The sequence below is a fragment of the Lampetra fluviatilis genome, chromosome 16 (genome assembly GCF_964198595.1).
Source record: "Lampetra fluviatilis chromosome 16, kcLamFluv1.1, whole genome shotgun sequence".
Lineage (NCBI taxonomy): Eukaryota > Metazoa > Chordata > Hyperoartia > Petromyzontiformes > Petromyzontidae > Lampetra > Lampetra fluviatilis.
In genome coordinates, this window is record NC_136290.1 from 14,313,627 (window position 1) to 14,385,049 (window position 71,423).

General features: G+C 57.3%; 1 protein-coding gene across 1 annotated transcript; it reads left to right on the top strand.

The window, feature by feature from the left end:
- Positions 1-1,871: 1,871 nt before the first annotated feature.
- Positions 1,872-49,909, top strand: LOC144936585 (uncharacterized). Its single transcript, XM_078863805.1, has 17 exons — positions 1,872-2,630; positions 11,795-12,727; positions 29,949-30,072; positions 30,457-30,570; positions 30,695-30,781; positions 31,310-31,494; positions 33,010-33,154; positions 34,355-34,574; positions 35,061-35,164; positions 35,816-36,003; positions 36,151-36,303; positions 36,760-36,895; positions 37,258-37,499; positions 37,930-38,277; positions 38,700-38,839; positions 39,411-39,679; positions 39,846-49,909. Exons 2-17 carry the CDS (start codon positions 12,108-12,110, stop codon positions 40,452-40,454), a joined length of 3,684 nt encoding a protein of 1,227 aa, XP_078719931.1. The 5' UTR covers positions 1,872-2,630; positions 11,795-12,107; the 3' UTR covers positions 40,455-49,909.
- Positions 49,910-71,423: the final 21,514 nt, after the last annotated feature.

Here is a 71,423-nt window from a genome sequence, read left to right on the forward strand (position 1 = left end):
GCATCGTTTAGATTAAAAATCGACACGATGTTTTCTACACATCCCATTGGCCACGCAGATCTACTGGAAGTGCATCATTTCAGGAGCAAAACAAGCAACAATCATTTATTTTATTCTATTTATGTATTTTTCCCAGCAGCAATACAAGCAACACTCTGGACCGGTTTCGTCATTCCGCGTCTCATCAGCAGTTCGGTTCACATCAAGCGGTGAGCTGCCAGGTGTTTATTATAGGCAAGGATTATTTCAGTTACAGTGAGGGAAAAGTGTCGGGGTCAGGAAGGGCAACGGGGGGAGTGGGGGTGGAAGGGGGAGCTGGGGGGAGGGTGGGGGGGTGAGAGCGGCGACGTCCCCCATGCCATGCATCCCGGCGGTGCAACTGCGCCGGCGCAGGGCCCCCCCATTGCATCCCCGACGTCAGGGCCCATGCCAACCGCACTGCTCCCCTAACGCACCTGCAGTGCAATAGCGCCGCCTGGTGGACAGCAGCACACACGCCGGGGAGGGCGTGAGCACGGCGTGTGGGCAGAGCGGAGGAACTGGGGCAGGGGTCACGGAGGACACCGTCTGGAGGCCCCTGGAACCTGCGGGCGGGGTCGAGAAGGGGGCGTGGTCAGGGCGGAGCCAGGCCGCGCCGCGAGCATAAAAGGAGCCGAGAGCGGGGAGCTCGAGGCTGCCGGTGCTGGGAGTGGACTCGTCTCGTCGCTGTCGTCTCGTCGTCGCTGAACGTCTCCGCTGGACGTTGCGCTACGAAGGAGAGTAGTCGGAAATCTCAGTCAGCGCCGTGTTGTGTACAGGCTGAGCTGCTGTGGAGAGTGTGTGGACTAGACCGTGACAGTTGTTAATAAAGAAAGTGCCTCCTAGAAACTCTGTCTCTGAATCGTTGACACTACACAAAGACACAGATCCCCCTGATAGCCTCAACGGAATGTTGGGCAAGTGCTGTTAGCGAGCAGCACCTATTACAACCCGCACGGCACACCTAGAGGGGGTGGGTGGCCAGCACAGCGCCCGGCCGCCTTTGTCTCCCCAGTGGCGATGTTTAGACACCACACCAGGTACTCATTTGAGGTTCAGATGACCTAGGGGAGGCCCAGAACCGGTTAAGATCGTCACTGGTGTTGGCCGTGAGCGGGAATCGAACTCGGGTCTTAGCGCAGAGCGCTAACCGCTACACTACCGCAATCACTCACACACACACCCTCTCTCATCCACACACACACACACTCTCTCATCTACACACACATCCTCTCTCATCCACACACACACACCCTCTCTCATCCACACACACACACCCTCTCTCATCCACACACACACACACCCTCTCTCATACACACACACACACCCTCTCTCATCCACACACACACACTCTCGTGCACACACACACACACCCTCTCATCCACACACACACACACCCTCTCTCATTCACACACACACTCTCGCGCACACACACACACCCTCTCATCCACACACACACACACTCTCATCCACACACACACCCTCTCATCCACACACACACACCCTCTCTCATCCACACACACACACACACCCTCTCTCATCCACACACCCTCTCTCATCCACACACACACACACCCTCTCTCATTCACACACACACTCTCGCGCACACACACACACACACACTCTCTCATCCACACACACACACTCTCGTGCACACACACACACACTCTCTCATCCACACACACACACTCTCGTGCACACACACACGCACGCCGCCCCGTGCTCCCCGCACGCACGCACGCAGCGCTGCGTCACGCCGCAGGAACTCACGCACTCGCGCACGGCGCCCTCGCCCCTCCCCGCACCCTCCCCACGCACGGGCGGCAGCAGCAGCAGCATCAGCAGCGGCATCATCATCAGCAGCAGCGGCAGCAGCAGGCGAGAGGCACGCGGGCCGGCAGGCGACATGTTGAGTTGACGCGGCCCAGCGCCCAACGACGCAGGCCCGTGCCGCAGACTGCGCGGACCCCCGCGGCTGACCCCGCGTGGACCCCGAGACCCCAGCCGGAGTGAGGACCCCTTTAGAGCAGCTGACAGGGGGCCCCTCTCAACCACAACAACAACAGCAGCAGCAGCAGCGACGTCGTCGGCCGTCGCCACCACTCAGCGAGGCCACTCGAGTTACAAATCTCTTTTAGAAAATTTCCCTTCTCCATGTTTGTCACCGTTTGATGTTTCTCTGCTCGCCTTCTTCCTGTGACGGCGATGGCCATTGGTGTTTGTTCGACGCACTGAGAGCACGGGGCGATTCGTTCCTTCGACAACCCGCGGAAGAGACTTCGAACGCTCTTGCGAGAAAAGAGGGGGGACAAGGAGGTTGAAGACAGCAGCAGGAGCAGGAGGAGAGGAAGAGGAGGCATCGCGAGTGGATTATTGCTGCGGGTTCGTCTCCGCCGTGGCCCGGTGCTGTCCGTGCGCGGGGCAGGAGGAGGACGCGCAGATGGCGTCGTCCGCGTCGTCCCGGACGCGCGGGCCGATGTGCAGGTGAAGTCGTCCGCCGCCGCCGGGGAGGAGGAGGCACGAGGAGGAGGAGGCACGAGGAGGAGGCGGAGAGGACCGAGGGGAGCGGGGATGTCGCCGCGACTCCACGATGGCGCCCATACATGAGATCGGTAGGAGGAGGAGGGCGAGTCGCGACTGCTGCAGTTTACGACAACTCTGTCTCTGTCTGTCTCTCTCTCTGTCTCGCCATGGCTGTGACTTCACGCGGCTCTGTAGCCCTGTGTCTTGTCTCTGTGCATGCGAGGGCGAGTCTCACATACTCTCCACCACCATCATCACATACCATATATGGGCTAATTATCCGCACCGTCCACACCATAACCACCACCTCCACCATAACTTAACCATAATCCAACATCACCCAAACCTAATGCTGCATCGTTATTACCGAAACTCAACACTATCCCGTCCATCATCATCAACAGCAGCATCATCATCAACAGCAGCATCATCATCATCATGACATCGATCACCAACAGTAACATCACCATCGCCGAACCTAACTAGGCAGCAGCAGCATCATCATCTCCCCACCCTGACCCTAGACCTCCATCATCATCACCACCCTGTCCAGTTTCCCCTTTGTGACTGCTCCACGTGGTGTTGCACTGGAGGGGCACGCTGTGTCCGTGTCTCCCACCTCGCCTGTCTCTGTCTCCACGTCTCGCTGTGTCTCACGTGTGTGTGTCCCCGTCTCTCCAGTATCTCACGGCCCCATGTATGTGTGTCTGCCTGTCTCATTGTCGCCTAGCTCCCGGTTTCTGTCTCATGCTTGTACGTGTGGATGTGTGTCTCGCTGTCTCTGTTCAACGGAGTCTTCCTGTCTCCGCCTGTCTCTCTGTCACCACGTGTCCCCGCGTGTCGCACGTGGCCCTCTGCCCCCACGTGTCTCTGCGTGGCTCTGTCTCCACGTGTCTCTGTCCCCACGTGTTTCCACGTGTCTCTGTCCCCACGTGTCCCCACGTGTCTCTGTCCCCACGTGTCCCCACGTGTCTCTGCGTGTCTATGTCCCCACGTGTCTCTCTGTCACCACGCGTCTCTCTGTCCCCACGTGTCCCCACGTGTCTCTGTCCCCACGTGTCTCTCTGTCCCCACGTGTCCCCACGTGTCTCTGCGTGTCTCTGTCCCCACGTGTCTCTGCGTGTCTCTGTCCCCACGTGTCTCTGTCCCCACGTGTCTCTGTCCCCACGTGTCTCTGCGTGTCTCTGTCCCCACGTGTCTCTCTGTCCCCACGTGTCCCCACGTGTCTCTGCGTGTCTCTGTCCCCACGTCTCTCTGCCCCCACGTGTCTCTGCGTGTCTATGTCCCCACGTGTCTCTGCGTGTCTCTCTGTCCCCACGTGTCTCTGCGTGTCTCTCTGTCCCCACGTGTCCCCACGTGTCTCCGCGCCACGCGCCGCACTTTCCCCTGCGACCTCCGCGTCTAGGCCCAAGCGCTGCGCGTGGTGGCTGGGCGAGGCCGGAGGGCGAGGGGGGTGATGGGTGAGCTAGGGGTGATGGGTGAGGTTTGGGGTGTTGGGGTGATGGGTGAGCTGGGCGGTGATGGGTGAGGTTTGGGGTGTTGGGGTGATGGGTGAGCTGGGGGGTGATGGGTGAGGTTTGGGGTGTTGGGGTGATGGGTGAGCTGGGGGGTGATGGGTGAGCTAGGGGTGATGGGCGAGGTTTGGGGTGTTGGGGTGATGGGTGAGCTGGGGGGTGATGGGTGAGGTTTGGGGTGTTGGGGTGATGGGTGAGCTGGGGGGTGATGGGTGAGGGTTGGGGTGATGGGTGAGGTTTGGGGTGTTGGGGTGATGGGTGAGCTGGGGGGTGATGGGTGAGGTTTGGGGTGTTGGGGTGATGGGTGAGCTAGGGGGTGATGGGTGAGGTTTGGGGTGTTGGGGTGATGGGTGAGCTAGGGGGTGATGGGTGAGGTTTGGGGTGTTGGGGTGATGGGTGAGCTGGGGGGTGATGGGTGAGGTTTGGGGTGATGGGTGAGCTAGGGGGTGAGGGTACGAGCGATAGTGCACGACTCACGGCACCGTCACCACTCACTCGCTGCCTCTACCCCCCAGCCCTTCACTTGTCACGCCACATGGTCCGGGGCGCTGCTAGTCGGGTTTGGAGTAAGGGTTATCGGCGTAAGGCACTACAACGAGAGTACAACATAACCCAATTCACAATTAATCATTATTCCACCCTATATTCCAATAATCCGATAAAAAAACTACGCCGAGATGGATGTGGCGTGTTGCCAAACCAATTACCCACTGGTTTTAACGTTACAAAAACATGGAATACGGCTGACGTTTCGGGCAATGTCCCTTTTTCAGAGCTGGCATGTAGGTGGATTTCACACTTTACCCCGTGGGGCCATAAACATTAAAACTCCTGACATCGTAAACAAGTCCCAGGTGGTCTCTGGGCTGGAGGGGAGACATGTTCATGAAAGACAAAGATCCCCCGTATAGCCTTCAACAGACTGTTGGGGCAAGTGCTGTTAGCGAGCACCTATTAAGGCCGGCATGGGTGGCCAACATCACGCCCGGCCGCCTTTGTCTCCCCAGTGGTGATGATTACTACACCCCACACCGGGTACTCAATTGAGGCCGAGTCGACCTAGGGGAGGCCCAGGACCGGTTCAGATAATCGTCACCGGTGTTGGCCGTGAGCAGGATTCGAACCCGGGTCGCCAGGTTCGTAGCGCAGCGCGCTAACCGCTTCACGACCGCTCCCCACACACACACGTGTACACGCACACACACGTGTACACGCACACACACGTGTACACGCACACACACGTGTACACGCACACACACGTGCCCGCACGCACACACACGTGTACATACACACGTGCCCGCACGCACACACACGTGTACATACACACGTGCCCGCACGCACACACACGTGTACGCGCACACACACGTGTACGCGCACACACACGTGTACGCGCACACACACGTGTACGCGCACACACACGTGTACGCGCACACACACGTGTACGCGCACACACACGTGTACGCGCACACACACGTGTACGCGCACACACACGTGTACGCGCACACACACGTGTACGCGCACACACACGTGTACGCGCACACACACGTGTACGCGCACACACACGTGTACGCGCACACACACGTGTACGCGCACACACACGTGTACGCGCACACACACGTGTACGCGCACACACACGTGTACGCGCACGTGTACGCGCACGTGTACACACACGTGTACACACACGCACGAACAGGAAACGCCGCCCGCATTTTTGTCGTGAAATTTGTTTCCGAAGTGCGCAAAGAAACGTTGAGAGCCGCGTGCTGGGAACGGCGCTGAGAGACAGCGAGAGGGGGGGTGGAGGGGGGGAGGCGCACGAGGATCAGAGAAGACGTTGGGGGCACGATCATCCGCATTGTCTCTAAACGTTACCACAACATTCGCCAATATCCCACCGCCTGAAAAGGAAAACTATACACACGGTAACTGTAAAAGGCGACGTTTCGGGCAGTGAGCCTTCATATCATCCGAATCGCGTGAATGATTCATGTTGTGTTGTACTGGCGAGTGGGGTTTGGGCAGGACCCCTCACGAACAGATGTTGATGCCCCCGGGGCACCAGAGTAGACAGAGCTCTTGATGCCCCCGGGGCACCAGAGTAGACGGAGTTGTTGATGCCCCCGGGGCACCAGAGTAGACGGAGATGTTGATGCCCCCGGGGCACCAGAGTAGACAGAGCTCTTGATGCCCCTGGGGCACCAGAGTAGACAGAGCTCTTGATGCCCCTGGGGCACCAGAGTAGACAGAGATGTTGATGCCCCCGGGGCACCAGAGTATACGGAGATGTTGATGCCCCCGGGGCACCAGAGTAGACGGAGATGTTGATGCCCCCGGGGCACCAGAGTAGACGGAGATGTTGATGCCCCCGGGGCACCAGAGTAGACGGAGATGTTGATGCCCCCGGGGCACCAGAGTAGACGGAGATGTTGATGCCCCCGGGGCACCAGAGTATACGGAGATGTTGATGCCCCCGGGGCACCAGAGTAGACGGAGATGTTGATGCCCCCGGGGCACCAGTGTAGACTTAGATGTTGATGCCCCCGGGGCACCAGAGTAGACGGAGATGTTGATGCCCCCGGCGCACCAGAGTAGACGGAGATGTTGATGCCCCCGGGGCACCAGAGTAGACGGAGATGTTGATGCCCCCGGGGCACCAGAGTAGACGGAGATGTTGATGCCCCCGGGGCACCAGAGTAGACGGAGATGTTGATGCCCCCGGGGCACCAGAGTAGACGGAGATGTTGATGCCCCCGGGGCACCAGAGTAGACGGAGATGTTGATGCCCCCGGGGCACCAGAGTAGACGGAGATGTTGATGCCCCCGGGGCACCAGAGTAGACGGAGATGTTGATGCCCCCGGGGCACCAGAGTAGACAGATGTTGATGCCCCCGGGGCACCAGAGTAGACAGAGATCTTTATGCCCCCGGGGCACCAGAGTATAAAGTCCCCGCGCCCCGAGGGAGGGACGGAGGAAGGGGTGGTCCATGGCAGTGAGGCCGTCCGTACGGGGGTGGTGGGGGTGCGGGGCCCGGGGCGAACCGCATTGTGTGGGCTTCAGACTAAACCCCCAAGTATTTTACATCTCACACCGTGACGGCGAAGCGCGTTGCCCGCCCCCCCAGCCCCACAAAGCGCGGGGCCCGGGGCGTACCCTATGGACGGCTCTGCATGGCAGATCAGGCAACACTGTGGAGTGCCGTACAGGGGCAATGTAACGGAGGCAAAGACGCAAGCCTGCAAGTGCCCACTCACCCCCCTGCTGATGAAAAAGAGCCCTCACTCCACATGAGAGGGAGCTCTAGAGAGCCCCGCGAGAGCAGTGCTTTGGCCTACTCTTCCACGCTGGCCAGACGTCTCAGAAGAGGTGGGATTACCCACACTGAACTCCGCGAGCAGTGAGTCTCGTGGCCTCGTGTGGGGAGGAAACCGGAGAACTCCGAGACAACGCAGCGCCGCACTGCTGTATACGAGGGGGAGACACTCGAAGCTCCGCACAGATGGATTCTATAATCCATCACTTTACTTTCCACTGTCTGGCAGCCCAATCCTTCAACTCGGTCAGTCACCCATCCACTCACTCGCCTGCTCCTCACCTATCCACTCACCCGATTACTCACGTGGCCACTCACTTGAACCCTCACCTCAGCTCTCACCTGGCCACTCACCTGCCCACTCGCATATTCCCACACCACCTATCCACTCACGAACCCTGACCTGGCCACTCGCCTAGTCACTCACCCACTCACCTCTTTGTCCACCTGGTCGCTCACGTGAGCTCCCGGGTGAGTCCTCACCTGGTGGTTTACCTGCTCCCTGCCCCCGTCACTCACCCTACTCACTCACCTGACCTCGGCTGGCCTCTGCAGGGGTCGCTAGGAGACGCGGGGAGTTATGTAATGGGCGCAGTGTCGTAACGTCAACACAGGCGGTGCATTGTGCTCCCTGCTGCCATTGTGCACGGGCTTGCATTGTGTTCCCGGCAACACAATGTGGAGTGTGCAAGTGCACAGGGGCGCATGCAAGTACCACGATGGTGGAACAACACGATTGTGTCTGGATGTACACACCACTGTAACACTGCTGTGAAGCACATGTGTGGATGGATATAAACAATTGTGTAACACTGTAGTGTCACATGTTGCATGCAAGTGCGCGCAATTGTGTCCCGGTGCGCACGCACGTTCATACTTGCGTATGAAAGAACCACGGTAATGTGACCCTGTAACACTACATACACCATAGTGCACTTACACAGTATATGCAAGTACCCCGTACCACAGGTACACCTGACCCTGCGGCCTCTATCCCCTAGTTACCCCTGAGCCAAGGTACCCGATGCCACGACCCCCTCGAGTCCCCGGATCGCAGGACCCCCCCCCCCCCCCGGGTCCCCGCGTTACGCCACCGCGAGACTTGCGACAGCGCCGCGCCTTATCGACAGAGCGAGGGGGTCGGCCAGAAAGGGGGCGGGGTGGGAGGGAAGGGGATAGGGGAGGGGATAGGGGGCGGGGGGAAGGGGATGGGGGAGGGGATAGGGGGCCTTAGGGGATAGGGGAGGGGGTGACGTGGGGGGTGGGGTTTCTTGCGCGAGTGGAAAGAGTAACGCACACAAACATTCCACACAAACAACAACAGCCGCCACTACAATCATTGATGGTGATGTCACCACGGCCAGAGCTCGTGCCAGGCTAGGTGCACTTTGAGTGTGATGACTGTAAATGTCGAGGCTCGCTGTGATGGCTTAGCCAAGAGGATTGGCAGATGTGCCACCGACACACGCACACACAAAGGTGCCCCGTATAGCCTTGAACGGACTTTTGCAGCAAGTGCTGTGAGCGAACAGCACATATGAAGTCACTCACTAAACACACACACACTCTCACACACCCACAAAGACTCTCTCTCTCGCACTCCGAGGCTATAAATAGGCACTGCACCCTGAGCAGGCCTCGCCTGTTTAAACAGAACTCAAGGCGGAGACTCGGAGGACACACAACGTACATAACACATGCACAACACACGTACACACCACGAATACACAACACACATCCACAACATACACACGCGCATAGCAAACATACACAGCACACACACTAGACAGACACACGCAGACACAGAGTCGCACACAGACACAAAGACACACACACAGAGACACAGACACAGACACTTGATACACACACACAGAGACAGACACAAAGACACACACACAGACACACAGACGTGGTGCTGGCCACACCACCCCACGTGTCCGCCTTCATCGGTGGTGCCCGCGAGCAGCACTTGCCCCAACAGCCTGTGAAGGCTACACGGGGGATCGTTGTCTTGTTTAGGGGGGTTGAGAACTCTTGGCGAGGGAGATGGAGGTGGGGGAGGGAGTGGGTGGGTGGATTGGGGGATGTTGGGGGGAGTGGGGGGTGGAGGGGGTGCGAGATGGAGCGGAGGGGTGGGGGTGGAGGGAAGTGGTGGGGGGTGGAGGGGAGGGGTTGGGGATGGAGGGGAGGGGGTGGGTGATGGAGGGGAGGGGGTGTGGGATGCAGGAGAGGGGGGCAGCTGCTACTGATGGCATGTGGAGGGAGACGAGAGTTGGATTGGGGGGGAGAGGAGGGGGGGGGGGTTGACTCGTGGTCGTCAGCGGAGGAAAATCTGCACCTGTCAAAGCCACACAACCCTCCCCCCCACCCCCCCCCAGCCCCCCCACCGAACCACATCACCCAACCAGAGCACAGCACAGCATCACCATTTACAACTCAACCCTCAGCCCCCCACCACCCCAGCGTCCCTCGCCTTCTTCCTCACCGCTCTTCCTTCCCTCGATCCCGACCACTCAACCTCTCACCCCCCTCCTCCACCGCCACCGCCGCCGCCGAAGAAGGTGAAGGAAGTACCAGAGTGCAGGGGGGTCGTGAGCGAGCGAGCGAGCGGAGCGTGACGGGGAAGACGGGAGGAGGAAGAGTCGCCCAGGAGAGGAACCTGGGGTTTGTAACTCAGTAGGGAAGTTGCCCATCCCCCAGTACCCCTCCCCTGCACGGCCAGGGACCCCGAAAGGGGGTCGTATCTCCGGGGGGGGGGGGTCTATATCGGGACTCCCTCTGTGAGAGGGATAGGGGCTCAGAGGGGTCCAGGGCGGCGGGGAGGCGAGAGGTCCCGTGTGGGGGTACGGCGTGCATGCTGCTCTCTCTCGCTCGCGATCGCATCGTGGACTCTTCTCTCCGCTGATGAGTACTCGGCTCTGCAGCCTGCTGTATTCTCTACTCGGCTGTCACGTGTTCTATATCATGCACTCTGCTGCGTTGAGTACTCAAGTGTGCATTTGACTCTTGCGTACTCTCTCGTGTGCTATTCCGTGTACTATTACATCGTGTACTCTCATCTATCGTGTTCACTGTACTGCTGTGTGTACTCTGCAGTGCTGTGTATTACACTCTACCGTGTACTGTGATGTGGACTCTATTGAGTAGACCAAGTGTGCCGTGTACCCTGTGTCATGGACTATTCTGTTCTCTCTGGAATGATGTGTTCTGCTGTAGCATACACAGAGGCATGCTAGGTCTCCCATAGGGTTCAGTGTTCATCACTGAGGCTCACAGAGCCAGACTCGGGCTCCCGTAGGGTTCAGTGTTCATCACTGAGGCTCACAGAGCCAGACTCGGGCTCCCGTAGGGTTCAGTGTTCATCACTGAGGCTCACAGAGCCAGACTCGGGCTCCCGTAGGGTTCAGTGTTCATCACTGAGGCTCACAGAGCCAGACTCGGGCTCCCGTAGGGTTCAGTGTTCATCACTGAGGCTCACAGAGCCAGACTCGGGCTCCCGTAGGGTTCAGTGTTCATCACTGAGGCTCACAGAGCCAGACTCGGGCTCCCGTAGGGTTCAGTGTTCATCACTGAGGCTCACAGAGCCAGACTCGGGCTCCCGTAGGGTTCAGTGTTCATCACTGAGGCTCACAGAGCCATACTACGTCTCCCATAGGGTTTAGTTTCAATCAGTGAGGTTCGCGTAGGGCTGCAGAGTGGCGCAGTCGTAACACTCCTGCCTCCCAGTAAGACGCCCCCAGGTTACATTCCCGACTCTGGCATCTTTCTGAGTTTGTGTTCTCTCCCCCAGTTCTGCATTGGGTTTCCTCCGGGTTCTCCAGTTTCCTTCCATACCAAAAAACCCCATAGAATGTAATGGGCATTGGCCAAAACAACCCCCCAATGCTGAGACATCCCCTGCAGATTACACAACAGCAGCAGTAGCAGCAACACCTCCTCCCGACCACGAAAGCATGGCAGGACCCTCCTCATAAAGAGTCTCGAGACTCGGAGAGGCTTTCCTGGGTAACTAATCTGAATAAGAATCATCACCACCGAGGCTCGCAGATCAAACTCCTACCGAGTGAAGGTTGACTTCGACAGAGAGACGTAGACTTACATAGGTCACCATATATCATTAGCGGCCAGCACACTTACAATGCAGAGGTCACCTCCCTCCCAGCACCTCCTCTGTCCACGCAGCAGCGTAGGTGTCCTCCACCACGGTGGGTCGCGTGCGACGGGGAGGGGGGGGGTAAAGAGTGGGGACTCCCTGACCTTTTCCCATAGCTGACCAGGCTGGAAGAGTGGGCCAACTACTCCCCCAGAAAGGGCTCCGTGGAGCTCCCCAGAGGTGGAGGAGCATCTGCCAGCGGCAGGCGACGTGGGTGAGCAGTTGCGGGACTGCGCCTTTACCCCTCGTCCGTCGTGTCTCTCCGCCCCCCACAGGCATGGCTATCCACCTAGAGGGAGATGCGCCCTCCTCCCACGCAGCCGCCCGGCCAAACTGCTCCATCTCCGCACGGGGACCTCCGCCTCTCCCTCCGGCGACGGCGGCGGCGGCGCACGGCGAGGGGCGGTGCGGCGTCGGTGGAGGGGGGGGGTGCGCCCCCCCCCACCGCCGTGCCCCCCCACACCTTCTGCTGCCCCGACCACCTGCCCCTGGAAGACGACGACGGTGACGACGGCGACGACGACGGCGCCGTGGATTCGGCGATGATCACCGGCGGCGGCGTCGGCGGCGTCGGCACGACCGCTAACGATGGCGTCGGCGGTGTCGGCGGCGGCGGCCGCGTCGCCGCCGCGACCGCCGGCGGGGGGCGGCGGGGACTACAAGCTGGTGCCGCACGAAGTCCTCCGCTCGCCCGGCGATTGCTACGAGGTCCTCGGCTTCCTGGGCCGCGGCACCTTCGGCCAGGTGGCCCGGTGCCGCGCCAGGGCCCGCGGCGGGCTGGTCGCCGTCAAGGTGCTCAAGCGCCGGCCGGCGTCGTACGCCCGGCAGGCCCGCGTGGAGGCCGGCATCCTGGCGCAGCTGGGGGACGGCGACGACCACAACCTGGTGAGGGCCTTCGAGAGCTTCTCCCACCGGGGCCACACGTGCCTCGTGTTCGAGCTGCTGGCGCTCTCCCTCTACGACTTCCTCAAGCGCGGCCGCTTCCGCCCGCTGGGCCTCTGGGCCGTGCGGCCCGTCCTGCAGCAGGTGGCCGTGGCGCTCGCCAAGCTCGAGAAACTGGGCCTCATCCACGCCGACCTCAAGCCGGAGAACATCATGCTGGTGGACCCGGCGCGCCAGCCCTACCGCGTCAAGGTCATCGACTTTGGCTCGGCCAGCCACGTCTCCAAGGCCGTGTGCTCCACCTACCTGCAGTCGCGATATTACAGGTGAGTGGTGGGCAAGGTGGCGGGGGCGCGGTGGTGGTGGTGGTGGAGCGCGGCTGGGTTGAGTCGAGCGGTGGCGGTGAGTGATGGTGTATGGATGTCGAACTTAGCCAGCCGTCTTCACTGGAGGTGGTGCCAGCGTGACGGGGAACTGAGTTTGTGGTTTTGTATCCGCGTCGTGCAGTCACGAAGGGGGGGCGCGGTGTTTGACGGACAGGTGTCGTCTGCCTGTAGGGGGTGATGCTGTTGCTGCTGCTGGTTGTAATGCACACGGAGTAAGGGGAGGTGGCATTTTTTAAATAATTGGCAAATTGTGTGAGAGAAGGGGTGCGAGTAGGGTGTGAGTAGGGGTGTCAGTGGGGTGTGAGTTTGTGTGTGAGTCAGGGTGTGAGTCGGGGTGTGTGAGTCGGGGTGTGTGAGTCGGGGTGTGTGAGTCGGGGTGTGTGAGTCGGGGTGTGCCCTCACCTGTGCCCTCGCATCACGGAGCCGCTTGGCAGTAGGCCGAGGTCGGAGTCGCGTTCCGCTGAGACTGCACAGCGAGGGAGTGTGTGTCTGTGTGTCTGTGGGGGAGCGGTGATACAGCCAGGGAGTGTGTGTCTGTGTGTCTGTGGGGGGAGCGGTGATACAGCGAGGGAGTGTGTGTCTGTGTGTCTGTGGGGGGAGCGGTGATACAGCGAGGGAGTGTGTGTCTGTGTGTCTGTGGGGGGAGCGGTGGCACAGCGAGGGAGTGTGTGTCTGTGTGTCTGTGGGGGAGCGGTGGCACAGCGAGGGAGTGTGTGTCTGTGTGTCTGTGGGGGGAGCGGTGGCACAGCGAGGGAGTGTGTGTCTGTGTGTCTGTGGGGGGAGCGGTGGCACAGCGAGGGAGTGTGTGTCTGTAGGGGGAGCGGTGGTACAGCGAGGGAGTGTGTGGCTGTGTGTCTGTGGGGGGAGCGTTGGCGCAGCGGTTAGTGCACTGCGCTACGAACCCGGCAGAGACCCGAGTTCAATGCCCGCTCGCCACCAACATCAGTGGCGAATATTCAGCCGGTCCTGAACCTTCCATAGGTTGACTCGGCCTTAAACGAGAATTGGGGAGATAAAGGCGGCCGGGGGTGGTGCTGGCCAGCAACCCCTTCGTGCCCCGTGCTGTCCTTCATAGGTGCTCGCTAACGACACTTGCCCCAGCAGTCTCCTAAATGCTATACGGGGGAGCTTTTTCTTTGTGTGAGGGTCTGTGCGAGTGTGAGTTTGCGTGTTACGGACGGGCGAGTGTGTATTTTGCAATCAAAGTGCACCTATCCTGGCACAAGCGTCGTGGTGAGGTCACCGGCACTTAGTGGCGAATGTTGGCTGTTGTGAGGGTGCGGCAGAGGGCATCGGCCACATCCTCACCATCACGACTCTCTCGTTACAATAATCGTCATCGCAGAATAATTGAGGATCGCCATCCACCATCATCATCATCCATCATCATCATCCATAACCATCCTCGCCAAGTCTTCATTTGTCAATGATTATATTCCCAGTCGCTGTGTTGGCTGGCGTAGGTAGCACGTGACTTGTAGCGTCAGTAGCCGCAGCATGGTTAGCGAGGGCTATGCTGGATGCGGTGTGCCGGGCGGGGAAGTTTCCTGCGGGTCGCCAATCCGGGCAGACCCTACTTGAATCACCAATCGTCAGCCCTCACCAGCCACCATCCATCACCAACCCTCACCATCCCCACACCGCTCCTCACCACCTTGCTCACCGCTCCTCGCCACCCGTCACCCTCTCTCTCGGCAGCTGCTTAAGTCGGGTAACTCGAGATAGGTTGTGGTGACGTCACTGCGGGTGCTCATTACCGACCCCCAGCAGAGACCCCCCCCCTCTCCTTACCCCCCCCCACACTTGTCCAATCCCAGGGGTCCGCGTGACCCCCTCCTCTCTTGCTTATGCGGGCAGTGCGGGTGATACCATTCATAGGGGGGGTCGGCAGGGAGGGGCCCATTAGCATATGTCACAAACATCCCGACTTGCGGTAGTGGGTGGCTTTATCTGGAATCAACCTCCCGCAGTCATCCACAACCACCACTAATCACCCACCACCACCGCCACCAGCACCACCAAACACCACCACCAACCATCCTCCACGTTTGGTGGGCGGTGGTGGTGGGTGGTTGGTGTGTCTGGACAATCGTCACGGAGTCTCAAGACTCCGTGTCAGGAGGGTGCCGCTCCGCCGAGGTGCTTGGGCCCTGAGCGGTGAGGGTCCCGCGGCTTCGTGTGGCCACGGGACCGGAGAACCCGGAGAGAACCCGGCACGTGCTGCTGGGTACGAGCGGGGGACACCCATAGCTCCGCTACGCGTCAACCCGCTTGCTGTACTGCAACCTCTTGGCGACTCGAGTTCGATTCCCGCTCACGGCCAATAACAGTGGCGAATATTTGAACCGGTCCTGGGCCTCCCCTACGTCGACTCGGCGTCAAATGAGTAACTGGTGCGGTACGTAAACATCGCCACTCGGGAGACAAAGGCGGCCGGGCGTGGTGTTGACCACCCACCCCCTCGTGTGCCCTGCCGGCCTTCATAAGCGCTACTCGCTAACAGCACTTGCCCAAAACGCCTGTTAAGGCTATACGGGGGATCTTTGTCTTGTTTATGCGTGTGGGGAGCGGTCGCATCGCGGTTAGCGCGCTGCGCCACGAACACGGTGACCCGAGTGTGTCATTGAGAGGGGGAGTGCGTTTTAGAAAGTGTGTGAACGAGAGTGTGTCAGATAGAGAGAGTTTGAGAGAGTGTCAGAATATGTGCAAGAGAGAGTGTGTCACAGTGTATTCAAGAGTGTGTCAGCGTTTCAGTATTTAAGGCAGTGTAAGAGTGTGGTTAGGGTGCGTGTAAGCATGCTCTTTCGGCAGCAGCGTGTCAAATGGTGTGTGTGTGAGAGAGAGAGAATGTGTATGAGCATGTAGGTCTGAGTGCGTTCGTCACAGGATGTGTGCGTGTCAGTGCTCGCAAACATCACTTGCTCCATCAGTCTATGTAGGCTATATGGGGGACCTTTATCTATGTTTTGTGAGAGTGTTTGTGCGTGTCGAGTTGGCCTCAAATGAGTAGCTGGTGCGGTGTGTGAACATCGTCACTCGGGAGATGAAGGTGGCCGGGCGTGTTGGCCTTCGTGTGCTGTGCTTAATAGGTGATCGCTAACAGCACTCTGCCAAACATTGTAATGCGGTGTGTAGACCGTCAGCACTGGGGAGACAAAGGCGGCTCGCTAACAACACACTTGCGCCGACGGTCTATATGGGGTATCTTTGTCTTTGTTTTGTGAGAGTGTGTAAGAGTGAGCACGTGTGTGAGAAAATGTGTAAAATCATAGCACCCACGTGATTATTTTTCTCGCGCTGTAAGGTTCACATGCGGAGAAGCAAGCCGAGATGCCACACTATCCAGCAGCGGATAGACCAAGGACGGTGCCTCCACGGATCAAAGCATGTTACCTGCAGATTCAAGAAGTTGCAGGGCTGCACCTGCACCCTTGTGAGATTCAGGGGTTTTATTTTAATCGAGCGAACCTGCTGATTCACTGGGTTTCCATTGACGAGGGGAAACAAGTCACATTTTCCCATCGATATTTCCCCTTTTTTATAATTATTCGTGTAACTTTTAGCCACTTGTAGGTTGTTTTTTTCCGAAACGAAATCGCTTCTTTGCTAGCGGCCTCCAGTGCCGGCGTGCGCACGCTCTTCACCCGGATCGCTTGCCGATTCTATCCGCCTGCCACCGCGCGGAATTGGTGACGTGCGGCTCACTGCACGGGCGTCACCGTCTGCCATGAAATCTGCCACGCGTCTCTCTTGTCTCGTCCTTCACGACGTACGCACCACGGGAAGGGGGGGGGGCAGAGTCAGGGTTGTAATACCCTGGCAAAAGAAAAAGGGATGGGAATAGGCAGAGAGAAGAGAGAGGAACTAAGGGGACCAGGATGGAGAAGGAACCGAGAGACGGGAGCAAAGGGTTCAGGAAAGATGACGATGGGGAGGGAGAGCCTGCGGGGAGAGGGGGAGGGGTTCAGAGTGGGGGTGGCCACACAGAAGCCACGTGATTTACTGGAGGCTTGATTGAGCTGGTTTAGAGAGAGCGAGAGATGAACGGGATGTATTGGAGTCAAACTCGGCAGCGGTGAGTGGCGGCGCCGTGCTGCGGCACCGTCTCTCTCTCGGGGTCGTGTTGGGCGCGGTGCTCGGAGTCACCGCGTCACCGCGCGACCGTTCGGCATAGAGACCGCCGCCGGGTACTCATTAACCTGGCACTGGTGCCAGCCTGTACCACCACAACAACACACAACCACCACCGCAGGTGCCAGCTTGTACCACCACCACCACCACCACAACAACACACAACCACCACCACTAGTGCCAGCCTGTACCACGACAACAACACACAACCACCACCGCAGGTGGCAGCCTGTACCACGACAACAACACACAACCACCACCACTGGTGGCAACCTTCCACCATCATCACCAGCCACACACCATGACAAGCACTCACCGCCACAACAACAGCACAACCGCCACAACAACAACCACCACTATCACCACATCTGAAACAACTGCTACCACCACGCAGTACCAACCTTCCACCATCACCGCCATACACATACCACGATAAGCACCCAACACAACCACCACCACCGCAGCCGCAACAACACAAACCACCACAACCACTATCACAAAGACACCACCCACCACCGCAGACCAATATCACCTCCCACTCACCCGCAACGCTACCACACAACAGCAGCAGCAGTATCACCGCCACCACCTATGATGAATCACTGGTAGAGTGTAGTCAGCAGTACTGGGCTTGGACTAGCTACAGTCCTTAGCGAGAGGTACACTTAACGTGGTGTGCCGTAGGTGGAAATATGGGGTCGCGGGCACGAACAAATCCCAGCTGGAATAGATAGCTGGCAATAACCCCACTAGATGCCAGCCCAAAATACTCTCACTATTTAAATAGTGAAAACTATTTACAACAATGGAACAGCCGCACTGATACTGCACATAGCACTCGACCACACAGTGAAACTGGACGAAGTGACCCACAGAGACACGGGGGGGTGGTGGTTTTGATAACTGGATGGGACAAACTCCTGCCTCGGTATCAATGGGGAAATCATCGTGCGCCATCTCTCGTCCGCTGACGTCACATACAATATGACGTCACAATTCTCAACGATTACCGGTTCCCGACTCTTCGTTCACCAGCAAGCGATTCACTGGTTCCGGCTCCACAACCATAGATCACCGATCTTTGTAGCCGTATTCTCTTGCTCACCTACGGCGGACAAAACGCCCGAATGTGAGTTTGAATTCCATTGAATTTATTTATAAACTTGAAAAATCTGAAAATCTGCGTCGCTCATTCGGCCGCAATCACGGAGAGCATTCGTCCGGCGTGGAGATGGAGCGATGAAACCAGTTAGCGCGCAGGCCTGGGTCACGCGAGTACCCGGTGCGGTCGGTAGACATCGCCACAGGGGAGACAAAGGCGGCCGTGCGTGGTGCTGGCCACCCACCCCCTTGCGTGCCGAGCCGGCCTTGTAGGTGCTACTCGCTGACGGCACTTGCTCTTACAATCTGTTCAGGCTACACGGGGGATCTTTGTGTTTGCGTGGCTTGTGAGTGCCCTCTCATCTTCTGCGCCCCTTCAACCCCCTCTTGGCTGAGTAATGACTCCTGTTGAACGCGTCTCATCCCGGCCATGGGAACCCACGCGTGGAGAGGGGGTGGGAGCGGGGGGATGAGTGGGGGGGGTCAGCAGAGGTCAGAGTTTGGAGATGCGGCTAGTGACGCCAAACACTCTGTCTCCTTACTCTCCCCGTCTCCCCCCTCCCTCCCCCTCGCCTCCCCCCTCCCTCCCCCTCCCTCCCCCTCGTCTCCCCCTCTCACCCCGGCTCCCCCTTACTCTCCCCTGCATCTCCACTTTCCCCCTTTCTCCCCTCCTATCTCAAGCAATTGCAGGGCTCCACCTTTACCTTTACATGAGAGCTGCGGGGGACGGGGGATTTCCCCGGGGGAAGAGAAGCAGCGAGAGAGCAGTTGCTGTGACCTGCCGTGTGACTTTGGGGGTTCCCCTTTAGAGGGGGGGCAGCGTTAGGGGTACTCCCACAGAGGACATGCGGATCACAGGAGCCTCTCTTAGCGTTAGAGGAAACAACGAGACCCTGACCTTTGCAACCCCGGGGCGGACTCACTTGACCCGCGGTGATGGGCGTCGGTGTGACCCTGACCCTGGCGCGTGTGACGAGCGTTTGCCTCGAGCGGCGTCGTCCGTGCAGCCTGCAGCTCGCTCCCCTGCACAGTCCACCGCCGTGCGCAGCGTCTCGTCTGTCCGTCCTCGACTCGCATTCCTTCAGCCAATCACAGCGAGTGCTTTGCGCGCGCGCGAGGAAACCCGAGCGCCCGCAGACAACCCACGCGCGTGAGGGGGCAACGCTCTATCCAAGCACAGATGGGATGTCGGTTCACACATTTTGCCGCGTCGCCTGATTCCTGGGCGAGCCAGGACACGGCTCCTCCTCGACGCCCCCCACCCACGGGAAGGAGGAGGGAGTTTCGCAACATCTGTGCGTGATCTACCAACCCTTGCTGCTGCTGCTGCTGCCTCCGCACACAGCGCCGGATCACAGGGGGTGACGTGCAGCGTAGCCACCACCCACAACCGCCGTCAGCTTCATGTGGACATTCAATACCCCAAGAAGAAGAGGAGGCCATCGTGAGCTGGGCGTCAGGGTCCAAATTTGCCAAACGTTAACATTTACACGGCAAGTTGCACGTACGCATGCTGAACGTCTTTCGCGCCGTACGTAGCCAACCGTGATAATTAATCGGAGGTGTTTACCGCGTAAGCATAGCAGGACCCCCCTGCGAGAGAGTCTTGAGACTCAGCGAGGCTTTCCGGGGTAAGCAAGTGTACTATTAATAATAATTGTAATAAAAATGTGAAATCCGCAATGAATAGGCATGAATGTGAGATGTGAATATTCATGAATGAGTCGTGAATATGCATGATCGTGACCATTCATTGTAACTGAACACATCAAGGTACAAAAGGCCGACCTCGGGAGAACATCAAAGGCAACAAATAGGAGCTCGCAAACACGGCAGAGCGCACACAGACAAAGCCGCTCCCCGTAGCCTGTCACAGGCAAGCGCTGAGAGTGAGTTAGCACCTATGAAGGCTGTCACGGCACTGAGGGGGTGGGTAGGCCAACACCACGCCCGGCTGCCTTTGTCTCTCCAATGCTGACGTCACACCGGACCACGTAGTAATTAAAGTCGACCGAGGAATCCCACTCGGGTCGCGCCGGGTTCACAGCGCGGTGTGCTAACCACTGTGCCACCGCTCTCCACGTGCAGGGGCAGGCGCACACATTCTCCACCACCACCACCATCATCGCTTGGTCACATTCTCTCGGGCTTGACTGTCCCAGTTAAGTGTGCAAGCGAGTCTGCCGTGTGAGGGAGACAAAGGCGGCCGGGCGTGATGTTGGCTACCCACCCCCTCGTGTGCCGTGCCACATTTCATAGGTGCTCGCGAACGACTGGGATCTTTGCCTGCACGTGGGTAGTGTGTGGTGTGTAGTAGTGTGTGTAGTAGTATGTGTGTGTAGTAGTATGTGTGTGTAGTAGTATGTCTGTGTGTAAACACGCGGTGAATTCCTCAATTGACCCGCACACGGAGCGCGTCTGGTGCGAGTCTGTGCAGGAGTGAGCTTGCGCCCTGGGCCACTGACGCGTAAACATGCTCACACACCCACACACTCCCACACGTACACACATTTACACCCATACACACCCCTACACATACACTCACATGTACAATCACACCCACATACACCTCCATACAAAGACCCCCGTATAGCCTTCGCAGAATGTTGGGACAAGTGCTGTTAGCGAGCACCTATGAAGGCCGGCACGGCACACGGGGGGGAAGGGGTGGGCGGCCAGCACGACGCCCGGTCGCCTTTGTCTTCCCAGTGTCGATGTTTACACACCGCGCCAGGTACTCTTTTGAGGCTGAGTCGACCTATGGATGGTCCAGGACCGGTTCAGATAATCGTCACTGGTGCGAGCTGGAATCGAACTCGGGTCGCCAGGTTCGTAGCCACCCATGCCCATACAAAGACAAAGACCCCCCCCCCAACACCTGAAAGCACGTGGTGAGGCAGGTAAACATAAAGCATGAGTTCAATTCTGTCTGTGGGGTGGGGGGGCTTTGACGGGGAAGGGCAGGGGGAGGTGGTTCGTGTGGGGATCGGGAGGGGGCAGCAGGGGTGGTAGAGGGGGGTACTGACCACGTACATTCCTTCTCGGGCCAGGAATACCACTCCCCCACTTCTCGTCAGCTGCCAGCTGCGAACAAAAGCAAGCATCGTAAAACTTAACGATCATCTTCTCACAAGAGCCGGTCTCTTGGTACATAAACCTGACGACGCCCAACCTTGTTCATCCGCAGCAGCAGCATTGAGGATAAATCAACGGAAGCGATTTTTATTCTTTGAGCCATTGTCCCAAATGTAGACTCTTCACTTCTGCTGAATCTGCTTGCGAGTATTGCTCTTCAACTTCATCGGTTAATTGTCAAATCGCGTGTACACCACGTTTCGATTGAATGTTGCCGTGTGTGGCTGTGTCTCGTGGCGGAGTGTTTCACGACGCCACATTTGGCCGGATCTCCAGGTCGCCTGCCTAATAATAGTAATAACTTAACGAATCGCAATCGGATGAAGCATCCTCCTCCTGTGGCTGCCAGCACCCGCGTGCCGAGTGACCCATTGAAGTCTTCCTCCCAACCGCCTCACGTTGGAGCGCCCCACGTCTCCATCGCCGTTTCCTGCCCCGCTTCCGTGACGCAAGTGGGGCCCGCGCGGGACATTTTGACTGCGACCGAATTCTGGGTCAAAAGAAAATTCGCCGTGGATCCAATTCGTTTTTTGCCCTCGGTGGTGCACAAGCACCATTCAATAACAACAACCACACTCAACGCGACCCGTGTCAATAACAACAACGCGTGTGTGTGTGTGTAGCTTTAAAACTAACAGACTGTTGGGGCAAGTGCTGTTAGCGAGTAGCACCTATGAAGACCGACACGACACACGAGGGGGTGGGTGGCCAGAACTACACCCGGCCTCCTTTGTCTCCCCAGTGGCGATGTCAACACATCGTGCCAGGTACTCATTTGAGGCTAAGTCGACCTAGGGGAGGCCAAGGACCTGTTCAGATAATCGTCACTGGAGTTGGCCGTGCTCTTACAATCTGTTACGGATATACTGGTGGTCTTTGTCTTAAAATAACATTTAAAAAAATACACAATCGGCGACATTTCGGACAATGTCCCATCTTCAGAGCACATTTTTACGTGGAATGAAGGACAATTGCTCGAAACGTCGCCGATTGTATAGACATTTTTTTTTTATTTTAAGGCGACGGTGTTGTTGAAGGACGAGTTGGAGGCGTTTTGTGTCGAATGTGAACTGCAGCTGCCAGGTCGAGTTGAGACTCGAGTGCCGGTTACTCCCGGGAACTCCCTCCTGCCGTGCGACTGGAGATCTTATTGCATGAAGGATATCGGTTAAACCGGTAACCGGTTAAAACCAGTAACCGGTTAAACCCAGTTACCGGTTTTTCGTTGTTGTGTAAACGGTTGCTGGGAAAATGGGACCTGTTTGCCAGAATTAAAGTATGAAGAAATGAGACTAGGTTTTGCCCTATTCTCATTTTCAGGTTTTACCCTATTCTTATTTTTTCATACTTTGATACTGTCAAAAAGGTGCCACGTTGTAACTGCTCACTCCTGAAAGTGCAATGTCTTTGTGCTGTTCGCCGCTTGGCGTTCCCTGGTCCGACACTGACGAGACTGGGCCCTAAAGAAGGTGGTCTCTGGTGTAGGCCAATCAGCTCCAAAGGCAATGCCCAAATATTATCAGAGCGTGTTTGTTTGCATGTTCACCACAAGTACCGTATGTGTGGTTAATGCAGACTCGATTCCTTGAAAAAGGTTTCCATTTGGTGTTCGACCATCTTAACACCTTTTTTTATTGCCAGAAAGAGTAAAAGCTATTATATTTTCATACAGCTGCTGAGCATGGGGCCTAAAAGTCCAGACATTTCAAGCAGTCAGCATCAAACAGCACTCTCAGAGTTGTAATAGCCAAGCGTTTATTGAATTTGGGGAGGTTTTTTATATAATAGCTTGGGAGGGAGGGGGAGAGACGATGATGATGGGAGAGAGAATTCCCGGAGTGGAGGGGTGCGAGGGAAGCAGACAGAGAAGTGAGATGACCTGCGGTGTGGTCAGTGCCTCATGCGGGCCCATGAGGTTATAAAGGGGCCCTAAATAAAACAAAAAACACAAATATTAGCTTGCATAGTAAAGTAATACAACATTTTCATTTGCTATACAGCCAGATAATACGACAAATCGCTAACCTTAAACACCCAGTGGTTCATAAAAGTTGAAGGCGGTATAGTACTATACTGATAGAGCAAGTGCAGAATCACTGAACCGGAATTGATAGCTTGAAAGCATTTAGCGCGGGGCCCTTGAAAGTGCGGGGCCCGTCGCATGTGTAGCTACTTTTGCTACGAGGATAATCCGGCATTGGATGGATGGGTGAGTGGATGGATCAGTGGATTAGTGATTGGGTGATGGGAGTAGGTGAGTGGGTGAATTGCTGTGACCTGCAGTGTGGTGAGTGGGTGAGTGTACTGTGGTGACCTGCAGTGTGGTGCTTGAACACAGTGTGGTGGTAACGGTTCAGACGAAACAGTCAGTGTGTGGTATCAACCGAGCCCTCAACACGGGTGACATAATCCATGATTGAAGTTCGCGGGAACAGAACCGTGATAGTAGCTATAGAAGAGTGATAGGTGTTGTTGCAGTTGTTGGTACTGAACACGCAAGGTCCACGTGTACTACAGTGGGTACACACAGTCCAATACTGAAGTTGGTACACACACAGTGCACTACCACAGTTAGTACACACACAGTCCACTACTGAAGTGGGTACACACACTAAACGTGGACAGCAGGCGACTTGCCCGATCCGTGACCACGTGCTCAGACCCCCGCCAAAAATACTCCTCCGCACGCGCCAACTCTCTCGACCAATCGCGTCGCGAGCTGGCCCGGCGAGCCCCGCCCCTGCGGCCACTCCTCGCCTTGTACGGGCCGAGGGACTCTCGCCTCGCCAAAGGTGCGGTGGGGGCCACGTGGGGGGGGGGGGGGTAGTTCTGGGGGTGGGGGCCACGTGGTGGGGTGGTAGTTGTGGGGGCCACGTGGGGGGGGGGGTAGTTGTGGGGGTGGGGGCCACGTGGTGGTGGGGGGTGGTAGTACTGGAGGTGGGGGCCACGTGGTGGTGGGGGGTGGTACTTGTAGGGGTGGGGGCCACGTGGTGGGGGGGGGGGTGGTAGTTGTGGGGGTGGGGGCCACGTGGTGGGGGGTGGTAGTTGTGGGGGTGGGGGCCACGTGGTGGGGGTGGTAGTTGTGGGGGTGGCGGCCACGTGGTGGGAGGTGGTAGTTGTGGGGGGTGGTAGTTGTGGGGGTGGGGGCCACGTGGTGGGGGTGGTAGTTGTGGGGGTGGGGGCCACGTGGTGGGGGTGATAGTTGTGGGGGGCGGGGGTTGAGGGCTCGGGTGGTAGTGGTTGGTAAGGGACTGGAATGGGAAGTGAAACGGGGGGGGGGGGGTGCAATATGGAGAAGCGGGGGGAGAACAGCCATCACCTGTGCTTGCTCACCTGTGCACTGAATTGTTAACCAATCAGAGCTGCATAGCTCCGGCCCCAAGCGACCAGCAACAATCGGCACTATCGATGACGAAGATAGATAAGAGTGAGCGCGGTTCGTGAGTTGAGCGATGTTCTTGTTGTGAGAATTTGGAGGAGGGGGGGGGGGTTAAAGAGACGTTGGTGATGGGAGGGAAATTCCAGTGGTTCGGTGCGAGGAAAGTGTTGGGACCTGCCGTGTGGTGGCGGTGGTGGCGGCGGTGGTGGAGCCCACCTGTGTTAGGTTACCTGCGGCACTCGCCGTGCTGTTCCCGCCTGTACACTCGTGCACACCTTGCGCCCAGTGATGCCAGCTCACCTGTGCAGTCATAGACCTTGCCCTGGCTCAGCTGTTCAGGCGATGGCTCTCACCTGCATGGGGTTACCTGTGCAGTCATATAACCTGCCCTTACCTTCCTTCTAAGGGCACCGTGTTGCTGTTGGCGAGCGTGTCGCGTTGTCTGTGCATGACTACCACTGCCAACTCGGGTCGTCTGTGTTTGCTTCGCTGTACAGTCTGTTACGGTCACCAATGTTGTGACCAGTACCATGCCCGGCCGCCTTTGTCTCCCCAGTGTTGATGTTTACACACCTCACTGAGTTAACCGAGGGAAGGCCCACGACCGGTTCAGACATTCGTCTTGAGTCGTCGTGTGTCGCGTGGCGCGCTAACCGCTGCGCCACTGCTCCCAGTGTGCACACACACACACCAGTGTGTGTGTGTGTGTGCACACCAGTGTGCACACACACACACACACCCCAGTGTACACACACACACGCAAGGCGTACACTGGTGCCCCGTGTGCTACCTGAACTGCGTGTAGGTTCGTGCGTGAGTGTTGGCGTTGTCATACACTCAATGAGGATGTGGCGCTCAGCTGCAGGTCAAAGCGAGCTGCCTCCTTCACGATCCCGTCTCAAGATTCAGGCTCGTGATGTTGAACCAAGCGAGAGAGACCCTGGGGCCATTGGGCTGCCAGTCGGGGCCGATTGCCGCGGTGTTTCACGCCGGAACGCCACGCCCGCCCATAACCCTGGGGGCAGAGACGGTGACCGCTCGTGAAGGTCGTCGATCCGACACCAACGCAACGACGATGGTGGCGTGAGGCCGCGTCGCTCGTGGGGACTCCGCCTGGAAGATCCCTGAACTCGCTCACGGCTCAAAGGCGTCGCTGCCCACGGCGTGGAGGCGCCCAAGCGGTGGCGCTGCGGGAGGCACATTGAGGAGGAGGAGGAGGAGGCACGTGGAGGAGGAGGAGGAGGCACGGGCTCGGTTTGCTTCGCCTTCCCTGGGGGGTCGCGCAGAGGTCGTGGCGACGTGGGCGCCGCGCCGTGCGCTCCTGCGCGTCTCCTCCTGCCTCTCGTGGTGGTGCTGGTGGTGGTGGCGCTGGTGGTGGTTGTGGTGCTAGGCCAGGGCTCTCGGGTGTTCTTCGTGCTTTCGGAGTCCCTGACCCTCTGCTCACGATCATTAAGGACCTTCATGATGGTGAGCGGGCCCGGGTAAAACTACGTGGCCGGGAGTCAGAGCCTTTCCCTGTACACCTTGGGGTGTGACAGGGATGTCCTCTGGCTCCCACATTATTTAACATCTATTTTGACCACGTAGTTCCTGAAGCCTTCAATAGCTGTACCGGGGGAATTTCCATTTGGTACAGATATAATGGAAGGCTGATCGATGCCCGGGTGCGATCAAGGGATGGCTTCCTATTGGTCAACCATGTTATGTATGCCGATGATTTGGTAATAGCTGCTCATTCAGAGGAGGAGTTGGAGACGCTGCTGCTGAGACTGGAGAGTGCCACTAAGAGGTAGGGCCTTACCATCATCCCCACCAAAACGAAGCACCTGCCTGGGTATTTTGTACCATCGGACACTCCACCCCCACAACTCCCAATCGGTGATGGGGCAGTAGTGGAGAAAGTGGAGAGTTTCCCATACCTGGACAGTGTGCTCATGACCGGCTCCAGTTTAACAGCAGAGGTCTCACTCCGAATCAGTCGAGCGGCAATGTCTTTTCATCGGTTGCGTAACGCTCTGTGGAAGCTACCTGGTCTGTCGCTCCGCATGAAGCTTCAGGTCTTCTCGGCCACAGTCATTCCCTCCCTTCTCTACGCTTGCGAAACGTGGACCCCCCAAATGGAGCATCTTCGCCGGTTGGAAACATTTAGGCTGGCCTGCCTACAATCCATCCTGGGTTTAAACAGGCTGGATTGTGTGAGGAGCTCACAAATCCTTGAAAGATCTGGGCAAAGTCCCATCGGTGAGCTCCTCCGGCAGGCAAGCCTGCGTTGGCTTGGTCATGTAGCCCGCATGCCCAGCCACCGCATGCCTAAACAGCTTTTGTTCGGCCGGATCGAGGGGGCTAAACGGGTGCGGCACGGGCTAGAGAAGAGATGGAGTGATGTGGTACAGGAGGACGTGGAGCTGAGTGGACTTGCCGATGACTGGTACCAGCGGTGTCAAGATCGGCCTCTGTGGAGGAGGCTCGTGAAGGACGTTACTGGGCATTTGGAGCCAGTCGCCCTCCAGCAACAACGGAGGGCGGAGGAGTGACGCTCACAACAACAAGCGGAGCACCGGGTGGCTAAAGCACAGCAAGTTGGCACAGTAGGGGGCACAGGTGGTGCGTCAGCCAGTCATCTCGGTCATTTCAGTCAGTCGACCCGTGGCACCTGGGTCTGCCCCGTGACCTCCTGCCAGCGGGCGTTCGACACTTCACGTGGCCTCAGGGTGCACATGGCCTGGCACAAGCGTCGTGGTGATGTCACCACCACTTAGTGGCGAATGGCGGTTGTTGTTGTTGTGTGCCTATGTGTGTGTGCCTGTGTGTGTGCGCGTGTGTGCGCGTGTGTGTGCTGAGATTAGCTCGCAGCTGTGTTATAAATAGGCGCGTGCGTGTGTACGCGTGTGTGCGTGTTGGTGTAACTTGGTATGGGGTGCTGTGACCTGCGATTACGCGCACACGCGCGTGTGTGTATCTGCGTGTGTGTGTGGGGGGGGAGCGGTGGTGCAGCAGTTAGCGCGATTCGCTACAAACCCGGCGGACCCTAGTTCGATTCTCGCTCACGGCCAACACCAGTGACGATTGTCTCAACCGTTCCTGGGCCTCCCCTAGGTCAACTCAGCCTCCAATAAATAGCTGGTGCGGTGTGTAACCATCGCCACTGGGGAGACAAAGGCGGTCGGGCGTGGTGTTGGCATTTACTCGAAAGGTCGATGCTGTACGGGGGATGTCTTTGTTGGCTAACAGACGATTCCACGATCCGTGGATCTTTGTCACACACGGGTGTGTGCAAGAGGCTACCCGCGAAGTGTCTGTCTACATGTGGAGTGTTGTGTGTGCATGTGGTGTGTGTGTGTGCACGTGGTGGTGTGTGCACGTGGTGGTGTGTGTGTGCACGTGGTGGTGTGTGCACGTGGTGGTGTATGTGTGTGTGCATGTGGTGGTGGTGTGTGTGTGCACGTGGTGGTGTGTGCACGTGGTGGTGTGTGTGTGCACGTGGTGGTGTGTGTGTGTGTGCACGTGGTGGTGTGTGCACGTGGTGGTGTATGTGTGTGTGCATGTGGTGGTGGTGTGTGTGTGCACGTGGTGGTGTGTGCACGTGGTGGTGTGTGTGTGCACGTGGTGGTGTGTGTGTGTGTGCACGTGGTGGTGTGTGCACGTGGTGGTGTATGTGTGTGTGCACGTGGTGGTGTGTGTGTGCACGTGGTGGTGTGTGCACGTGGTGGTGTGTGTGTGCATGTGGTGTGTATGTGTGTGTGCATGTGGTGGTGGTGTGTGTGTGCACGTGGTGGTGTGTGTGTGTGCACGTGGCGGTGTGTGTGTGTGCACGTGGCGGTGTGTGTTTGTGTGCACGTGGTGGTGGTGTGTGTGTGCACGTGGTGGTGTGTGTGTGCACGTGGTGGTGTGTGTGTGTGTGTGCACGTGGTGGTGTGTGTGTGTGTGCACGTGGTGGTGTGTGTGTGTGCACATGGTGGTGTGTGTGTGTGTGTGTGCACGTGGTGGTGTGTGTGTGTGTGTGTGCACGTGGTGGTGTGTGTGTGTGCACATGGTGGTGTGTGTGTGTGTGTGCACGTGGTGGTGTGTGTGTGTGTGTGCACGTGGTGGTGTGTACGCGCGAGTCTTGTCTGGCTTAGCACAGATAAACAAAAACAGAACAAGTCCAGAAAACCTCAACACCGAAATCTGAAATCTCCCCAAAACCCCAAATCCACCCCCGACAACACTCCCACGGGAAGCGGCCGCACTCACTCCCCGCACCACAGCGGGCTTTGTGAGTGCGCGTGTGCAGCGGTTAACGCACTGTGCTATGAACCCCACGACCCAAGTTCGATTCCTGCTCACGGCGACCACCAACACCAGTGACGATGATTTATCTGAACTGGTCCTGGGCCTCCCCTAGGACGACTCAGCCTTAAATTAGTTCCTGGTGCGGTGTGTAAACATCCCTGCTGGGGAGACAAAGGCGGCCGGGAGTGCCCACCCCCTCGTGCGTCATGCCGGCCAACAAAGGTGCTCGCTAACAGCACTTGCCCCAACAGTCTGTTAATGCTACACGGGGGATTTTTGTCTTTGGGGTGACATCTCAGTCAACCCATAGCACCTGGGTCTGTCAACAAAGAGTCTTTGACGCGTCACATGATGGCCTCAAGGTGCACCTAACCTGGCACAAGCGCCGTAGTGACGTGTGTGTGTGACACGTGTGTTTGAATCGCTGTGCACACACGTGTGTGTAGGGCACGTGTGACTGTGTGTTGGTGTGAGTTACACCCCTCCCCTCTCTCCGCCCCCCCCCCCCCGTGGGCTCGGGTGTCCCCCCCCCCCTTATCCCCCCGCACTGCGAGCTCAGGGGTTTCGCTGCCAGCTTCACCCCCCCCCAATTCCCGGGACCCCCACTCCCTCCACCCCTCCACCCCACCCCTCCAGCGCCACAGCCCATACTCACTCCTCTACCCCCCACCTGGGACCCCCCCAATCACTCTTCTACCCTCCACCCGGGACCCCCCCAATCACTCCTCTACCCCGGACACCCCACCCCCCACTCCTCTACCCCTCCTCAATCCTCTACCCCCGACACTTCCTCTTCCTCCACCCTCTCCCCTGCCCCCCCCACCGCCTGCGCCCCCCAGGGCCCCCCCACTCTTGCGTGTTATCGTCGAATTACTGAGTGTTTACACGTGGAAGGAAACCGGAGAACCCGGAGAAAACCCTCGTGTGCGATGGGGAAACACTCTATCCCATACAGACGGGACAGTTTAGCTGCACCGCCTTCCGGCAGAACCAGGGTACGGCTCTTCCCTAACGCCCACGGGAAGGGAGTTCCACAGCATCTGCGCGGTGATCCACCAACCCTCGCTGCTGCCTCCGCAGCGCTGGATCGCAGCCGGGCTATCACCGTGCGGTGAAATGTATGAATGGCTGCGGTTGTGGCAGGGCCCCCGAGATCATCCTGGGGCTGCCGTTCTGCGAGGCGATCGACATGTGGTCCCTGGGCTGTGTCATCGCCGAGCTGTACCTGGGCTGGCCCCTCTACCCGGGGGCCCTGGAGTATGACCAGGTGAGCACCTCCTCCTCGCTCATCATCACCACCATCGTCACCATCGTCACCACCTCATTGCTCATCGCCATCCTTCATTGGCATCATAATGTTCCTCCTCCTGATCATCTCGTCGGAAGCCCACTTCACTTCAGAGTTCGCTCGTTACCCAGTCACGTGACCAGCCATTCACGTGACTAGCTAGACAGTCGCCTTTCAACCAGTCACGGTGATGGTCTCGTGTCTCAGCTTCCCCATGTATCCGTGTCCCTCCCTCTGTGTCCCCATGTCGCCGTGTCTCCGTGTCCAAATGTCCCTGTGTCTCCGTGTCCTAATGTCCCTGTGTCTCCGTGTCCTAATTTCCCTGTGTCTCCGCGTGTCTCTGCCCGTGTCTCCGCCGCACAGATCCGCTACATCTCGGAGACGCAGGGAGCCCCCCCGAACCGTCTGCTGAACATCGCCACGAAGACCTGCAAGTTCTTCCGGCAGGAAGGGCCCTACGGCTCATGGAGACTCAAGGTACGAGGTGACGCGGTTACACAAAGCGACATCACCCCCTAATGTGCTACTCGCTTACCGCACTTTGCCCCAACAATCTGTTGAGGCTATACAGGTGATCTTTTTCTTTGTGTGTATTGGGTAGACGCCACAGGAGCACGAGGCTGAGACGGGGCTCAAGTCGAAGGAGGCGAGGAAGTACATCTTCAGCTCCCTTGACGACATCGCACAGGTGCGCGGGTGTGTGTGCGTGTGGCAGAGTGCACGTGCGTGTGCGCGTGTGGCAGATTATGTGTGTGCGTGTGTGTGTGCTGATGTTGTGAGAGCTAAATGGGCGAGGCACGGGTTAGAGAAGAGATGGAGTTGCTGCGGTACAGGAGGATGTGGGGCTGAGTGGACTTGCCGATGACCGGTACCAGCGGTGTCAAAGATCGGCCTCTGTGGAGGAGGCTCATGAAGGACGCTACTGGGCAGTTGGAGGCAGTCACTCTCTAGCAGCAACAACGGAGGGCGGAGGAGTGACACAACAACGAGCGGAGTGCCGGGCGGCTAAAATGCAGCGAGTTGGCACAGTGAGGAGTACAGGTGGTGCATCTGCCAGTCACCTCGGTCAGTCAACCAATGGCACATGGGTCTGTCCCGTGACCTCCTGCTAGTGGGCGTTCGACACTTCACGTGGCCTTGGCCTCAAAAGTGTTCGCTACCAGCACTGGCTACATGGGGGATCTCCATCGCTGCTTCTCTCTCTGTGCCTGCGCAGCTGCACCCGTCGCTGGAGTGCGACGCGCTGGAGGGGTTGGCGGAGCGCTGCGATCGCCGGGAGTTTGTGGAGCTGCTCACCCGCATGCTGCGCCTCGACACGGAGCAGAGGGCCACTCCTCACGAAGTGCTCGCTCACCCCTTCCTCACCATGAGCCACCTGCTCGAGCATCAGCTCACCCAGCAGTACGTGTGCTTGCACACACGCACGCACGCACGGACACACAGACACATGTCGTTTGTCCGTCGGTGAGTGAGTGAGTTCGAGTGCCCAGTGGATTTTGCTGCACCAAGTGAGAACTCGAGAGGCCAGGAGAGGAGTCCCATTGTGAAAGAGTGACCTCGGGCGTAGAGGGCGATAATAATAATAATAATAAAAAAATACATTTATAAAATCCATCCACGAAGTTCATAGGTATATAAGTATTACAAAGTCCAGAGTCCACTGGTCATACGTGGGAAGTGGTGCTGTTGCTGTTGAGGACTCGCCGTAGAGGAAACCGGACACATTTCTCAAAGAAAATAATTGCCCAATGACACGTCATCGTCACCAATGAAGCACTCGGCGAGGACTCGTGCGTGCGAGCCCTCGCGTTGGACGGAGTTTCGACAGAATCCGCCGTGCTGCGTGTGCCTGATTGTTCTCCCTGGTTTTAGGGTCGCATCTCACGCCCAACCCCCCCTTCCCTTTGCCCCCAACCGCTGGTGGAGCCCACGTGCGCTTGGGCCCCCTGCCAGCTAGTCGCTCCGCCAGACTGACACAGACGGCGCCTGAGTATTTTGGTGGCTGGTGGCCCCCTGGGGGATGGGGAGGGACGGGGAGGTGGGGGGGTATGGGGGGGCGGATGTGGCCGGGGTGGGGAGGGAAGGCCATGCCAAGTGGGGGATGGATTGTGCCGGAGCAACTCAGGATCGCAGACCGCAAGGTCAAAAGGTCATCTCTGTGCTCCCTTTGGAAAAAAAATCCCAAACTCAAATTAGACGTGTCGGTATCGGGCGGGGGGGAGAAGGGGGTATCTGGATAAGGGGGGCGCACAGTGGGAGGGGCGGGGGAGCCGCGGGGGGTGATCGTGTGCGGTTTTAAGATGACACTAGGGATGGCTACAATATGGGATCGGAATCTGTGTTTATATTTGTATCATCCTCGATTCGTCCGGGCCGCGTGTGGTCAGCTGGCCTCGCGTGGAGAGGTAAAGTGTGGGTATCTCCCCGCCCCCTCCGGCCAGTGTGGAGTGGCTGAGTAGGCCAAACACCCTCGAGAGCTTCCTCTGTCGGGCGCCCGCCAGCGGCGGCGCTAGTGAGCAGTTTCAGGGCTGCACCTTTCTATTAGTGGGGGTGGTTGGTGAAGGGTTAGTGGTAGGTGGGTGAGTAATGGGTGAGCTGTGGACGAGTGATGAGTGAATGGTGCTGAGCGGTTGGTAAGTGGTTGGTGAGTGCTGGATGATGAGTGCAGAGTGAGTGATGGTGAGCGGTGGGTGAGAGGTTATTGATGAGTGGTTGATAAGTTAGGAGTGGGTGTTGGTGAGCCATTGGTGAGCAGTTAGTGAGCGCTGGGCGAGCAGGAGATGGCGGCCTCTTGTGGCTATCCGGCGGAAACGCCCCCACCAGAGCAAGAACTTGATGGTTGTCGTGCCCCCCACCACCTCCCCTACCGTCACTCGCATCGCTCACACCACACCTCTTTCTCCTTCATCCTCGCAGCTTCCGCTCGTCCTACCAGGCCATGGAGGTTTGCCAGCGCCGACCTCCGCCCTTCGACCCGGCGCTGCTCGGCAACGCGCCCTTCCTGTCGCCGGTCGCCATGGAGACCCCTGGCGAGGGCCTGGCCTTCGGGCTCCACGGCCAGGTGAGCGGAGCCTCCCGGCGCTCACAACAACGAGCGGAGCGCCGGGCGGTTAAAACGCGGCGGGTTGGAACAGCGGGGGGGAGCGCAGCTGGTGCATTCGCCAGTCGTCTCAGTCGGTGAGCCCATGGCACCTGCTGGCTCTGTCCTCTGAACTCCGGCCAGCGCCCACCAGTCGCCGCGTGTGCAAAAATCTATTCTGTTTTTGTACAGTTTAAAGTGTAATTCCATTCCGATGTAAAATACAGTAGAGGCCTATAATAACCAAAAGATCATTTGACAGTTGTGTTATTTTCTAAGGAAAATAATACATGATTAAAATGTGGTTTTTTTCACAGATTTCTACTGTTTTTCTTTCGAGAAAATTGCCTGTTTTTAAAAGTTTGGTAGATTTAAGTACAAATTTATAGCATAAGATACATTGCTGTGGGACAAAGTCCTATGTTTTCATTTATACATCCATTGAAAGCCTTACATTGCCACAAAATCAAAACTTATAAAGAATGCATATTTACAAAGTTTGGGTGGCAGGGGTGGTGTTGCAGTGCCTCGGCATCGTGGAGAGCGCCTACTCCTTCACCTTCCCACGTCACGGTGGCTAGGAGATGTTAACTACCGCGCCTGGTATGCAGGAGGCCGTGGATTCGATCCCGACCCTGACGCCTGCTGCTGTGTAGAGTTTGCGTGTCTCTCCTCTCCCTGTGTTCGTGTGAACTTCTCTCCGGCTCCTCCGGTTTTCCCTCCACATTTAGAAACATGCATTTAAGAGTGTTTGGCTGCTATACATTTCCAAATGAAAAACTGCTTGGCTTCGCTACCATTTTTGGCCAGGTCACTTCTGAAAAAGAACGACATAGCTCAGTGGGCTTTACCTGGTAAAATAAACATAGTTTGGTTTCATTTTAAGCGAGCAGGCCGCTGTGTCCCGGTGCCGGGGATCCAACTTTACCAATCGTAGAAATGACCGGCGTGTCACTCGCTTGGGGGAAACGCATCGCCTTGCGTTGCACAGGGATGGCTACCACCAGGGGTGCCCCTTGGTGCTGCGCTGAGACGAGACGTCGTGGGAAGCGCCGCGAGATGCCCCGGCAAGAACGAGGAGAGCGGACGATCAAACACAATCATCGTTACCCAGCTCTTCACGCCTGACCTTTCACCCCTAACCTCGCAAGCCCTGACCCCCCCTACCCCTCTCTCCACCAGGTGGGCGGCTTCACCTCCAACCCTGCTGTGAGCCTCCCGCTGACCAATCAGGACGCGGCGCTCCTTGGCTACGGGGGGCGAGGCTACGGCGCTCCGCCCCCATTGGACGGCCGCGACGTGGGCGGGGCCCTGCCTCAGCCAATCGGGTCGACGCAGTACCTGACCCCCCGCGACCCCTTCTCCCAGCAGCCCCTGCTGCTGTGTCCGCCCCGTTACCAAGGTAACAGCGCCGCCCCCCGCCCGCTCTTCCCACCTCGCCCCTCCCCTCGGCCGCTGGTTAATATTTGAGTGAAACTCGATCTCGCGTGTCGCCTCCTTCAGTCGGCCGCCACTCGCGGCGGGACCTCGTCTCGGATTCCCCACCGCCACCCTGAGTCGCCGTGAGCCCTCGTCGCCTTCAGTCCACCGCGTCACTCGCGTCCTCTCCCAACTACCGAGGAACCGGAGTTCACGATTCGCAAAACGACTTTGGGTCGGGTCACGGCATGACGATCTGGGCTAAATTTGGGTTGTTATGAACCCTCCGCCACCCGACGCGGCCAAACAAGTGAAACGGTCACGCGGCGCTCGAGCGTTCGTCGACACCGCATGATTGCCATCGCTTGAGCGAGCTCACCGGGTGAGCTCATGGGCAGTTCTCACCACCACACGTCTCATTGCTAAATTAATACATTCTTGGAATTTCTGTTTTTTTTTGTTTGTGCAGGAACAATGCAGACGTCCATCGCAAAACATCCTGGGTACGCGCCCGCCCCCGTGGTTTCCCAGAATCCACCGGGGCAGCCCCTGCCTTTCCAGCCGCCACTGCAGGTGTGTTGCCACGGCAATGTGTGTGCGCGTGTGAGTTTGTGCGTGTGTACGTATGCATATCTGTATACGTGTGTGTGCAATTCTGTCCGTGTTTCTGTATGCACCTGTGTGCGTGTGTGCGTGTTGATGTGTGCGTTTGTGTGTGTGGGGAGCGGTAGTGTAGTGGTTAGCACGCTGCGCTATGAACACAGGGACCTGAGTTCGATTCCTGCTCACAGCTTTCATAGGTGCTCGCTAACAGCACTTTCCCCAACAGTCTGTTAAGGCTATACGGAAGATGTTTGTCTTTTGTCTTTGTGTGATTATGTGCATCTCCATGTATGTACATGTGTGTGTGTATTTGGTGCATGTGTACATCTGTGTCTCTGCGTGTGTGCGTGTGGGTCTGCACGTGTGTTTGTGTATGCGCTCGCTTCCCACTCACATCTTACATCAGTGGCGAACATCTGAACCCCGGCCCTGGACCTTCCCTAGGTCGGCTCAGTCTTAAATGAGTACCTGTTGGAGAGACAAAGACGGTGCTGACCACACCACCCTCCTCATAGGTGTGCCGTGTTGGCCTTCATAGGAATTCACTAACAGCAATTGCCCCAACAATTTCTTGAGGCTATATGGGGGATCTTTATCTTTGTCTCTATGTGTGCCACACAGGCGTGGGGTGGCCACCCTGTGCCCGTCGTGACCGTGCAGACCTGGCAGCGCATGCCCGGGATCCTCGGCACCCACGGCCTCCCTGGCGGCGGAATTCCCAACGGCATTCCGGGCGGCGGAATTCCCGGCGGGATGGCGCCCAGCGATGGCTCGGCGACTTGGCATGGGCAGCCACAGTCCGACATCGGGTCAGCAAGATTCCCGTGCGAGATTCCCGTGCGAGAATCCTGTGCAAGACTCCCACGTGATATTCCCGTGTGATATTCCCGTGTGATATTCCCGTGCGAGGTTTGTGTTTATGTGTCCGTGTGTTTATGTTGTTGTTGTTGATGCAGCAAGCTGCAGCTGTGTGCAGGTCACTACGGGATCGTTCCACAGCCGTCCACGTCTGGTCACATGACCCTGCCCTCCCAGCCAATGGGATCTTGCGTGCAGCCGTCACTATGGCAACCAGGCTTGAGCGGGCTGCCACTGCGGCCTGGCAGGAGGTGAGGCCTAACCGCACCATCTGTTTACATTGCTCACTGTGTGGCTTGTGTTGCTGTCTGTGTCTCCGTGTGTTTTGTGATCTGTGTGTGTCTGTGTGTGTGTTGTGCCTTTGGGGAGTGGGAGTGTCGCGGTTAGTGCGCTGCGCTACAAATTTGGCCACCAGAATTCGATTCCCGCTCACAGCCAACATCGGTGACGATTATCTTAACTGGTTCCGGGTCTCCGCTAGGTCTCAAATGAGTACTTGTTAAGATGTGTAAATGTTCAATCGGGCGTGGCTGCTGGCCACCCACCCCCTCGTGTGCCGTTCCGGCCTTCATAGGTGCTCGCTAACAGCACTTGCCCGAACAGTCTGTTCAAGGGCTATACAGGGGATCTTTGTCTTTGTGATCTCTGTGCGTTGCCTCTATGTGTGTTGTGATGTCTCTGCTCTACTCCCCCCACTCCTCCCCCAGCTACGTGAGTGGCCCCCTGCGTGGTGACGGCTTCCTCCCCTCCCCCAGCAAGGCCCCCCACCGTTGGCACAACAACAACAGCAGCAGCAGCAAGAGCCTGGGGCCCACACGGCCAGCGGGCCCCCCACCTCCCGAGGTCAGGGGTCAGCATCGTCATCATCATTACCATCATCAACCACGTCATCATCATTATCCTCATCGTCAATCGATATTATCTTCATCATCCAACATCATGATCATCAACAACGTCATCATCTTAAACATGGATGACGACGATGACTACCTGGCAGCTGATTGGCTGGTGCAGTGAGAGTGATGAGGTCATCCCTAGCAACCGCTTCCACGCCCACAGCGTTGACATCTCTGCACGACGCCCGTATGTCTTAATATGTCTTTGCGTCTTCTCTCACGGCGTGTGTCGGATCTTCCTGCAATCGCCGCCCACCCGATTTTCCGAGCATTCTCTGTACTCAAGAGGCCGGGGTCGTGTCTTTGCAGCCGCCCCACGCAGCCACTTCTGTGGCCTACCGAGAGGGGGCCTCCACAGGAACCCATCGCCTTGACAACGGCAGCATCACCATGGCGACGCCGAGCCCCCCCACCAGCCTCCTGTCGCTGGGCAGCAGTTCCCAGGCATCGTCAGATGAGGAGGAAGAGGAGGAGGAAGGAGATGCGGAGGATGAAGGGGAGGAGGAGGAGGAGGAGGAAGAGGAGGAAGAGGGAGACAAGGGTGTGAAGAGGTGGGATTACATTAATTTGTGTGCGCGTGAGAGTTTGTGAGCATGTATGTTAGTGTGTGAGCGAGTGGTGGTGCAGCGGTTAGCGCGTTGCGCTTCGAACCCAGTCATTTAAGCTCGATTCCCGCTAACGGCAACCAACAAAAGCGACGATCATCTGAACCGGCCGATTCAGCTTCAAATGAGTACTTGGTGCGGTGGGTAACATCAAAACTGGGGAGACAAAGGCAGCCGGGCGTGGTGCTGGGCACCCACCCCTTCGTGTGGCGGCGCACGGTGTGATGACGTTGTTGATGGTTGTCGTGGTGGTTATAGTTGTTGTGGTTGTTGATGGTTTTTTTATGTTTTTTGTGGTGGTTATTGTTGATGCTTGCTGTTGCCGTGGTTGTGATGGTTGCGGTTGTGGTTGTGGTCGTTGTGGCGGTGGTCGTAGGTGCGAGGGCTCGCAGGCGTGCGAGGCGTGCCGGAGCATCGCGCGCGCCGCCGCCGCGGCCGTGGCCGTGGGCAAGGCCTCGTGCTCGCTGGGCAGCACGGACAGCGCCCTGGGCACCAGCCTCCCCGACTCCGAGTCCCCCCGGCAGCCCCCCCCGGCCCCCCCGGCCGACGCCCCCGCCCCCCCGGCCGACGCCCCCGCCCCGGCCCCCGCAGGGGGGCCGCCGTCCTCCCCGCCTGTGTCGCCGCGGCAACGCATGGAGAGCCTGACGCTGTCGCCGCGGAGACGGAGGGGACCGGAGGAGGCGGCGTCGCCGCAGAGGCCGGAGGGGCGCAGCCAGCGGGCGAGGTGAGGGGGAGCGGTGGTGCAGCGGTTAGCGCTCCGCACCTGCTCATGGCCATCAACACCAGTGATGGGCATCTGGACCGGTCCTGGGCCTCCCCTAGGTCGGCTCAAATGAGTACCTGATGTAATGCGTAAACATCCCCACGAGGGAGACAAAGGCGGCCGGGCGTGGTGCTGGCCACCCCATCCCCTTCATATACCGTACTCGGCCTTCATAGGTTCTCGCTAACAGCACTTTTCATAAACAGCCTGTTGAGGCTGTACGGGGGATCTTTATACCACGTGGGATCGTCATTTGACCTGCCTAGTCTGATATCGCTCTTTACCCACAAGCGCATGCGTCACGTGATACTCGCTTCCCTTTAACCATCATGTTACGTGTGCGGCGCGGTGTGATGTGCTGTGACGCGGTGTGACGGCGCCAGGGTGGGGAGCTTTAGCCTGGCTAGTCAGTGCACCACCGCCACCACCGCCACCACCGGCACCACCGCCACCACCGGCACCACCGCTCAGCAGCAGCAGCAGCAACCCGGAGAGGAGCGACTCCACCCCGACCGGAATCCCGGTGAGCAGCGTCGAGAGCGGCACACGTGTACGTGGCACGCACGTGGCACGCACACGCACGTGGCACGTACGTGGCACGCACACGCACATGGCACGCACGCATGTCACACACGTGCATGGCACACGTACATGGCACAAACGAGCGTGCAATGATCCGCTTGTTTGTGGGTCGTGCAGCTTCGCGCTGTTTCTGCACACTCGTGTGTGTCGGTCACCATCATCTATTTCGGTCGAATCACACGAAACGATCGAGTCTGTCTCACACGCGCCACGGTACCGACGGGAGCGAGCGGGGCCGGGGCGGGACACGGCACGGCTAGAAGGGGAAGCGACGGCCGACGGTCGAGACTAACGGCAGTGCGGCCGCCAAAAGAGGGAAGGAATGCCCGCCCGAGGGAGGGGGCTTCCAGGACGGAGTTGGAGTGACGAATTTTATTGCCGCATTGCGTGGGGGCTGGGTTGATCGTCGTGTGACCATTGGGAGATGGCGATGGCTTCGGCGGTGGGTGAAGACTTTTGTCCAGCAGTGGATAAAACACAGCTGACAGCATGCGCGCGGCCCGCCCCCGCAGGCTTGCGGCGTGACCGCGTGGTCACCGTGACGACCGGTGGTCACGTGACCTCCTCCTGCGGCGCTCTGGGATACCGCGGCCAGCCGAGACAGCACCATCAGCAACATCAGCATCAGCTGCATCAGCATCAGCTGCATCAGCAACAGCAGCAGCATCAGCAACAGCAGCAGCATCAGCAACAGCAGCATCAGCATCATCAGCAACATCAGCAGCAACATCAACAGCAGCAGCAACATCAACAGCAGCAGCATGCAACTACCTACAGTCAGGTCTGTATCCATCACACAGATACAGCACAACGTCACACATCCGCCCTGACCAATTCACCGCCGACACCCAGAGAAATATCTGTGCACAGAAATGTAATCGTCATCGTCTATGCCCCCTGACCCCACTACCTTAACCCCGCCCCCTGATCCTGCCCCCGACCCTCAGGCCCACCTCCCCGCCGAGCCCAACGGGAACTGGTCTCACTCGGCGTGCTGGTACAACTCGCTGGTGACCACGGCGACCAGCGGCTACGCCCAGGCTCCGCCAGGCCCGATACCGTTCGCCCAGCCGCCTTGCCACCAGCACCATCATCAACATCATCAACAGCAGCAGCATCATCATCAGCAGCAACAACATCACCATCATCAGCAGCAGCATCATCAGCATCAGCGTGTGTACCCCATGCAGGGCCCCGTGCCGTATCTTTACCAGGCCTCGTCGGGCCTACCCCGTTTCCTGGCGGCCCCCAGCGCGGCCTGCGGGCAGGCCTACGCGGCGGCCTACTCGCAGCACGCGCTCGGCCTAGGCCTGGCCGCCAGGTACCTCCCCCCGTCGCCCGGACCCTTCGTGCCTTACGGTGCCGCGCGCCAGCAGCAGCCGCAGCAGCCGCAGCAGCCGCAGCAGCAGCCGCCCATGTTTGGCGGCGGTCGCTGCCAGCCATACCTCACCCTCCACGCAACCGCGGCAGCAGGCTCCAACCCCGGCACAGGACTAGGCCTCTACCCAGGCTTCCCTGTGCTGCAGCAGAGCGTCGCACAGTACCTGCTGATCTGATCTGAGAGAGAGGGTGGAGATGGAGAGGTGAGAGAGATGGACAGATGGAGAGAGAGAAGAGAAGGAGATGGGGAGAGAGAGAGGAATAGAGACGAGCGAAAGAAATGGAAGAAGAGGGCGCGAGATGGAGAGAGTGGGAAAGAGAGGAGATGTGGAGTGAAGGATGAACACAGGGATTGAGAGGAATGGAGGCACGTAACAGATAATCAATTCATTGGTCGTCACCAGGGCTTGACTAAGCCGGGCCTGGCCTGGTCTCCACCCAAAAAATCATTGTGCACCAGGCATACCACATCCAGTATAGCTCTCGCAAAATGTTCAGCGAGGAATTAAGTCCTGGTTACAATTGATTCACGCGGTCGAGGCAAGCACATGCAACCATGCGTGCAGCAACATACGCCGTGTGAGATGGGTTGATTTGATCCCTGCAGCCACTAGAGGCCACTACATTCACCACGATGTTAAACAAAATAATTTATCTTTGAATCAAATTGAGACCATGAATTGCCACAATGAGATATGTCCTGGAAATACTTACACATACCCAAAAGATAAAGGCTGACTGTTGGGGCAAGTCCTGTTAGCGAGCACCTATGAAGGCCGGCATGGCAAAGGAGGGGCTGAGTGGCCAGCACCATGCCCGGCCACCTTTGTCTCCCTGCGGCGATGTTTAATACACACCGCACCAGGCACTGGGGCAGGCCGAAGACCGGTTCAAATCTTCAATGGTGTTAATGGCTATGAGTGGGAATCAAGCTCATATTTACCCATGTATATTTTAAGAGCATCCATGCTGGCTTCATGACTAAAATCTACGATCCACCCTCGATTGTAGTATCGTATCCCCACTTAATAATGCGCTTGCTTCATCCACTTCGTAACAATAATAATAATTATTATACTTTTATCTTATTTAGCGTCGTTTGTGCAAACTGCAAAATCCGGACCCTCTCCGCGCCGCGAGAGTTTGTGGGTTGCCAGGTGTTTCCAGAACACAACAGCTCGGCTGTTACTCGCGTTGTTACGTTGTTACGTGCCGATGGGGAAGGAAGGGAAGAAGCACGGGGAGGGCGTGGAAGAAAGGAGGGCGATGAAACGAAGAACAAAAGAGGGCAAACAGTGATGAAGGACCGATTTGAAGGAGGAGGGAACGGACGGGCGGAGGGAGGCAGGGGACTCCGTTGGCTCAGAGCGCGTCATGTCAGCGGCCTCGGTTCAACGCGAGCGGAATGCCTGGGCCGGTTTTCGGCATTCGATGCCTCGTCAGCAAGACGCCAGGCTCGGCTTGAACGAGTTCGATTCCTGCTCTGGGTCCGTGGACTCTCAAGAGAGAGCGAGTGCGAGAGGGAGGGAGGGAGCGAGACAGCAGTTTGTGATTGCGGTGCTGGTGGTGCGTGCGTTGGGCACTGTACGCATTTCAGTTTCACGTCCGTCGGCCGACGACCGTCGCGATTTTCTTGTTTTTTTTTCGCTCGGAAGTTTCAGGATCATGGTGTGGGAGGTGGGCGGGCACGGTGGGGCGGAGAAGTTGGTGCAGCGATCGGTAGGAGAGTCTGGCTTTTTGCGCTTAACTTAAATAGTAATTATAATAGTAATCAGCACTGGGTGGGGTTAGAACTCCACCGCGCTATGAACGTGATCAATTTTTAACGAATGCGCGCAAGAGGTTCTTGATTTTAATCGATGATTGCTTCCCCTTTTCGTTTTTGAACGCGGGCAAGTTGGTTATGTCTAAGCAGTCGGGGTATTTATATGGACGGGCTGAAGGAGAGCTTAAGTATTTCATGATGTAAACCGTTGGCATGATTTCATTGGGTCCCTTTAAGCCAGCTGTCATACAATGAATGTATCTTAACAAAATTATATATTCTAAAATTCAATGTATTTGCTTTAAGAAAAGTATACGATAGAGTTTGTGTGTGCGGCACTATAATATAAAAATATATATACGTAAATATATATACGATATGATCGCATAAGCTTCTAAATCCAACACGCGCTCCGGCAGTTTTGATACGACACTTACCCTGTACAGTATTTTTGTAACTCGGACAGTGGAGCGGCGACGGTGGCGGTGGGGGTGGCGACACTTTTTGGTAAAACGGAGAATTTGGGACGCTCCACGAACCCGCGCTGCGCTGCGTAACGCGTCGGCAGCAGCAGCAGCAGACAACAACAACGACATGGAGAAGCACGAGCCAATATCCCAGTAGAGCGTGGAACATTGTTAGCCCAACGTTGACACAAAGTTGGGCCAACGGTTCCAACCGCATGCCAACGTTGGCTCGACGTTGGGTCAATGTTGAGCTAAATGTTCCAAACACATGTCAACGTTGGGCCAACGTTGGGCTAACGTTGGGCCAACGTTGGCATGTTTACTGGGACGGGCCACTGCTGCTGTTGTTGATGTACCGAGCGATGGTGGTGGTGGTGGTGGAGGAAGAGTTGATTGTTTCTCGTGAGATGGATGTCTAAGTGCCTTATGTTTTACTCGAGGGCAGTTCCTCCTATGGGCAGTCTCAACCAGCCCCGATCAGCCCCCGCCACTCTCCCCGTGGGCCCCCACCTCCTCCCCCATCTGCTCCTTCTCACGATCGTCGCTGCGATTCTGGCGGAAGATGAGACAGGTGGTGGAGGAGGAGGAGGAGGAGAAGGGGGGTGGCGATGTTCCCATAGGAGCGTGACCCCACGTGACCCCACAGGGGTGACGGAGCGAGCCGGGGTGTCCGTGTGGAGGACTCCATCGGCGTAGGAATGGGGCCGTGGCCGTGGGAGGGGGGCAGGCTCCTGGCGCCGTTGGCCGCTGTCACTCCTCCGTCCGTGCGTTTGCGGCGGAAGCTTTCCCCGTGATCCTAGATCTCGGTCACCGCCGGCGACGGCGCCAACGGAATCTCCGTGGCGCCGAGTCTCACTCGTTTGGTCCCCCGCTCCCCCGTGCGCGTGAATCTCAACTCCCAGCAAACTCTCTCCCTGCTCTCGCACGACCCGCCGGTGGAAACTCCACATTCCTAGAACGGGGACGCGTCTATCCGTAAGACAACCACTGTTTACTGCCCCGCCGATAAGCTGGTACCCAGTTTATAGGCCACATCGGGACGGAGGGTAGATGAGGATTCAACTCCCCACCCAACCCAACCAGGAGTTGAACTCGCCGTGATCCACAGCCAGTCCGTGCCGGTGATGCGCCGGCCACTCGCTGGTGACTCGAGAAGGGGAGGTGCGGAGCGGGGGGGGGGCAGTCCCGACATCTCTTCACAGAGGGGGCCCTCTTTAGCAATCACAGCACGCAATATGAGTGGTGCCTGGAGAATATCTCCCGGTTCACAAGTTGTGGTGGTTCTCCTAAGATCCACCCCCAAGAAGCTGGTGGGGAGAGGGAGGCGAGGCTGGGGGGAAGGTGGTTGTTGTTGTTGTTGTCGTTGGTGGTTGTTGTTGGTGGTACTGGTGGTTGTTGTTGTTGACCAGTGCTCCTCGCATCACGCGCTGACAATCGCGCCCTCTCGGGCTGCAGGGTGCAGAGTTCACAGTTTATTTTGTACAAAATGGAAAAGATTTAATATTGATGATGATATTAATTATAATATTGATAATCTATTTACTAAGAGATATAATACGAAGCAATGGAACACTGCAGCTTATGTATGTGGGAGGGTAGCAGGCTATTAACAAGGGAGGTAGACTTAGTGATGATGATGATGGTGGTGGTGTTGGTGATGACGATAATTAGGCATGTAACAATTCAATGAATGAGCTCGTTAATTGATACTTGCGTGGAATCATGCTATCGACTATACAGGACACAAATGTAAATTATATGCAAATGACATTTTAATGAAATGAAACTGTAGAATGATGGAAGGCGTGAAACGGGCGTGCGAAGCGGACAGGACGAGAGAGGCACGCGGAGCGAACAAGGCGCAGGCAGGACGTTGACGGTGTTCATGTGATCGATCATCGAATCGATTATGAAATGTGATCAATGACTGAATCGGTCACGAACCCCAACAGGATGAGCTTGAATTCTTACATGCCTGATGATGATGATGTTGGTGGTGGTGGTGGTGGCGGCGGCAGCGGTGGTGGTGGGATGAAAACTCACACCATTTGGGGCGGTGCGAGGGTTGGTGTTGTGGCGCTGGTGCTTGCTACTCAACTGCAGAATGCGTGCGTGTGTGCTGCTTGTGTACACGTGTGCGGGTAGCGGTAGTGTAGCGGTTAGCGCGCTGCACTACGAACCCGGCGACCCGAGTTCGATTCCCGCTGACGCCCACCACCACTGACGATTATCTGAACCGGTCCTGGGCCTCCTGCCCTAGGTCGACTCAGCCTTAAATGAGTACCTGGTGCGATGTGTAAACATCGCCACTGGGGAGACAAAGGCGGTCGAGGGTGGTGCTGGCCACCCACCCCCTCGTGTGCCGTGCCGGCCTTCATAGGTGCTCGCTAACAGCACTTGCCCCTACAGTCTGTTAAGGCTATACTAGGGATCTTTGTGTGAGTGAGATGCGTTCAATTGGCTGCCGGGCGTATGCAGTGATAATGTGTTTTGTGCTGCCTGCTGCTGTTGCCTGCTGCTGTTGCCTGCTGCTGTTGAAGTCGCCCAATGCCCCCATCCCCTCCTCCACCCTCCCCTTGGTAACCACGTGGACCGCACTCGCTCCGGTCCCCATGGTTACTGCCATCGCCATCGCTCGCGTTGTGCACCTCGGTTCCGGAAAGTACTGTAGCCACGGAGATGATGATGATGATGTTCACGATGACGAATATAATATGATCGTGGTGACAATGTTGATGATGGTGATGATTATTATTATGATGGCGACGGTATTGTTCGTTTCACGGCAAAGCTTCTTGAGTTATTATTTTTTAGAATTATGGGAATCTGCAATTAACTATAACTACTACTATTACTATGACTGTTGATGTCGTTGTTGATACTATTGTTGACGTCGATGTTTATTGGCTGCGAGCTGTGTGCTGTGTGGGCTTAGTGGCCTCCGTCTTTGTCTCTCTTTGGGAATGACGTCAGTATTGTATTCGCGGGGTGTTTCCCGTGCTGGCAATCTTATTAGCTTTACAGTAACTTGCGGCGACGATGGTGATGATGATGGCGGCAGTGGTGATTATGATGATGGTGGTAACGACGACTGTGATGATGGCGGTGGTGATGGTGACGGTCCACCCCTGGCTTTGCCAGCGCGACGTCGCGACGTCCTGGAAGTGCAAATGATGATGATGAAGCCGGCGGCGGATAGACCATGGCGAGCTCCTGCAGGAGCCAGAGTACCGATAGACGTCCCACGGTTCTGTGTTGCACGGCAGTGACGCGCGTGCCGGGGCTCGAGGCGGGGCCCGGGCTTGGCAGGAGCGGTGGGTGGACGCGGAGACGCCGCTGTGGGGTTGGGGCACGCGTGGGGGAGGGCCCCGTGGTGGTGGAGGTGGTGGTGGCCCCGTGGTGGTGGTGGTGGCCCCGTGGTGGTGGTGGTGGCCCCGTGGTGGTGGTGGTGGCCCCGTGGTGGTGGTGGTGGCCCCGTGGTGGTGGTGGTGGCCCCGTGGTGGTGGTGGTGGCCCCGTGGTGGTGGTGGTGGTGGCCCCGTGGTGGTGGTGGTGGTGGTGGCCCCGTGGTGGTGGTGGTGGTGGTGGTGGCCCCGTGGTGGTGGTGGTGGTGGCCCCGTGGTGGTGGTGGTGGTGGCCCCGTGGTGGTGGTGGTGGTGGTGGCCCCGTGGTGGTGGTGGTGGTGGCCCCGTGGTGGTGGTGGCCGCCCAGGAGTGGCGGCGTCGAGAGGCTCCGGGGCGAGCTGCGGATGCTGCCGTGCATCGACTTCCTTCTCACCTCGTCGCTGCATTGAGACGATGCGTGTGTGACGTGTGTGACGTGTGTGTCGTGTGTGTCGTGTGTGTCGCGTGTGAAATGTGTGTCGTGTGTGTCGCGTGTGACGCGTGTGTGGTGTGTGTCGTGTGTGTCGTGTGTGACGTGTGTGTCGTGTGTGACGGATTTGGGGAAACATTCGTCGTCGTTGTGGTTGGTAGTGTGTGTGTTGTGTGATGGTGGCTGCTGTTTTCTCTGAGTGTATAAGGTGTGCTGTGTCACGGTGTGATGTCTCGTATGGTGTGCTTTTGTCTAGCGTGCTCCATGGTGTGGCTGTGTAACGCGTAGTGCGGTGTGCGCTGTCGTGTCCCGTGGTGTTTGGTGCGGTGTGCTTCTCTGCGTGCTGTGTGTTGTGTGTGTGTGGTTGTCTGGGGTTGTGTGTTGTGTTCTCCCTGGTGTGGTGTGCTTCTGTCAGTATGTGTGATGTGCATCACTTCAGCCCACGAAGCCGCACCGCCACCACCACCACCCTCTTCCCCTACTCCGCCCATCCTCTGGGGCCCATCATTGTGCACTTTGACTCTGCCTCGCGGTCACAGGTCGCCCTAAGCGAATTAATGTATTCGTAAGTTAATCGATCCGTTAATTTTATTTAGAAACCCTGGGGAGAGCGCGTTGGGAACAAATCTTTAGCAAATGGCGAACTGGAGAAGTTAAAGTCTGAACAATGTGAACAAAGAGAGTCTTATCACGGCGCAAATGATAAGAGCCAAAAACGATGATTGTGATAATCAAATCGGGGCGTCCGTGGCTCGACTCGCGGGGTGTCACCAGGACGGGGGTGGGGGGGGGGCGGTTCGCACTGGACCACGTTTAAAGCCAAAGTCTCACACGAGTTTGAAATCGTTCGTCTTCATTGGTTGCGTTACATTGAGAAACGGTGACATGGGGGTGAGTGGCTTGGCCAGACACGTAGAGAGAGAATCTGAGACAATCCATCGCATATCTATGCGAGACTTTTTGCCGGTATTAAAATGATGGGAAACAATCGGCTGTACCCGTGTGGACAATAATAGATCAGGAGTTGAGATGTTCAGCCCCGAGCTGTTCGGGCTCTGACGTCTCCATCGTGTCTCTGATTTTCGCCACGTGGCGTTGTTCTGCGGCGAGACGAGGCACAGAGGAGGCGGTCTCCGGCGTTGGGCGATCAGTTTCAGGAACAACGCGCACATTGTCAGAGCACTTTGTTTGCATGTTTTACCACGGCCACGTGTGGTTAGTGCAGACGTGATGATGCCTTGCGATAGGTGTTTATTTGCTGTTTGAACATCTAAACCCCTCCTGTTTATGCCGGAAATGGTAAAGCCTCTTAGCAGTCTGGAGCGAACCACACATCTACTGGACCCCATGGAACGCGCTGGGAAGAAACCCCACAGATCGTTCTCGAGGCGATGTTGTTTGGGAACTTAAAAAAAACACATTTGAGACGGCTGAACATTTGTCGATCAATCTGAGAAGAGGCAGAGGAATATGTTCGAAAAAACCGGTAGAATTTTGGTGAAAGATTCCACAGACAACCAACAGCAATCTGAGTTAAATCCCTCGCTACCGAATCTGACTCCTAGTGCCTTTCAGATGTCTCCTCCGCAGCTCGGGAGAGAGACTGCCTCGCGGCGGAGAGGATAGCGACTTGGCAAGTGGTCATTATAAAGCGACGACGTGAGCTGTGCTCGGGTGCTGCTGCCGATGACGCTGGAAGTGGCGGTGGTGGCCCTCGTGCCCCGCGCTTCAAGTGCCCGTGTCGAGGGGGCACGTGGGGCTCAGGAAGACCTCGCCGCTCCCTGTCAAGTCACGGGACGTTGTCCACCACCAGGACTCGTGGGGTGGGGGGGGGGGGGTCCGTGCCCTCACCTGTTACCCCCCCCCCCCCCATTCAACCCCCCCCCCCACCAATCTCAGCCCCCCTCCCCTTCCAGTGTTAATTACGTTCAGGAAATTATTGACGAAATTATTCAACGAAATCATGACTTTGAGTGGACGAAAATTTCCACGTGTGATGATGATTACGACTGTTGCCCGCCACCATCATCACCACCATCTTCACCACCATCATCCATACCATCACCGCTACTACCTTCATCATCACCACCACCATCGTCACCATCACCAGCATCATCACCACCACCTTCATCATCACAACCAATACTAGCAGAACCACAATCACCATTATTACTATCAGAACCATCATCATCATCACCACCACTACCATCGCCACCAAAGACCAAAGCGCTCCTGACGGACGAGGCGAGGCGTCTGAATAAAGACGCGGGCCGAGGCGGGAGCGGCTGCAGTGCGCAGACGGAGCCCGCACACGTAGACACGTGGCGACGCTCCGTGTGGACACGTGGCCACTCTCCGTGTGGACACGGCGAGATTGGCTGAGCTCATCAGCATCACTTGCGAGTGTCTTGACGGGACGCGTGTCCGCTTGCACCCCTCCAGACGGAGGGGATTGACTGCTGTGCAATTCCGCACTGGTGCGGCTCATGGTCGATGTTTTGGGTCGGATTGATTGGCCGCGTCGGGTGGAGGAGGGTGTACGACACAGTTTACCTACGCGATCTCATTCAAACGAATCGATCACGAATGACGTGAAATCCACACGCGCGGTGCCCAGCCTCGGCTCGGCTCGGCTGCGGCTCACGTGGAGCCAGCTCCGAGCCGCCTCTGAGTCACGGTCCCAGGCGCAGCTCAGGCTCTTTCACGAGCCTGAGCCGAGCCGCTCGCTTCCGCCTCTTGGGAAGCCGCTGAGTGGCTCAGGAGCTGAGCCAGAGCCGAGCTGCGACTCAGCAGAGCACGGCTCACGGTCTGGGTTTAAAATCCGCCAGCTCACGCCGACTCGGCAGAGTCTGCGGCTAAAGTTAAACGTGCAAACGAGATTAACACTGCCCACATCCCCCCCATCCTCCCATCTCACCCCGCTCCTCCTCCGCCACCTCTTGCACACACTCGGGGGTTTCGATTCTTTCTCTGTGTTGTGTGTAAATTTTTTTTACTCCTAGAGTCATCGTTATTAGAAGTCACATTTCAGAAGAGTCCGTGTACCTTTTTATCCTTAAGTAGCGGTCGTTGCTGCATAATTATGAATTATCTATCGTCCTGATGTATCGTGTGTGTGCACGCGTCTGTGTGAGGAGCGGTGGCGCAGCGGTTAGCGCGCTACGCCACGATCCCGGCGGCGACCCCAGTTCGATTCCCGCTCACGGCGCACCAACAGCAGTGACAGCGAATATCTGAACCGGTCCTCGCTGGGTCCTCCCCTAGGTCGACTCAGCCTCAAATGAGTACCTGGTGCGGTGTTTTATAATCAACGCTACTGGGGAGACAAAGGCGGCCGGGCGTGGTGCTGGCCACCCACCCCCTCGTGTGCCGTGCCGGCCTTAATAGGTGCTCGCTAACAGCACTTTTCCAACAGCTTGCTAAAGGCTATACGGGGGGTCTTTGTCTTTGTGTGTTGTTTGTGTTACTGCTCGGCTTGGGCTGATGTCGTTGAGTGACTGTGATGATATTAGGAGCTGTATTACACACAAAAGCTTTATTGTGATCTTAAACATTTTACTTGTAATAAATACTTTGCGTTGGTTCCATGTCGACTGGAGTCTCTCTGTCTCTCACTGTCAGCTCAACGCAAGCGGGGGACAATCTCAGTGTCAGGTTAAAGGTGCAGCCCTGCAACTGCTGCTCACGCCACCACTGCTGGTGGTAGGGCCCTCCCAACTCGAGTTAAGATCTAACGAAGGGTATTCGGCCTACTCTTCCACCCCGGCCAGGGGAGAGGGTGGAGGTTGGAGTACCCACGCTTTGCCCCACCAGTCACGAGCTGCGTATATCATCAGTGTGAAGGCGGATGGGGCTTTAAACGACTTGCCCAGCGTTTGAACTGTCGCGCTGGGAGCTCGAACAGAACGGGCGACCTCCCTGGATTGCATCTCCATTGCAAGTATGATGACCATTACAACATTTGAAACTTTTAGTTTTTTTACCAGGTAAGGCCCACTGGCCTGTGTAGCTCTTTTTCAGAAGTGGCCTGGCCACAAATGATGGCTCAACGAAGTTGATTATCACGTGGAAATGTACAGCAGCCAAATACTAGAAACGCGTGATATCGATTATAAATACGGCGGGAAAAACCGGAGGACCCGGAGAAAAAATCCACGCGACCACGGGGAGAGCGACACGCAGACTCTAAACACAGCAGCAGCCGCAGGCGCCAGGGTCGGGATCGAACCCACGACCGCCTGCATACCAGGGGAGGGAGTTCGCATCTCCTAGCCACCGTTGCACCCCGGGATGAGGTTGTACAGAATCACCACAACCCTGCCAGCCAGGCCGCTAAGAGAGCCTCGCATATGACGACTCGACACGTGGAGCTCGGGGCCTGGCAGCAGACCGCCTACCCCACGATCAGTCTCAGCTTATTGTGAAGCAATCTTGGAGCTCGGAAGCTCTTGAATCGGGTTCCATCAACAAAAGCATCGGTTCCCTGGCAAACACAACCCTAGCCGCTGCTACAACGACAACGAGGCTTCAGTAAGCCCGGCTGCTGATGAGACACGGGACATCGAATCCGGTCCAGAGTTTTGCTTGTGGTGCACTTCTATAGAAGGCCGTATGGCTGATGAGATGTGTCAAAATGTACTTACGTCTTTTTTATATATAATATGTAAGGAGGGACAGATGTGGGAAGAAGGCTTGTGTCGTCTCGCTTATTCAGGGGTCGGGTGAGAGTCAGGGTCGGGGTTCTGTGATGAACACGGTTGGGAAAACTGCGTTCATGGCTGTCGCAGACGGCAGAGGGAATCGAGGAGACATCTACCATACCGTAGCTCTATGAAGAAGGGCCGTTTCCCGAAACGTCGCCTGTTAAAGACAGTATGTGTCTTTCAATACGGGACTTGTGCTGAACCGTCAGTTTCGTTGGCGGGTCCCGGTTTGTGATGACGGCGCCACCTCGCGGCTGTGAGACCACCGCCGCTGCGGCGCTCCATCCTCCATCCTCCTCCATCCTCCTCCTCCATCCTCCTCCTCCATCCTCCTCCTCCTCCATCCTCCTCCATCCTCCTCCTCCTCCATCCTCCTCCATCCTCCTCCTCCTCCATCCTCCTCCATCCTCCTCCTCCATCCTCCTCCATCCTCCTCCATCCTCCTCCTCCATCCTCCTCCATCCTCCTCCATCCTCCTCCTCCTCCATCCTCCTCCATCCTCCTCCTCCTCCATCCTCCTCCATCCTCCTCCATCCTCCTCCTCCTCCATCCTCCTCCATCCTCCTCCATCCTCCTCCTCCTCCATCCTCCTCCATCCTCCTCCATCCTCCTCCTCCTCCATCCTCCTCCATCCTCCTCCATCCTCCTCCTCCTCCATCCTCCTCCATCCTCCTCCATCCTCCTCCTCCACCCTCCTCCTCCTCCATCCTCCTCCATCCTCCTCCTCCTCCATCCTCCTCCATCCTCCTCCATCCTCCTCCATCCTCCTCCATCCTTCTCCATCCTCTCACGCCAGGGCCCCGGGCTCGCTGACCCCGGAACAGCGAGCGAGTCAACAGCGAGCACATCAACAGCGAGCACATCAACAGTGATCAAGTCATTGGACTACAGAGGAGCGGTGGCGCAGTGGTTAGCGCGCTGAACCCGACGACCTTGACTTAGAGTCGCAGCCAGGGCTCTCATCAGTGGCGAATATTCTAACCGGGTGCTTCCGCCCAGCCCCGCTTTGAACGATGCTCAAACGCAACCGACTTTCCAACGGGAACCACACAGAGGCCATCAACATCGTCATCATGTAGATCAGCAGAGACCAGCGTGGTGAAGTATGGTTAAACAACCACCCATGACCGACACGGCGTGTGGCTGGATGCCTTCATCCAGCAGTGGATTGACAACGGGCTCTTTACATTGCCTATTCGTTGTACTAATGGTGTGGAAAGCATGCGGGCAGATCGTGTAAATAAAATATGCGTCGTACACCCCCCTCCACCCGACACAGCCAGCTGATAAAGTTGTCACGTGGTGGATAAACGTGCCGATGTATTACTGCGTCAGCACTCCACGGGCAATGTTGGCGAGCTGGTCTATCCGGCAGTGGATTGACGCTGGCCGCTGCTGCTTGCTGCTGATCGTGGCCCCCGTCCACACGCGGCTCTGCACGGAGGAGGCGCCGCGAGGGGGCGCTGCGACCTCGCGCACGCAGCGCCACGCGACCAACAACCACAGCCTCACCCTAAACCACCTCACCACCTCACCACAGCCTCACCACAGCCTCGCCACAGCCTCACCACAGCCTCACCACAGCCTCACCACACCACCTCACCACCTCACCACACCCTCACCACAGCCTCACCACAGCCTCAACCACACCACCTCACCACACCTACTCACCCTCACCACACCACTTCCCTCACCACAGCCTCACCACAGCCTCACCACAGCCTCAGCACACCACCTCACCACACCACTCCCTCACCACAGCCTCACCACAGCCTCACCACAGCCTCACCACACCACCTCACCACACCTACTCACCCTCACCCACACCCTCACCACACCACCTCACCCTCACCACACCCTCACCACAACCACCACAGCCTCACCACACCACCTCACCACACCCTCACCACCACCCTCACCACACCACCTCACCACACCACCACAGCCTCACCACACCCTAACAACACCCTCACCACACCACCTCACCACAGCCTCACCACACCACCTCACCACACCACCTCACCCTCACCACACCCTCCACACCCCTCACCACACCACCTCACCACACCCTCACCACATCACCTCACCACAGCCCTCACCACACCACCTCACCACACCCTCACTACAGCCTAAACACTCCTCACCACACCCTCGCCACAGCCTCACCACACCCTAATCACACCCTCACCGCACCCTCACCACAGCCTCACCACACCCTCACCACCCCTCACCACACCACCTCACCACACCCTCACCACACCCTAACCACAGCCTCACCACACCCTCACCACCCCCTCACCACACCCTCACCACACCCTAACCACACCCTCACCACCCCCTCACCACACCACCTCACCACCACCTCACCACACCCTCACCACACCCCTCACCACCACCTCACCACACCCTCACCACACCCTAACCACAGCCTAACCACACCTCACTCACCACCCCTCACCACACCCTCACCACCCCCTCACCACACCCTCCCCACAGCCTAACCACACCCTCACCACACCCCTCACACACCCTCACCACCCCTCACCACACCCTCACTACCCCCTCACCACACCACCTCACCACACCCTCGCCACACCCTAACCACAGCCTCACCACACCCTCACCATCCCCTCACCACACCCTCACCACACCCTAACCACACCCTCAACACAGCCTAACCACACTCTCACCACCCCCTCACCACACCCTCACCACACCCTCACCACCCCCTCACCACACCCTCACCACAGCCTCACCACACCCTCACCACCCCCTCACCCACACCCTCACCACACCTCACCACACCCTCACCACCCCCTCACCACACACCTCACCACCCCCTCACCCACACCCTCACCACAGCCTCACCACCCCCTCACCACACCCTCACCACACCCTCACCACCCCCTCACCACACCTCACCACCACCCTCACCACACCCTCACCACAGCCTCACCACACCCTCACCACACCCTCACCACACCCTCACCACAGCCTCACCACACCCTCACCCACACCCTCACCACACCCTCACCACAGCCTAACCACACCCTCACCACAGCCTAACCACACCCTCCACCACAACCTTACCACACCCTCACCCTCACCACCCCTCACCACACCTCACCACAGCCTCACCACACCCTCACGCACCCTCACCACAGCCTAACCACACCCTCGCCACACCCTAACCACACCCTAACCCCACCACTCTGCATACCTACTCACAACGATCCCCACTCCCTAACCCTGCCCGAACCACGACTCTAACCCTGACCCCATCTCTCCCCCCACACAGTGTCCCGCATCTCAACCCTCCATCCTGACCGCAGCCCTGAACCTGACCTCCACCATCACCTAAACCCCATTCTAACCACGATCCTGGCCCTAACTCTGACCCAAAACCCTGACCCCGACCCTGACCATGACCCTACCCATCCAAACACTATCCAGGCTTGAATCTGCTGAGCTTCCGAGATCTGACGAGATCGGGCGAATTGCCACCACGCTCGACCGCCTTTGTCTCTCCGCAGTGTGCGAGCTGCACCGCACGGAGCCAGCCGCGCTAATCGGAGGTGCGGGGAAGGACAACAAAGCACAACAACAACAACAAGCAGCAGTTCTACAGAAGGAGTCGTCAATCTAACCAGCTCCTAGTGTAAGGCTGAGTCGACCCTAGGGGGAGGACATGGGCCGGATCAGATATCACTCGCCACTGATGTTAGCCGTGGCCGGAAATTAGTAGTGCGCTAACCACTGCGCCACCGCTCCAATACACATAACACGCGTGTGTACAAAAAAGGACTAAGAGCCCGTATAGCCTCAACAGACCGCTGGGGCAAGTGCTGCTAGCGAGCACCTAATAATGCCGGCAGCACAATGCCCGGCGCCTTTGCCTCCCCAGCGATGATGCTTACGCATCCCACCACATGTCTATTTCATGCTGAGTCGACCTAGGGGAGGCCCAGAATCGCCTCAGATATTCGCCACCGATTTTGGCCGTGAGCGTGAAATCGACATCGGTCCGCCGGGTTCGTAGCGCAGCGCAGCGCTAACCAGTGCCCCACCGCTCTCACACACACAGCAGCAAAGACACACGTGGTCACGCACCCAGACACGCATGTTTGACGCACACGTTTACTCACGCACACGGGGATCACAGCTCACCTGTGTAGAACAAACACCTGAGAAGGGGGCGAGGCGTGGAGAGGAGGATGGGGCGGGGAGGACGGAGGGGGGGGGATGAGAAAGGAGGAGGTAGGGTGGAAGGAAATTCTGCAGATCAGTGGATAAGGAATAAAGAGGGATGGAGGAAGTTGGAGGATGGAGGAGGTTGGAGGAGGATGGAGGAGATGGAGGAGATTGGAGGAGGATGGAGGAGGTTGGAGGAGATTGGAGGAGGATGGAGGAGGAGGTTGGGGGAGGATGGAGGAGGTTGGAGGAGATTGGAGGAGGATGGAGGAGGAGGTTGGGGGAGGATGGAGGAGTTGGAGGAGATTGGAGGAGGATGGAGGAGGATGGAGGAGTATTGGAGGAGATGGAGGAGGTTGGAAGAGGATGGAGGAGGTTGGAGGAGGATGGAGGAGATTGGAGGAGGATGGAGGAGGTTGGAGGAGATTGGAGGAGGATGGAGGAGGTTGGAGGAGATTGGAGGAGGTTGGAGGAGATTGGAGGAGGAGGATGGAGGATGGAGGAGGAGATTGGAGGAGGTTGGAGGAGATTGGAGGAGGATGGAGGAGATTGGAGGAGGATGGAGGAGGTTGGAGGAGGATGGAGGAGGTGGAGAGGATGGAGGAGGTTGGAGGAGGATGGGAGGAGATTGGAGGAGGATGGAGAGGGTTGAGGAGATTGGAGGAGGATGAGGAGGATGGAGGAGGTTGGAGGAGATTGGAGGAGGATGGAGGAGGATGGAGGAGGTTGGAGGAGATTGGAGGAGGATGGAGGAGGTTGGAGGAGATTGGAGGAGGATGGAGGAGGTTGAGGAGATTGGAGGAGGAGGATGGAGGATGGAGGAGGAGATTGGAGGAGGTTGGAGGAGATTGGAGGAGATGGAGGAGATTGGAGGAGGATGGAGGAGGTTGGAGGAGGATGGAGGAGGTTGGAGGAGGATGGAGGAGGTTGGAGGAGGATGGAGGAGATTGGAGGAGGATGGAGGAGGTTGGAGGAGATTGGAGGAGGAGGATGGAGGATGGAGGAGGAGATTGGAGGAGGTTGGAGGAGATTGGAGGAGGATGGAGGAGATTGGAGAGGATGGAGGAGGTTGGAGGAGGATGGAGGAGGTTGGAGGAGGATGGAGGAGGGTTGGAGGAGGATGGAGTGAGATTGGAGGAGGATGGAGGAGGGTTGGAGAGAGATTGGAGGAGGATGGAGGAGGTTGGAGGAGATTGGGAGGAGGATGGAGGAGGTTGGAGGAGATTGGAGGAGGTTGGAGGAGATTGGAGGAGGATGGAGGGAGGATGGAGGAGGTTGGAGGAGGTTGGAGGAGGATGGAGGAGGTTGAGGAGATTGGAGGAGGTTGGAGGAGATTGGAGGAGGATGGAGGAGGATGGAGGAGGTTGGAGGAGGATGTACACGTTATTGTTAAACACGTGTTCACACGTTAGTGTTACACACGTGTACACGTTATTGTTAAACACGTGATGCACCTATCCGGCACGGGCCTCGCGCTCATTATGAAGTGGGGGGGGGGGGGCAGTGGTGGTGGTGTGGGGGCGGAGTGGGTGGTGGGGGACATTAAAAGTGAAATAATTAAAACCCAATTTCCGAGGGAGATTACGGGACACGAGATCGGGCGACCTCTCCTTCCTAGCGCGTGATTTACACGTTTCCCCCCCCCCTCTCTCTCTGTCTCTCCCCATCTCCTCCTCATCATCTCACTCCACATCTCCTCCTCCTCATCTCTCTCCATCTCTCCCTCTCGTTTTATCTTACCCCCCCCCCCTCTCTCCCTCTCTCTGTGTACCCCCCCCCCCCCCACGAGGTGAGAGTGTGCGCGTGCCGGTGACAAACACACGAGCGGCGATGCCAGAGTTCGATTCCTGCTCACGGCCAACAGCGGCAGTGAGAGTCGCGACCGGTCCTGGGCCTCCCTAGGTCGACTCAGCCTGTAACGAGCGGCTAGCGGCTGCTGCGATGTGCAAACATGAGCGCCGTGGAGACGAAGGCGGCTGGGAGTGGAGCTGACCACGCCAACCCCCTCGTGCGCTCGCTGACAGCACTTGCCCCAGCAGTCCATGTAGGCTACCCGGGTGTCTTTGTCTACGTATCGCCCCCCCCCGTACACCCCCTCTCCATCCCGCGTCCGGCCCCCCGCAGCCCCCCCCCCCCCCCCCCCGGTCTCCCCCCCCCTCCTCCCCCCAGCATCACCCCCCGCTGGGACGATTTGCAGCCAAATTACACGCTATTTTCCCATGAGCCATCGGGATACGGACAAATTAGCATAATTAACGTGTTTAGGTATAAACGTCCCCCCCCCCACACCCCCCCCCCCTCACCTGCGCGCGCTCGTCCGTGCTCTCGTCCGCTCCGTCGCCCTGATTCAGAGTCTCCGAGTTGTGTTTGCTTCGTCGTCGCTCGCCGCCTCTCTTCTACAGCCCCCCCCCCCCCCGCGCTTTTCCACTTAATTGCGCGTGAGACGCGGTTCGCCCCCCCCCCTCGCCCCCCCCCCCTCCCCCAAATGCTCGCTCGGGATAAGCGTCTTGGCAATTTTCTGCCCCCATTAATGCATTAACATTCAGAAGTTTGGGAGTTCGGGCTCCCTCCTCCTCCTCCGCCGTCAACATCACCGCACGCCCCATTATCCAGTCCGCGCACGAGTCCCCCGCACGGCACCCCCCCCCCCCCTCTCCCCTACTGCGCGTTTCGTTCATCCACTCGAGTCGTTCATCCACTCGAGTCGTTCATCCGGCCGAACGACTCGAAGGGCGTCTGCTCGTCGTGCTCCCGTGGTGACCTCTCCCCGTGTTCACGGGGGACGTGCGCGGGTGGTGGAGGTGGTGGTCGACTCGGCCTCAAATGAGGGCCTGGCGGGTAGTGCAAACATCGACACTGGGGAGACAAAGGCGGCCGGGCGTGGTGTTGGCCACCCACCGCCTCGGATGCCGTGCCGGCCTTCATAGGTGCTCGCTAACAGCACTTGCCCCTACAGTCTGTTAAGGCTACTCGGGGGATCTTTGTCTTTGGTGGTGGTAGTGGTGGTGGTAATGATTAAATTGATTCGCGCGTCGTTCGAAAAGTTGAGTTACTCGTTCCCTCGAGTAATTTACGCGCCCGAAGTGGAGTTCGTTCAGTCGAGATGGAAGCGATTCAGTCCCGAGTTGAATTGGGGTCACACCCCTCTCCCGCCGCTCGACGTCGGGATCGTGTGGGTCAAAGTCGTTCGCTTGACGTCGAGTTATTCACTTGAGTCATTCACTTGGCATTGAATCGCTCACTTCAAGTGGACTCATTCTCTCGAGTCATTCAGTCGAGTCGCTCACTTGAGGTGAAGAGGTCGAGGTAATTGCTCGACTTGGCGGGGGGGGGGCAGGGGGGGGGAGCAGGGGGGGGGGCGGCTCAGATGAAAGCAGCAATCAGACCTGGTCCATTAGCCCCCCCCCATCTCCGCCCCGCCCCTCTCCGCCCCCCCCCCTCCGCCCCCCACCAGCACTCCCACTCAATGTATTCATAACACACAAAGAACCCCCCCCCCCGCTGCGCAATTGACACTGTTTAAGCAAGCGCTGTTAGCGAGCACCTGTTAAGGCCACCAAGGGCGCACGTGAGGGTGGCTGTGACCCAAACACCACCACGCCCGGCCGCTTTTGTCTCCCTTAAGTGCCGTTGTTCTCACATCAAAGGGCCGCTGGCCCGAGTCCCGTTCAGGAATCACTCGCCCCTCGTGCACATCCGTGTGGCCGGGACTCAAACGTAGATTTGTAACGCAGCGTGCTAATCACTGCACCACCGCTCTATATACACACCCACACACAGAAAGACCTCCCGTACAGCTTTAAAAGACTGAAGGGGCAAGTGCTGTTAGCAAGCACCTATGAAGAAGGGAACTGCACACGAGGGGGTGCTGTGATTACTACCACGCTCGCCCGCCCGCCTTTGTCTCCCTTGTGCTGGTGATTACACAGCGCACCCGGGTACGCATTTAAGGCTGAGTCGACCTTCGGGAGGCCCAGGACCGGTTTAAACATTCGCTGCCTTCGTTATTGGACTTGAGCGGGGGTCAAGCTGGGTCTGTACCGGGTTCGTGGCGCAGAACAGCGCTAACCACTGCGCCACCACCACACTCACACGCTCACAATCACTTACACTCACTCTCACACTCGTACATACACACACACTCACACACACGTACATATTCAATTAATAACGCGCCCAGCTAAACGCGTACAATGTCCGTGTGTAATTGGCTTTTAAATTATTGCTTATTTCGGCTGCGAGCTCTCACAATAAACAAAGTGCGCGGGTCCGGGAGGGGCCCGCGCGTGTGTGTGTGCGTGTGTATGCGTGTGTGTGCGCGTGTGTGTGCGCGTGTGTGTATGCGTGTGTGTGCGCGTGTGTGTGCGCGTGTGTGTATGCGTGTGTGTGCGCGTGTGTGTGCGCGTGTGTGTATGCGTGTGTGTGCGCGTGTGTGTGCGCGTGTGTGTATGCGTGTGTGTGCGCGTGTGTGTGCGCGTGTGTGTGCGCGTGTGTGTATGCGTGTGTGTGCGCGTGTGTGTGCGCGTGTGTGTGTGCGTGTGTGTGTGCGTGTGTGTGTGTGCGTGTGTGTGTGCGTGTGTGTGCGCGTGTGTGTGTGCGTGTGTGTGTGCGCGTGTGTGTGTGCGTGTGTGTGCGCGTGTGTGTGTATGCGTGTGTGTATGCGTGTGTGTGCGCGTGTGTGTGTGCGCGTGTGTGTGTGCGTGTGTGTGCGCGTGTGTGTGTGTGTGCGTATGCGTGTGTGTGTGTGTATGTGCGTGTGTGTGTGTGTACGTGCGTGTGTGCGAGTGTGTGCGTCGCGGTAGTTTTTATGTTCACTCCCACACTGCGTTGGGAAGACAAAGGCGGCCGTACGTGGTGCTGGCCACACCACCCCGCGTGCCGTTCCGGCCTTCGCAGGTGCCCGCTATCAGCTCTGGCCCCAGCAGCCTGCCAGTGCTACGCGGGGAGCAGCGTCGTCTTTGTGGCAGTCGTTCGCGCTGTGAGCCCGACCACCAGGGTTCGATTCCACCTCACCTCAAACTAGAGGGGCAGCAGATATCTGAACCGGTCGACTCAGTCTCAAATGGGTACCTGGTGTGGTGTATAATAAAGATCAGCACTGGAGAGACAAAGGCGGCTGGGCGTGGTGCTAGTCATCCACCTCTTCGTGTGGCGTGCGTCATAGGTGCTCGTTAACAGCACTTGCCCCAACAGCCCATTGAAGACTTTACGGTGCATCTCGGCGCGCGCCTTTGCATTGCGTACGCTCGAGTGGACGCGCGAGGAAAGTGCCGCTGCGATGGAGAACTCGAGTCGACACGCGCACCGTGTCTCTGGGAGACCCACGCCGACAAGGTGCTCGCCACACAAAGTCTTCTTTTTGTTTACTCATCCCGCCAGCCCCACTGCCCCGTTGGGAGTGCATCGCGACTTTGCGTTATGCGCGGTTGTGCTGGTCTCGGATTGTGCTGCTGCTTCGTGTGATGTCCAACGTTTCGCTCCAAGTGTCTGGGAGCTTCTACAGTAACTGAAGAGTGCGGTTTAACATTAAAAATATATATTTGAGCGTTGTGAAATTATGTTCCCGAAGAAGCTGCCAGTGCGTGGAGCGAAACGTCGAACAACAGCACGCGGTCCCACGGAAAATGCGTGGGAGATCTGAGCAAGACGCATGGCCATGTTCTCCGAATTAAAATACGCGCTTACAGCAAACGTAATGGGTGCTTCTAACAAAGTGGTACGTGTGTGAGCGCGTGTGACGAGATGTGTGTGAGATGTGTGTGAGATGTGTGTGGTAGCACTTCATTGAGACCGGGCACTGCACGTTGTGGGTGCGTCTTTCTTTCCGGAGCGCCCGATAATACGGAGAATACGGTAACCGGGTTCGAACTGCGGGTCGCCACATCGCACCTCCATCCCTCTCCACTCGTTCTGATTCGCAACCTCCATCCCTCCCTGAAGCCTCCCTCTCTTTCCTCCCTCTCCTCCTTCATCCGTCCCCTCTCCTCCATCTCCCATCCTTCTCCATCCTCTCCCCATCCAGTTCGTTCTCCCCTTACTCTCCTTGCTCCCCTCTACCCCATCCATAGCCTCTCTCTCTCTCTCCATCAACCCCTTCTCTAATCCCTCTCCTCCCCATCTCCTCCATCATCTCCGTCTCCTCCTCCCCCTCTACACGATAATCGCAGAGGCGTACCACCACGGCACGAGGTATAGGGGGGTGGGGGTTTGTGTGGGGTGCGAGGGGGATGGGGGGGGGAAGCCGCCTTGTAATTTGCGTCCCTTCCCCGGGCCCGCGCACCGCCAAATGCCACAGGTCTAATAACAACGCGCGCGCAGCAGCTTCACGCTCGTTTGGATCGCCGGGCGCCTCCGCGGACAAAACAATCGGGGCCGCTCCGCGCCTTTGAAGCACCGCTAATGACCGACTCGGCAGACAGAGCGATTTACACAAAGTCTCGCTGCTACAGGGGGAGGGGGCGGGGGAGATGGGGGGCGTAGATGGGTGAGAGTGGTGTTGGTGGGGGGCCGCGATAAGGGGAGGAAGGGGGGGGATTCGGGGGTTTGGGAGGTAAGGGTGAGAGTGGTGTGTGTGTGTTGGTAGGGGGCCGCGGCCAGGGGAGGGAAGGGGGGGAGATGGGGGTACGGGGCAGTCAGGCGAGAGGATCTGCGCAAAGTTTGTCCCCCGCTGAGCGCGGATAGCTGGCGAAAAATCGCGCTGTAATGTGCGCTATTACGGGATGCGTGCGGGGGGCGAGGGTGTGTGTGTGTGTGTATGTAGGTGTGTGTGTATGTATGTGTGTATGTATGTATGCATTCGTAGGTGCTTGCTAGCAGAACTTGCCCCAACAGTCTGCCAAGCCTATACGGGGCATCTTCGTCTTTGTCGGTGCCTACAGACAGATGCTTGTGAACAACACTTGCCTTAAGAGTCCATTAAGGCTGTACGGGGGATCTTTATATCTATACCACTTTGTTGGTACAAATGGGTGCTTATGAAATGCACTTGCCCCAACAGTCTGCTGAGGCTACATGGGGGGGATCTTTGTCTTTGTGTATGCGCATGTAGGGAGGGTACCAGGAGTTGAGCGGTCAGCGCTCTGCGCTACGAACTCGGCCACCCCACTTCTAGTCCCGTTCACGGCCACCAACACCAGCGGCGAATATCTGAAGCGGCCATGGGCCTCCCCTAGGTCGACTGAACCTCAAATGAGTACCTGGTGCGGTGTGTAAACATCGCCACGAGGGAGACAAAGGTGGCCGGACGGGTGCTGGCCTAAACAGGTGCTCGCTTACAGCACTTGCTTCATAGGTTATTAGAGGCTTCACGGGGGACCTTTGTCTTTTTGCGGGGGAATCTTCTTATGGGGCCCGCGAGGGACGGAGGTGGGGGGGGTGAAAGGTCACGTGGCTCGGGGTGCGCGTGGTGAGCGCGGCTGGGCGGGGCTCGAGACACGGAGCCCTCGATGCTCACCGCCTGAGTTCGCGCTGCGTCGATGGTCTCAGCTTCGTTGCCAACGGCCTGTGCTGCATAGAGACCCGTAGACTCACATAGAGACCCCTAGACTCACATAGAGATACATGGACTCACATAGAGACCCATAGACTCACATAGAGACCCGTAGACTCACATAGAAACCCATAGACTCACATAGAGACCCGTAGACTCACATAGAGACCCGCAGACTCATATAGAGACCCGCAGACTCACATAGAGGCCCGCAGACTCACCTAGAGATACATGGACTCAAATAGAGACACACAGACTCACATTGAGGTCCGTAGACTCACATAGAGACCCGTAGACTCACATAGACACCCGTAGACTCACATAGAGACCCGCAGACTCACATAGAGACCCGTAGACTCACATAGAGATATATGGACTCAAAGAGAAACCCATAGACTCACGTAGTGATTAAACCGGGTTGTCACGTGTAGCGAGTTGATTATGGACTCAATCTGGTCAGCAACCACTCACATAGAGACATGCATAGACTGAATAAGCTCCGAGAACGTGCCGCGAAACGTCGGACATTATTAGGCACGTAACGATTCACCCACAACCACAATCACCCCTCCACCGTCCTCCATATACCCCCCCGCCCCCAACCACGGATAGACCAATTGTATCGCGTGTTGTTCGGCATGATGTCCGACGTTTCGCTTCGCGTGCCGATGAGCTTCTTTAAAAAAACATCTGAAGTTGTTCACTGAAGTTCGTCGGTTCTGCAGCTCTACCGAAGAAGCCCTCGGCAGGTGGAGCGAAACGTCGGACATCGTGCCGAACAACGCATTCCGCCAACAAACGAACACACGCGCAGTGACAACCCCCCGAGAGGACATCGAACAACTCAACTGCGTTGGGATGCGCGGATGGCGCTGTGCTGGCACAGTGGTGGTGGGGGGTGGGGGTGCGATGCGTGGCAAGGATGAGGGGGGGAGAGAGGGGGGGGGTGCAGGGACGGTCGGGGGGGGGCATGACGAGTGCTTCATTATCGGCGGCGTGCTCACGGGAACCGAGCTCCGGGGCGCGCCGCGCCGACTCGCGCCATGAAATGCCAGCGAGCATTAATTCCGCACAGATAGACAGAGCGCGGAGCGAGGGGTGGGGGGCACCGGGGGGGGTGGGGGAGGGGGCAGGGAGGGATGTTATGGGGGGCGCGGGGTGGGAGAGACGGGACTGAGAGGAGGAGGCCGCTGGGTTTGAACGTGGAATTTGGAGCGCGTCCGAGTCATGCGAGCTGCTGCGAGCGCGCGCGTCCGTGTCTGTGTGTACACGTGTTGTTGTGTGTCAGTGTGTCAGTGTCCGTGTGTATCCGTGTCTGTGTGTACACGTGTTGTTGTGTGTCTGTGTGTCAGTGTCCGTGTGTGTCCGTGTCTGTGTGTACACGTGTTGTTGTGTGTCTGTGTGTCAGTGTCCGTGTGTGTCCGTGTCTGTGTGTACACGTGTTGTTGTGTGTCTGTGTGTCAGTGTCTGTGTGTGTCCGTGTCTGTGTGTACACGTGTTGTTGTGTGTCAGTGTCCGTGTGTGTCCGTGTCTGTGTGTACACGTGTTGTTGTGTGTCTGTGTGTCAGTGTCTGTGTGTGTCCGTGTCTGTGTGTACACGTGTTGTTGTGTGTCTGTTTGTCAGTGTCCGTGTGTGTCCGTGTCTGTGTGTACACGTGTTGTTGTGTGTCAGTGTGTCAGTGTCCGTGTGTGTCCGTGTCTGTGTGTACACGTGTTGTTGTGTGTCTGTGTGTCAGTGTCCGTGTGTGTCCGTGTCTGTGTGTGCACGCTTCTGTGTGTCCACGTGTTGTTGTGTGTTTGTGTGTCAGTGTGTGTCCGTGTCCACGTGTTGTTGTGTGTCAGTGTGTCAGTGTCCGTGTGTGTCCGTCTCTGCGTGTACACGCTTCCGTGTGTACACGTGTTGTTGTGTGTTTGTGTGTCAATGTCCGTGTGTGTCCGTGCGGAGCGGTGGCGCAGTGGTTGGCGCACTGCGCCACGAACCCAGCAACACAAGTGGCGAATATCTGAACCGGTCCGAGTCCTCCCCACGTCACCTCAGCCCTAAATGGACACGTGGTGCTGGCCACGCCACCCGTCGTGCGCCGAGATGTCCTTCACAGGAGCTCGCTGAAAGCACTTTCCCCAACAGTCTGTAAAGAACACACGGGGGTCTTTGTGTGTAACCTTGTGTCCCTGTGTGTGTGTGTTGTGTGTGTTGTGTGTGTCTGTGTGATGTGTGTGGGGAGCGGTAATGTAGCGGTTAGCGCACTGCGCTATGAACCTGGCGACCCGGGTTCGATTCCCGCTCACGGCTAACACCAGTGACGATTATCTGAACCGGTCCTGGGCCTCCCCTAGGTCGACTCAGCCTTAAATGAATACCTTGTGCGATGTGTAAACATCGCCACTGGGGAGACAAAGGCGGTCGGGCGTGGTGCTGGCCACCCACCCCCTCGTTCGTGTACCGTTCCGGCCTTCATAGGTGCTCGCTAACAGCACTTGCCCCTACAGTCTGTTAAGGCTATAGGGGGATCTTTGTCTTTGTGTGTGTGTGGGTCGCAGTGTCCCCGCATGTATCCACGTGTCCCTGTGTGTCCCTGTGTGTCTCCATCGTCTTCATCCACGCGTCTCTCAACCCCCCGGCCCAGTGCTAATTGAGCCCCTCCCCCTTCCCCCCCACAAACAAACAAACCTCAACTCCAGCACAACTCAACTCGGGAGTGAGAGCGAGGAAATGCCACGGCTCGAGTTTGTTTAGTAAATTAATAAAGACGTGAGACACATTGAAGAGGAGCGGGGCAGAGTGTTGACGAGAGAGAGTTCATACCCTCTCTCCTCGCTCTCTCTTCCCTCTCTCTCCTCGCTCTCTCCTCGCTCTCTCCTCCCAGGTGGCCTCGGTTCGGCCTCATGGAACTGAATTCGTATTATTCGCCCAAACACATTTCAATTAAATTTGCCCACGAATTATTGTATGGGGGGGGGAGGCGAGAGGGGGGGGCGAGAGAGGGGGGGCGAAAGAGGGGGGGGCTAGCGGGGGGGGGTGCTTGAGGACGAGGTGGGGGGCGATAGAGAGGGAGGGGGGCGAGAAGAGGCCGTCGTTGGATAATTCGGGAGTTGAGTTGGGGAAAGGTGCGTGTGTGTCCGTGCGTAATATCTGCTACTCGCTAACAGCACTTGTCGCAAATGTCTATTAAGGCTTTCCGGGGGATCTTTGTCTTTGTCCGTGTGCGTGTGTTTCCGTGTGTCTGTGTAGCGGCTATCGCGCTGCGCTACTAACCCGGCTAACCGAGTTCGATTCCCGATAACCGTTAAACTGGTGACGAATATCCGAACCGGAGTACCTGCTGCGATGTGTAAACGTCGCCACTAGGGAGACAAAGGCGGCCGGGCGTGGTGCTGGCCACCCACCTCCTCGTGTGCCGTGTCTGCCTGAGCAGGTGGTCGTGCGCTGCACTTTGCCCAATAATCTGTTGGGGGATCTGTGTGTGTGTAGTGTGTGTATCGTGTGTAGTGTGTGTAGTGTGTGTAGTGTGTGTATCGTGTGTGTGTGTAGTGTGTGTAGTGTGTGTATCGTGTGTAGTGTGTGTAGTGTGTGTGTAGTGTGTGTGTAGTGTGTGTAGTGTGTGTATCGTGTGTGTGTGTAGTGTGTGTATCGTGTGTGTATCGTGTGTGTATCGTGTGTGTAGTGTGTGTTAATGTGTGTATCGTGTGTATTAATGGGTGTGTATCGTGTGTGTTAATGTGTGTGCATCGTGTGTATATTGTGTGGGGAGCGGTAGTGTAGCGGTGACGATTATCTGAAACGGTCCTGGGCCTCGCCTATGTCGACTCAGCCTCAAATGAGTACCTAGCGCGGTGTGTAAACATCGCCACTGGGGAGACAAAGGCGGTCGGGCGTGGTGCTGACCACCCACCCCCTCGTGTACCGTTCCGGCCTTCATAGGTGCTCGCTAACAGCACTTGCCCCTACAGTCTGTTAAGGCTACACGGGGGATTTTTGTCATTGTGTCATTGAGTATCCCAGTGTTTTTAGCGTCATAGTTAAACATACAGTATATACAAGAGACAAATATCCCCCTTGTAGCCTACACGTACTGCTGGGGCAAGTGCAGTTATCGAGTAACAATAAAAGCAGCCAGCATGGCAAACGAGGGTGACTCAGATACATCCGAACCTCGAGCGGGAATCGAACTCAGGCTTGGTAGCGCAGTGCGCTCACCACTGCGCTACCCCCACACACGCGCACACAGCGAAACAACCACAGAGACAAAGACCCCCCCCCCTCCCCCCCCCCCTGTAGCCCTCACAGGTTGGCGAGGCAGGCGCTGTTTGCGAGCTCCTGTTCGGGTCGCACCACGAACCAGACAGCCGAGAGGGGTTGTTGGGGGCGGGGTTGAGGGGGGTGGGAGGGAGACGATGCGGGTGGGGGGGGCCTGGGGGATAGATGATTGAGTGGGGGGGGGCTCTGAGCCCATATCCCAGGTGCGTGCCGCGACCGTGCCTAACGCGAGGTCCCCCGGGTGTGGGTGGGGGCGGGCGGGCGGCACCCCTCCCCCGCCTCCCCCCTCAGGAGATTTAAACTTTCACGAGCTTAGGAACACAAATAAAAGTAGCAACAACATTCCACCCACAGAATCTCCCTCCCTCCGCTCTCCTCCCCTCCGCTCCCTCTGCCTCCTTCTCCCCCATCCCTCCTCCTCTCCTCCTTCCTTCTCCCCTTCTAAACTCGTCCTTTCTTTCTCCTCCTCTTCCTTCTACCTGCCCCCCCCCTCATCCCTCCCTCCTCTCCTTCCCTGCTCCCTCCCTCCCTGCTGCCCCGTGTCCCGCCTCGTTGTCCGCTCTCCCTCTCTCGCCCCAAGCAAGACGCCTCGGTCTTTCCCTGCCGGCGTTTCGAGACGACGGAGCTAATCGGAAATCTTAGAGAGCAGTGGCGCGACCCCTCCTCCGTGTTGTTAGAGAACGGTCCGTGGAACAGGCTATCACGCAGCTACCTCTGAGATGCCCCGCTTTCCCACGTGACCTCTGATCAGCACTAGGGGGCAGCACGTGACAGTACGGAGCTTTTTGTGTTCTATGAGCTGGAATTGAGCCAAATTAAGCGCAGAACCAAATGTAATGTGACGTCGTTTTTTTGTGCAGTCATTGGTGCTGCAGCTGAGACCATCAACTCACTACACTAGAGACACCACGTGAGCTTATGTGTCTCTATGTGAGTCTATGGGTCTCTATGAGAGTCTACGGGTCTCTATGTGAGTCTATGGGTCTCTATGAGAGTCTATGGGTCTCTATGTGAGTCTATGGGTCTCTATGAGAGTCTACGGGTCTCTATGTGAGTCTATGGGTCTCTATGAGAGTCTATGGGTCTCTATGTGAGTATACGGGTCTCTATGCGAGTCTATAGGTCTCTATGTGAGTCTATGGGTCTCTATGCGAGTTTATGGATCTCTATGTGAGTCTATGGATATCCATGTGAGTCACTGGGTCTCTATGTGAGTCTAAGGCCTCCTGTAGTTTATAATGTTATTTTACAATACAAATTAGTATATTTCGTGAAACATTGTTGATTATAGAACGGTTTGTATTTTCCTGAATAGCTAGGAATAGTTTAACTATTCATGTGCCTATTTGCAAACCTTTTAAATCAGGAAACATACGAAATAAATTCAACATGCAAACATACATGTTGTTGTTCATGAGCACGTGCAGTCGACAGTTTGCCGACCACTCTGTCTCTCCCGACTGATGTGCCATCAAGAAGGGCCATTGCCCGAAACGACGTCGCAAATTATTGACATTTATTTTAAGGCCACGGTGTTATCGACGAGCGCGTTGAGATGCGTTGGGTTGTTGTTGTTTGTTGTTTGTTTGTTTTCTCTCATTCTTGTGAACCGCTGTCAACGCAGCTCACGTGTCGACTCGATCACGGATCGTGAGCCTAAACACCGATGTGATCAATACATCTATTGATTACTGCGTGCCAATTAACACGAACAGCGCATCCACTCGGACTCGATCAGCCTCCACCCCAGTGAGCGCGTGGGTTGCTGAGTGTGTGGCAATGTGTGGGGAGCGGTGGCGCAGCGGTTAGCGGTTAGCGCTCCGCGCTACGAACCCAACGGTCCGATATCGATTCCCGCTCTCGGCCAATACTAGTGACGATTATTTGAATCGATCCCAGGCCTCCCCTAGGTCGACTCAGCCTTAAATTAGTTCCTTGTGCGGTGTGTAAACATCGGAACTGGGGAGACAAAGGCGGTCGGGCGTGGTGCTGTTCACGCACCCCCTTGTGTCCCGTGCCGGCCTTCATAGGTGCTACTCGCTAACAGCACTTTCCCCAACAGTCTGTTAAGGCTACACGGGGGGTCTTTATCTGTGTGTATGTATCACAAACTTGACTTGGCGTCCGTATGACTCTCTGCGTCCGTGAGTCAGCACGCGCGCGCTGTGGTGGGTCCGGGGTGGGGGTGGCGGGCTGGGTGTCTGTGACATCGTGGGGGGAGGGGGGGAGGGTATTGGGTGGAGGGGGGCAGTGGAATTGTCCGAGCAGGGGCAGAGCTCCGGGTGTCTGTGTATCTAAAGATCCGTGGGGACTTGAGGAGGGAGGAGGAGGAGTCGAGGGGGTGAGTGGGGTGTCCAGGCCGCAGGGTCTGCTGGCTGTGGTGGGATGGATGGGGGGGGGGTGAGAGGGGGGGGGGCTGTGTGTGGTGTTGATCTCCGAGGTCCGCAGGCGACGCGCCACGTATGGTCCACTTCGCTGCAGATCCATCACCCCGACGCGCGCTCACCCAGAACGGGTTCCAGCGACAGGGATATCGGGGGGAGAGGGGGGCGCGTGTAGTGTGTGTGTGTGGGGGGGGGGTGACAACGGGGTTCGGCAATAGGGGCTCGCCTCTAAGGGTCCCGTACGTGTGCTGTTATAATCATCGTCGTCATCGTCAGACATGGTCACTCCACTGCTGGATGATGGCGCTCCCTCCTCCACGTCGCTATCGCCGCCTCTTGCGACGTCAAAATCCACCGACACCTGCTGCACATGAACTGATTTAATCATCATCATCATCATCAACAGCAGCAAGTTCCCGTACCTGGGCAGTGTGCTCATGACCGGCTCCAGTTTGGCAGCAGAGGTTTCACTCCGAATTAGTCGAGCGGCATTATCTTTTCATGAGCTGCGTACCGCTGCTGTGCGGAAGCTACCTGGCCTGTCACGCCACACGAAACTCCGGCTCGTTTCAGCTACTCATACCCTCATCTTCTCTATGCTTGCGACTTGGAACATTGAGGTGTGTAAATATTAGCACCGGGGAGACAAAGGCGGACGGGCGTGTTTTTGGTCACACCACCCCCTCGTACACCCTGCCGGCCTTCATAGCTGCTCGCTAGCAGTACTTTCCCAAATAACCTACTGCAGGCTATCTGGACGATCTTTGCCTTGTTGTGTGCAGTGCGCGTGTCTTCATACGCGAATGTCGCTGTGTAAAGGGAGCGGTGGCGCAGTGATTAGCGCACGGCGCTACAACCCTAGACCATGGGTTCGATTCCCGGCCACGGCTAACATTAGTGGCGAATATTTAAACCGCTCCTGGACTATCCTTAGTTTGCCTAGGCCATGAACGAAGCTTGAGTCTCTCCTAGGTCAACTCAGCCTCAAATGAGTACCTGGTGCGGTATGTAAATCCATCAGCACGGGGGAGACAATATATATATTCGTGTGTGTGTGTTTATCTACGTGAATCGTACGTGATGTTTGGGGTGTGTGATGTGTGTGTGTGATATGTTTGAGTGTGTGATGTGTGTGTGTGCTCGCTAACAGCACTTGCCTCTCCAGTCTGTTAAGGCTATATGGGGGATCTTTGCTTTGAGTGTGTGATGTCTGTGTGATGTGTGTGTGATGTGTGTGTATGAGTGTGTGTGTGATGTGTGTGTGATGTGTGTGTGAGTGTGTGTGATGTGTGTGTGAGTGTGTGTGATGTGTGTGTGAGTGTGTGTGATGTGTGTGTGTGAGTGTGTGTGATGTGTGTGTGTTATGTGTACCCCTCGCCTCGTACTCAGTGTGGTGCAACAAATGCGACACAAATGACGCCTCGCTCCCTCTTCGATTTCCGATTTTTCTGTCCAGCCAACAACACCCCCAGCCCCGCTCTCCATCCCCCGCTGACCTCAGCCCCTCCCCTCATCTCCTTGTTGTTGCTCCCCCCCCCAACCCCCCCCCCCCCCTCCGTGACTCGCCTCTCCCGAATGCATCCCTCCCCAGGTTTCCGAGAAAAAGCTGTCTAGCACCCACAATCCGCCTCACCGCATGCGACCTGCCGAGCCACCAACCGTGATGGGTCGACAAGCCGAGAGGAAACTTGGACCGTGAGTTCAACTGCCGTCCCCGGAGATCGAACCGGCGACTTTCAAGTCCTGTGCGTTAATCATGACAACACCGTGGCGCCATTCATATACGCCACTATCCCTCGTCATCATCGTTATCATTGTCGTCCTCGCCATGACTGTCATCATCATCATCATCTCTGCCATAATCATAACCATGAAGACTAAAAACATCTCTGCCACCTCCATCATCATTACCACCTTCATCATCAGTATCACCACGTTCATCACCTCCATCACCACCACCACCACCATCATCATCACATACCATCACCACCACCTTCATCGTCATCATCACTACCATCATCACATCACCATCACTATCACCACTATCACCACCTCTATCATCACCACAACCTACAT

Coding starts and splice junctions, on each gene's coding strand:
- LOC144936585 (XM_078863805.1), top strand. CDS start 12,108: ATGGCGTCGGCGGTGTCGGCGGCGGCGGCCGCGTCGCCGCCGCGACCG. Junction 36,896..37,257: donor CGGGCCCCCCACCTCCCGAG/GTCAGGGGTCAG, acceptor GTGTCTTTGCAG/CCGCCCCACGCAGCCACTTC. Junction 37,500..37,929: donor GGAGACAAGGGTGTGAAGAG/GTGGGATTACAT, acceptor CGGTGGTCGTAG/GTGCGAGGGCTCGCAGGCGT.